Below are 72,089 nucleotides of genomic sequence, written 5' to 3'. Positions count from 1 at the left end.
ACATTAAATGAAAGGTGTTTAATTCGAAAAACAAATAATCTGATTGAATTAAAATGCTTATTAAAATTTAAAAGTAAAAATATAATAAAATTTTGGAGAAAAACGAATTCGTATTTACCATGACTAAATACATATATTTAATTGTATTATAATTCTATAATTTTATAAAATAAAAAAAATTATGAAAATCATAAATTTTTAATATTGTAATTTTATTGGTGACAACATTAGTAGAAGGTGACAGACAAGAAAACAGTAATATCACCCAATTAAGAGCCATATAGTTACATTAATTAAAAAAGAATTAAATAATATAAATTCAATTAAAAATGTAATTTTATTTAATGAACCATAAAAATTTATAAGAAATTAAATTAAAAAATTTCAAATTTATCGTAAATTCAAACTTAATTAAACCTATACATATATATATATATATATATATATATATATATATATATATATATATTTGTAATTTGCGTAAACATTTTATATTTTTATTTTATATTCAATTATATTTTAAAATAAAAAATACAATTAAATATATAAGTATTCTTATTTTATCTTTAACTATATTTTAAAATATAAAAAAAAACATATAAACTACTAATATAACAAAAAAAAAAAACCGCAAATATATTTACAGCTAATATAAATTTTCTTTTAACCGTTACACACTACAAATTATACATTATCTTTTATATAACCATAAATATATAAAGTAAATCGAATTCAAATAAATTTAAAAAGATTATAAAATAAATTACTTAAAATCATAAAAAATATCTTCAGTATATTTGATTTAAGAGAATTTTAATATTTTAAATAACTTATAATAAAATATATGTCCTAAAAAAAACTTTAAACTTAAAATTTTAATCAAACGATATAAAATCAAACTATAAAAATACCATTTTAATAAAAAAAAAGGATAAAAGATATATAAATAAACCATCAATCTTCCTTTATTTTGAATTTGCAATCAACAACAAATAAATCAAATCCTAATGATATATTACATTATCCAATAAAAGATAAAAGATATGAAAAAAAGATAAACAATACCTTTATCTTTAATCTCCAATCAAGAAACAAATAAATTTCCCTCTATATAAAGACAATTAGATAATGAGGAGAATAGTGAGAAGAATACTTAAAAGAGTAAAGATCATATAATTCTGCAGCCAAAAAGTATAAGGACTTATCATGAGCGTGATCATGTCAGCACCATCACAAACAAGTAAGTTTCAGAAGTAGTGATTTATGTTCATGTATATTGATTTCAATAATCTCATAATTTAAGATTTCATATTTTTTTAATGCTATATTCAGGACCACTTCACTACGGCATGAGAATGTTTGGGATGAATCAACATTTGTATAGCATATGCATCATGGGCACCGGGCTCACTACTCTCATGCCTGCAGCTATTTTCAGACTCCGCATGGGAGCTTTTTTTCAATGTTTTCCGGTTCAACTACAAGGTCCTCCTTTTACTCTTATACCCTGCCAAACCTTGTTCCAAGAGGGTTCAGATTTCTTGCGGACACTGATATCGTCATTGTCGTCACCGTTTTCGCTATTATCATCACTTAGAATCTTGGACACTGACATTATTGAAACACTGGTAAACATGGGTGCTGATGAAATTCGAAGAATCTTCCACATTGATGATCATGCTGCTACTTCTTCGGAATCTCAACCCTCAGAAATTCCTTTGTTGATTGTAATCAATGTTACCGATACCAGCATTCTTGCAGCAACACAATATCCTTTAAGAACGATTCTAGCAGTCGAAAAACCCGTTAACACATTGTTGAAAGCAGTCGAAAGCCCCGTTAAGAAATCTGTGTTACAGACTGAGTGTTGTTGCATATGCTTAGATGAATTCGATCTCAATGCTGAGCGCTACACACTTCCATGTCAACACTTCTTTCATAAAAAATGTATCACGCGCTGGCTACAAACGAGTCAGACATGTCCCATGTGTCGCCAATCTCTGCGAACCTTAAAAGACTAGCAACAAAATTTTCATGATTAAGGTTTTTTTGTTTAGTATTTTATTTCAATAATTTAAAATGGAGAAGATTTTATTGAAATTTTATACGTTAGTGTAATGAAAACTTTCTAGTTTGAAGTGTAACATTCGTGTTTTGACTATCAATAAATACTATGATGGATTATTTGTTTGATGGATGTCTTTGTTAGCAAAACTACGTAATGTTCTTGGTTGTTTTATTGAATCTGTATCTGCATTACTTACTGGTTATATTTCAGAAGAAAAAAAAGATAAAAACCTAGGTTATTGCTGATCCCTTATATACACATATTCAACAGTCAAATGCTCGTGCATATACTCGGAGGTTAAGCATTTAGCTGCCTTTTTTCTTTATAGTACTCCTACTTCTTCAGATATATGTATATATAGTAGCGTACAACAATATAATTTATATACCTCAGTGTTAGTTCTGATACTTCTTCATAAAACCTTTCAAATCATGTGGAGAATTTGTGATGAGCTTTCAATTAATTAGGCCTTGCTTGTTGGTTCAAAGTTTCTGAGACAAAAGGAAAGAGTATGGATTCATGACTGTTGAATTTGTTAATTGAAGGTGAAATGCTTGGCCTTGGCCCTCTCTTTCCTATGGATATTCATATGACCCCCCAAAGCTTGAGCGTTTGTGAAACTCTTTTGCAGAATGTGGACTCATAAGAGCGTTTTGTTCCACCAGTGTCGTCTTGTGCTTCTTCTTGATCATTTTCATCACTTAAATTCTCAGGGCTGACTGGCGTCAATGGGACTGATTCTCGGTTAGTCACAACAATTCTATTCTTAACAACAATATTATGAAGAAACTTATCACTTTTTAGTGTTTCCCACTTTATTCATAGCTGTCAATTAACTTACTATATTTGATTCAAAATGCAAACAGAATGCGCAAGAAAATGCGATATACTTTTTCCTTGTTTAACAAATGCACTAGGAAAACGTTTCTTTCAAAATCCAGAGTTGCCAACTTTTTTGAAAACGTAGCTTTTTTTTATTGGTTAGTTTCTAATATTTTAGGATCCTAATATTTTGACAACTATATTTTAATAACTTTTCTACAACGCGACATATTAGCGTCTCATTGACCCGGAATAAAATTTAAATATGAAAATGTGACATGGAAAAGGTCACAGGGTTAAAAGATTGCTCCTTCCAAAATTACCCCTTACCGTATTTGATCTCTTCATCCTCTCATTTCCCAATTTCCGTTCTCTCTCTTTATTCTGGTTCTCTCTCCTCATTTTCGTTTATCTTTAATCTCCAATCAACAAACAAATAAATTTCCCTCTATATAAAGACCATTAGATACTGAGGAGAATAGTGAGAAGAATACTTAGAAGAGTAAAGATCATATAATTCTGCAGCCAGAAAGTATAAGGACTTATTATGAGCGTAATCATGTCAGCACCATCACAAACAGGTAAGTTTCAGAAGTATATATTGATTTCAATAATCTCATAATTTAAGATTTCATATGTTTTTAATGCTATTATTCAGGACCATTCTACGGCATGAGAATGTTTGGGATGAATCAAAGTTTGTACAGCATAACCATCATGGGCACTGGCCTCACTACTCTCATGCCTGCAGCTATTTTCAGATTCAGCATGAGAGTTTTTTCTCAATTAGTTCCACTTCAACTACAAGGTCCTCCTTTTACTCTTATACCGAGCCAAACCTTGTTCCAAGAGGGTCCAGATTTCTTGCGGACACTGTTTTCGCCACTGTTATCACTGTCATCACCGTTATCGCCACCCTCATCGCTTAGACTCTTCGACACTGACATTATTGAAACACTGGTAAACATGGGTGCTGATGAAATTCGAAGAATCTTTCACATTGATGATCATGCCGTTACTTCTTCAGAATCTCAACCCCCAGAAATTCCTCTCTGGATTGTAATTAATGTTACTGAAAACAGCATTCATGCAACAACACAATATCTTTTAAGAATGGTTCCAGCAGCCGAAAAACTCGTTGACACGTTGTTGAAGAAATCTACGATGTTACGGACTGAGTGTTGTTGCATATGCTTGGATGAATTTGATCTCAATGTTGAATGCTACACACTTCCATGTCGACACTTCTTTCATCAAAACTGTATTACGCGCTGGCTACAAACCCATCAGACCTGTCCCATGTGTCGCCAACCTTTGCGAATCCTAAAAGACTAGCAACAAAAGTTTCACGATTAGGGTTTTTTTTGTTTAGTATACTATTTCAATAATTTAAAATAGAGAAGATTTTATTTAAATTTTATACGTTTGTGAGAAATAAATTAGTGTAACGAAACTTTATAGGTTGAAGTGTAACATTCATGTAAAGGTGTTTTTGACTATTAATAAATACTATGATGGATTATTTGTTTGGTGGATGTCTTTGTTAACAAACTAGTCGTCAAAATGGGTTGAAATTTGTAAGTCAATCCGGCTCACCACGGGTTTGAGCCAAGTTGGGTTAGAAAAAAATGCAAATTTTTTTATGCGAGTCAATTTTGACCCGACTCACTAAGAACCCGGCTCACACGGGTTGAACCCGTGGTGAGTTGGATTGACTCACCAATTCACCTATTTTTTTTAATTTAATTAAATTAATTATTCAAATTCTATATTTTTATTGAAATCAAATTAATTAAATTAATTATTCAAAATGCACAACCTTTACTTAGCAATAGAGTCTTTCGCGCTGTTGTCTTTCCAAAAGTTCCCTATGCAAATAAAACCCTAAGATTATAGATTGGATAATATTATAGATGAAGATAAAGAAGAATATGCTTCAAGAGAGCATAATAATGTGAATTTATCCATTCAAGACTCCAATTTAATAGATGGATAATATTATAGATTGCATAATTCAGAAATATATCATTTGTTTGATTTTGTTTTTAGACCTATTTACAAGCATGACAGTTTTATCTTGTGCTATATATTTTTGTTAACGGCTATATCTAGTTTCTTGGTCAAACGGTTGCGTATGTCTCATTAAATTAAATTGGCAAAATTTTATGCTTGATAACTTATAATATATATAACAATATATTTCTTTTGTTTCATTTTCTTTTATATCAATTGGTTCAATTATTACGGTTTCAATTTGATCGATCAAAGTAACATGTTAAGAATTTGAGAAGAAGAGGGTGAAAAAAAAGTTAATTGAGTCAATGAGCCAACCCGTGGTGGGTCGGGTCGGATTGGGCCGGGTTACCTGTTTTGACAGCTCTACTAACTATAATGTTCTTAGTTGTTTTATTGAATGTGTATATGCAGTAGTGTTACTTACTGGTTATATTTAAGCAGAAAAAAGAAAGGTCTAATCAAGATGGTGTTTTTTTAATCAAGGATCATTTATGGTTATTCATATAAGCCTAATTATAGTTTCAGTGATTTATCTTTTCACTTATGTTTATCGGTTAATAATTCAAACATAATTACTGTTTGAATTAGTTACAAAATAAAGTTTTTTTATAAAATATTTTCATTATATACAGTGATGGCTTTTTAAATGGATCTCAACTAAATTACTTTGATATATAGGTTAAAGTTCCTTACCAATGTGCTGATGTTAGTATTGTTTTGTTTACCTTTTATGGCTAACTTAAACTAGAGTCATGTTAAATTTAGTTTCATTATGTACCTTATATGATATCAAGAATTTCAAGTGATATAAAGTATAAACTTAAATATTGTAAGATTCAATCAATGACTTAGATATTGATAGGATAAATGTAGAGATTACTTCGTCCTAATTTCTTAGAAGATTTCTGATTATCAAATGATTGAGAAATTATAATTTTTAGAGAAAAGCAAGAAAGATTAAGAGAAAGAGTTGTAGAGAGATCATTGAGACGAGTTTAAAAAATTCTATTTATTTTATTGAATTATTTTAACTTTAAAACATTTGTTCTAATTATTTTAAACACCTATCAATTCTAATACTTTATTATCTAGATTCTTACATTATTTATAGAGCTATCAAAACGGGTAACCCGGCTCGATCCGACGCGGTCCACCACAGGTTGGTCACTCAAGAAGTTAACCCAACTCAGCTCATTGGTTGGTGGATTAAACGGGTTGACTCATAATAGTTCACTTAATTATAAGTTTCTTTTTAAAAAAAATTATAATATTTTTTAATTTAAACCTAAATAAATTTCATCCTAAAATGATATTCAACTTCAAAGAATTAAACAAAAGTGTCATAGAATCTAAGCGTAATATAAAAACAAGCACAAAAGATGAACAAATAAGTTTTTAACATTGATAAATTTTGTATCACTTGTTTATTTATAATATTAGAGTCTTTAATAGATAAATCTATAATATTTTTCTCTCTTAAAACATCTTCTTTATCCTCATCAACACTTTAATAAAAAAAAGATGCTAACTAATAATATAATATTGAAAATAATAAATAATTAAATTAAATTAGTTGGGTTTGGTGAACCAATCCGGCTCACCACGGGTTCAATCCCGATGAACCGAGTTTTAAGTGAGCCGGGTTGAAAACTAGCCCATATAAAAAAATTACATTTTTTTCAAATCCAACCAAGTTTGAAATCGTGGTAGGTCGGGTTGGCTCGTGAGTTACAATCCATTTTGATAGCACTAATTTATCTTTTTTATAATTTTATTATTTTAGCATTTTATAATTTTATAAAATTATAAAAATCATAAAATTTTAATATTTTAATTTTATATGTGAAACCAAATATGCAAGGTGTGGACAACAAAACACTGATATCATCAAATTAACAGCCACACACTAACATTAGTTAACACATAAATTAAATAATATAATTCAATCAAAAAATATAGTTTTTGTTGACTACTAAAAATTTACATAAAACTCAATTGAAAATCTTCAAATTTATCATTCCAGCCCAACTTTTATAATAATTTGTCGTAAACATTTTATATTTTTATTATCTTCAATTATATTTTAAAATAAAATAATAAAAATTAAATATATACGTATTCTTAATAAAAAAAAGTAACTGCAAATATATTTACTTTATACCCTAATACAAATTTTCTTTTAACAGCATAAAATCCTACAAACTATACCTTATCTTTTATATAACCAGTAATATATAAAGTAAATCGAATTCAAATAAATTTAAAACAGAGATTATAAAATAAATTACTTACAATTATAAAAAAATCTTTAATATATTTGATTTAAGATAATTTTAATATTTTAAATAACTTATAATAAATATCTGTACTAAAAAACCTTTAAAGATAACATTTTAATAAAAAGGATAAAAGATATATAGAATAAACCATCGATCTTCCTTTATTTTCAACAAAAAAATCAATTCCTAATGATAAGAGATAAGAGATAAAAAAAACTTATAAGAAACTTAAGTAAAAATTTTCAAATTTATCCTGAATTCAAAACTTTATTAAATTTAAATTATATATATATATATATATATATATATATATTGATGTTATAATTATATTTAGAATAACGGTAATAGTATTATATATTTTTTTGAATTAATTGCTTTTTTATATGGGATATATGAAATAATTAAATATTATGAAAAAAATGAATGTTATTTACTTATGTTAAGATCTTTTATTCTTTAAAAATTTCAATTTATTTGTGTTTTAAGAGAAAATCAGTTTAGAGTTATTTCAGTTAATAATTGAAACATAATATTTATTTGAATTCATCATAAAATAATGTTTTTTTTTTAATATTTTCAACATACAGTGGAGGCTTTTTAAACCGATCTAAATAATTAATTTGATATATAGGTTAAAGTTTCTTAACAAGTATTATTTTGTTTACCTTTTATGGCTAATTGAAACTAGAGTCATGTTAAATTTAGTATATATCTTATATATACATGATATCAAATAGATAATGTATATATTAACCCAGCCCATCTTTTATATCTATAATTTATAAATTTATAACAATTCAATCTAAACATTTCATGTTTTTATTTTATCTTCAATTGTATTTTAAAATTAAAAAAATATACATATTACACATATCAATATTCTCATCTTTAACTACATTTTAAATTAACATTCAAATTAAGCATACAATAAAAAACTAACATGTAGAACATAACAAATCACGCCTTATTTTTTATGTAATCAATACTATAAAGTAAATCAAATTCAAATAAATCTAAAATAGAGATTATAAAATATGTATTTAAAATCACGAAAATCTTAAACAGAATTTAAGATAATTTTAATATTTTGAAAATCTCATAAGAATATATCAATATCTAACAAAATATTTTAAATATAATATTTTAAGTTATATTAAATGCTAAAATGATCAATCACATTATTATAGAAGATAAAAGATAAAAGATAATAAGAATAAACAATTAACTTTCCCTTTTTTCCGACCAACAAAAAATCATTATATAAAGACAATTTTCACATAAAAAGTTAATTTGGTCAGAATATTGAAAAACAGAAAAGATCATATACTTAGCTTTTTCCTGTGCATAAACAAGGATCATTCATGGATTTGCCATTAGAAAGCATAATAACGAGCTTATCATCAGAAATACCAAGTAAGAGAAGTAGCAATTTATGTTCATCATGATTGATTTCAATAATCTCATAATTTAAGATTCCATATTTTTCTATACTATATTCAGGATCACTTCAATGCTACAGCATGACAGTATTGGGGATGAATCGACGTTTTTCCTACAATATATCTCTGTCCGGAGAAAATGACATCAATGATCTGATGCCGACAGCTCTTTTCAGATTCAAAATTAGAGTTTTTTATGAAAGTACTTCAGTTCCAGTAAGTCGCTCTTCTACTCTTATAACGAGCCAAACCTTCTTCCAAGAGGGTTCACATTTCTTGAGGACACTGTTATCGCCGCTGTCATCGTTTAGACCTTTCTGCACTCACATGATTCAAGCAATAGTAAACGTCATTGCTGACGAAATGCGAGAAATCTTCCAAATTGATGTTGATGCTTCTTCTTCGGAATCTCAACCCCTAGAAGTTCCTCTGTGGATAGTGATCAATGTTACTGATACCAGCATGCATGCAGCAACACAAGATCCTTTTCCAACATCTGAAGAACCCATTGACACGTTGTTGAAGAAATCTACGGTGTTACAGACTAAGTGTTGTTGTTGCATATGTTTGGATGAATTTGATCTCAATGCAGAGTGCTACACACTTCCATGTCAACACTTCTTTCATCAAAAATGTATTGAGCGCTGGTTACACACCAGTCAAACATGCCCCATGTGTCGACAATCTCTGCAAACACTAACTAGCAATATAACAAAAGTTTTATGATTAGGGTTTTTTTGTTTTGTTTAGTATACTATTTCAAGAATTTAAAATAGACAAGATTTTATACTTTCAATATCACATTTAGAAATAAATTAGTACAACTTCTTGAATGAATTTTTTGAAAATATATATATTGAGGTTATAATTATATGTAGAATAACGGTAATGGTATTATATATTTTTTGAATGAATTGTTTTTTATATGGGATATATGATGATTATTATAATAATTAAATATTATAAAAAAATGAATGTTACATTTTTTTTTACTTATGTTAAGCTCTTTAATTCTTTAAAAATTCTAATTTACTTGTGTTTTAAGAGAAAATCATTTGAGTTATCTCAGTTAATAATTCAAACAAAATATTTATTTTTGAATTCATTGTAAAATAATGTTTTTTAAAATATTTTCAACATATACAGTGAAGGTTTTCTAAATCGATCTCAATTAAATTACTTTAATATATAGGTTAAAGTTTCTTAACCAGTATTATTTTGTTTATCTTATATGGCTAATTGAAACTAGAGTCATGTTAAATTTAGTTTCACTATATATCTTATATACAATATATCAAGAATTTCAAGTGATATTTTCTACATGATACTGAGGAGTGAAAAAATCATATAAAGTTTGTGACATTTTCTTCATCACATGAGCAATAAACTTGTTTATATTAATCACTTTTAATTATTAAAGAAAAGAGTAAAAACAAAATAAAATAATAATAAGATAAATGTGGAAATAGATGAAAAGATGTATTATAGGTAAATATTATAGAAAAGAAGATAACATATGCATTAATAGTGACCTAAATTTTTACATTGTATTTTAACGTAAGTTGTGTAACACCCTATTTAGGAATTTTTGAGTAACTTAATATTCATAAAAATTCAGAATTTAGAATTCTGAAAATAGATGAAACAAAATAAAAACATAATTTTTTTTAAATCTAAATAAACAAATATTTAGTCCAAAACTATTACATCAAATTGAGTAAAATATTTAAAATTTAAGCCAAAGAATTTTCTCGAGCTCTTCCTAACATCTCACCGCACTACTTATCAGTTGAAGCATATTTAATAACATTTGTTCCCTTCTCCTTACGGACTTAAGAGTAAAAATTTCACAATTGTTCACAACGGACACTATACTTAGTCTAACCAAAAACCTATGAACGAGACATCATCTCTTTTTACCGTCTCGAAAGATGAAAAGGTAGCACTCAAATCTAGTCTCTCCTATTATTCCTTGGAGGCGAAAAGAGTCATTTCTTCTATCTTTTCTTGAAGAGGAAAAGATCCACACATCTACCCTTTCACAAGAAGAATTTCATACCAACAATAGGATAAAAAGACATAGCACCCAAAATCACATAACAACAAACCGAAATTCAAACCTAAGCCACATAACATTAATCTCAAAACATGCTTAATCAACATTCATAACATAAAATGTCATTTACGTAATATAAATATATATATATATATATATATATATATATATATATATATATATATATATATACACACACTAGTACAATAAAAAGTAAAGGCACCGGTTGTATATGTTTATAGGCATCGGTTCTACAACCGAGGCATATGCGGGCGAGGTAAAAAGGTTAAGCTTTATGCTTCAGTTACAGACCGAGATAAAACGAAATAGGAATATGTCTCGGTTCTTAGATAACTGAGGCAATAGCGTGTGTGTGTTTTTTTTCATACTTTAGACTCGGTTCATTCATTATGTCATGCCAAATGAACTTAAGATTTCCCAATTTCAGCTCAAGAATCTAAAACAAACAAGAAAACCATAACAGGAATCAAACAAGACACAGTATTACAATAATCAATATCAAAAATCTGTATAGAGAAGCGTCAAATGAGCTCATACATATAAACAACCAATGTCAAAATTACAACCCACAAAACCAAAGTGATAATAGCAATGAGAAGAAACTCAGAAGCAGAAACTCAGAAGCAGAGATGAAGATGGACTTAAGCTGAAGCATTTTAGATCAAATTTCTTCCTCTTCGCACATGGGTTTCTCTATTCTTCCTCCAACAGAAGCATCTCCGACCACCACCATCTCCCCCACGAAGCTTGCCAGCATCCACCATCACTGACTTCCTCTACTTCCCCTCCGCCATCCCCACGAAGCTTGCCAGCATATCCTCCGCCGTCCCCACCCTCCTCGCCACCGTCACTGACTTCCTTTGCTCCCCCTCCGCCGTCCCCTCGGGTTGTTCTCCGCTCGTTACAGATCTGCCCTCTGCCCTTCCATGTGCCCAAATCTGACATCCGCCCCTCCATGCGCCCAGATCTGATCTTCGCCCCTCCATGAGCCCAGATCTGCCCTCTATCACCTCCCTTCGTCACCTTCCTCCGTCACCGCTATGTCCTCGTCGCCGTTGCGTCCTCGCCGCCCCTGCGTCCTCGTCGCTGTTGCGTCCTCGTCGCCGCGTCCTCGCTACCCCTACGTCCACCGTCGGTGCTGCCTCGCCGCGTCCACCATCGTCGCACATCGCATGAGAAGAGGAGGAGAAGAGGAGGTCGTCGCACATCGCACATCGCAGGAGAAGATCGCAGGAGAAGAGGCGGAGAAGAGGAGAGGTGTTTTGGGGAAATGATTTAGCTACCCAGCTTTTTCTCGATTTAAGTCCAGTCCAATATGTCTCGGGTTCTATGTCAACCGATGTCGTATCTTTGCTACGTGAAGGTTATGCCTCGGTTCACTCTGGTAACCGAACCAGTATTTTTTTTAAACATCAGTTGCTTAACAACCGAGGCATATAATGCTTTTAAAGTTACGAGACTGTCACCGCGTTTTGATATGTTTCGGTTCAATAAAAACCGAGTCATAATGTACGAGTTAAAAACATCATTTTTTACTAGATATATATATATATATATATATATATATATATATATATATATATATATATATATATATATATATATATATATATATATATATATATATATATATATATATATATATATATATATATGTAGCATGCAAAATTTCTAGCGGGTCCTAACTTAAGAAAAAGTTAATTAGCACATCCAAATGTATGTAATTATGAAAAGCAGTCAACGAAGTAAAATGAATGAAATATATTAATCACTGAGAACTATGAAGAATAAATATATCACTGACATGTTAAATTAGATTTAAAACAAAAGCACTACATCTATTAATTCAAAGAGAAAAATCAAAGCTACACCGAATGGTAAAATTATACTCATAAGAAAAGACCACTCCATCATCAATTTCTCATTTATGCTTTCACCAATAACTCACCCCAACAGCTAAACATGATTCACTCCTAATCATGTGGCTTTCTTCCAATTTTATGATTAAGCCTTGTTCACCTTCTAAAATTTAATTTATTTCTCTCAAACATATTTTTCATTTAATATTGAAGCAAAAACATATTAAAAAAATAAACAACTCAAACATTAAATGAAACGAAAGGTAGTTAATTCGTAAAAGATAATATGATTGAATTAAAATGATTATTAAAGTTTAAAAATATAAATATATTAAAATTTTGAAGAAAAACGAATTCGTATTTAGTATGAATAAATACATATATTTAATTGTATCATAATTCTATAATTTTATAAAATTAAAAAATTATGAAAATCATAAGTTTTTCATATTGTAATTTTATTCGTGACAACATTAGTAGAAGGTGACCGATAGGAAAAACAGTAATGTCATCCTAGCTATTAAGAGCCACATAGTTACATTCACTAGTGTAGTCAAGAGAAATGACAACGATTCTTTTCGTTCATAGGCAGTGATTTTCGAACCGAGGCATATTCAGTCGAGGCAAGGTTCTGAATCGAGGCATAAAAGTGTAAAATTTTGCCTCGATTCAAAGGCAACCGATGTAGTATGTTTTTTGTTTTTAATTTTTTTTTGCAGGACTTTATGTCTCTGTTCCCTTTGAACCGAGATAGTATGTCCAACTCTACTGCCTCAGTTCGGACATGAACCGAGGCAGTAGGGTCTTTTTTTTATTTTTTTTTTCTTCTTTCGCAAGCCTTTATGTCTTGGTTGGGGTCTGAATCAATGCCATAGGTGGATTTTTTGCTTCGGTTATGGTCATACCCGAGACATATTTCTCTGCTTTTTTTTAAGAATAGGTATGTTTCTGCAACAGTCCCAACTGCAAAAACAAACTTGCATATAATTTTACAACCAGAACAGTCCATAACAATCCAAAAGCATATCTTTTGAATAAAAATTATATTAAAACATAAATACATTCAATGTAATCATAAACCAACTTCTTAAAACATAAATCAATCAAATGTAATAATAAATCAACTTTGAAACATAAATCAATCCAATTTACAAAGTTAAACTAATAATAATGTATAAAAGCATAAAACAACTTAGAAGCATAAACTTAGAACATACTATATCCTAATATCTATTACATACTATTATATAAGTGAATTATATATTTAGCTTGTGCTTTCCTCACGAGTTTAAGTGACTTATCTAGAGTTGGAGCAGTCATATTTAATTTCTGCATAAAAAACAATGATTTTAATTAGTGAATATGAAATCTAAACTATAGAGAAGATAAAATTCAAACCTAAATATTACTGTGTGCAATCCACTTGAGTAATCTGCACAAATATTAATTAAAAAATAAATTTAATAATATAAATTAAATTAAAAATATAATTTTATTTAATGATCCATAAAAATATATAAGGAATTAAATTAAAAAATTTCAAATTTATCGTGAATTCAAATTTAATTAAACCTATATATATATATATATATATATATATATATATATATATATATATATATATATATATATATATATATATATATATATATATAAATTTATAACAATTTACGTAAACATTTTATAGTTTTATTTTATCTTCAATTATATTTTAAAATAAAAAATACAAATAAATCTATAAGTATTCTGATTTTATCTCTAACTATATTTTAAAATATAAAAAAACATATAAACTACTAATATAATAAAAAAAATAACCGCAAATATATCTACAGCATACTAATATAAATATATACATTATCTTTTATATAACCACAAATATATAAAGTAAATCGAATTCAAATAAATTTAAAACAGAAATTATAAAATAAATTACTTAAAATCATAAAAAAAAATGTTCAATATATTTGATTTAATAGAATTTTAGTATTTTAAATAACTTATAATAAAATATCTCTAACTAAAAAAACTTTAAAGTTAAAATTTTAATCAAACGATATAAAATCAAATAGCATTCGAATAAAAAAAGATAAAAGATATATAAATAAACAATCAATCTACATTTATTTTAAATTTTCAATCAACAACAAATAAATCAAATCCTAATAATATATTACATTATCCAAAAAAAGATAAGAGATATTAAAAAAGATATACAATAATTTTCCTTTATCTTTAATCTCCATTCAACAAATAAATAAATCTCCCCCTATATAAAGACCACTAGATACTGAGGAGAATACTGAGAAGAGTAAGAAAATCATATAATTCTGTAGGCAGAAAGTATCAAAGAGTGTAATCATGTCAGCACCAGCACAACCACGTAAGTTTTAGAAGTAGCGATTTATGTTAATGTACAGTGATTTTCAGTAATCTCATAATTTAAGATTTCATATTATTTTTATGCTATATTCAGGACCATTTCGTTACAGCACATCCCTCATGGGCGCTGGGCTCACTACTCTTACGTCTGCAGCTATTTTCAGACTCAGCATCAGAGTTTTTTTTCAATCTTTTCCACTTCAACTACAAGGTCATCCTTTTATACTTATACCGAGCCAAACCTTTTGCCAAGAGGGGCCAGATTTATTGCAGGCACTGTTATCGTCACTGTTATCACTGTCATCGCCACTGTCATCACGCAGACTCTTCGACACTACCATTATTGACAGACTAGTAAACACGGTTGCTAATGAAATTCGAGGAATCTTTCATATTGATGATCATGCTACTACTTCTTCGGAATCTCAACCCTCAGAAATTCCTCTGTGGATTGTAATCAATGTTACAGATAGCAGCATGCATACAGCAACACAATATCCTTTAAGAACGGTTCCAGCAGCCAAAGAACCCATTGACACGTTGTTGAAGAAATCTACGGTGTTACAGACTAAGTGTTGTTGTTGCATATGCTTGGATGAATTCGATCTCAATGCTGAGTGCTACACACTTCCATGTCAACACTTTTTTCATCAAAAATGTATTACGCGCTGGCTACACACCAGTCAGACCTGTCCCATGTGTCGTCAACCTCTGCAAACTCTAAAAGACTAGCAACAAAAGTTTTATGATTAGGGTTTTTTGTTTTTGTTTAATATACTATTTCAAGAATTTAAAATACAGAAGATTTTATACGTTGAAGATCACGTTGAGAAATAAATTAGTATAATTTCTAATGAAAACTTTGTAATTTGAAGTGTAACATTCATGTATAGGTGTTTTGACTATCAATAAATGCTATGATGGATTTCTTTTTTTTTTGTAACACTCCATTTTCCTCACACCTAATATTTTATTGTTAATATATTACATGATTAATACAATCGTTCACAAAAAGAAATATAAAGAACTTTACACAGAAGATACATATATTTATTTCAGTCCATTTTTTATATTTATAATTTATAAATAATGTAAGTTGACTTTAATATATATATATATATATATATATATATATATATATATATAAAATGATTTTATAATTATATTTAGAATAACGGTAATGGTATTATATATTTTTTGAACGAATTTTTTTTTATATGGAATATATTATGATTATTATAATAATTAAATATTAAAAAAATGAATCTTACATTTTTTTTACTTTTGTTAAGCTCTTTAATTCTTTAAAAAATTTAATTTACTTGTGTGTTAAGAGAAAATCAGTTTAGAGCTATCTAAGTTAATAATTCAAAAATAATATTTATTTTTGAATTCATTATAAAATAATGTTTTTTTAAAATATTTTCAACCTACAGTGAAGGTTTTTTAAATCGATCTCAATTAAATTACTTTGATATATAGGTTAAAGTTTCTTAACAAGTATTATTTTGTATGGCTAATTGGAACTAGAGTCATTTTAAATTTAGTTTCACTATATATCTTATATACAATATAATCAAGAATTTGAAGTTTACAGGAAAAGAAGATAAATAGTGACATGAATTTTTACATTGTATTTAGTGAAAGTTGGGTAATACATGCAGTATAAAAATCTACAATTTTTTCTGGAGTTATTTTTAATGTTATTGACAGTTTTAATATCTGGAAAGCACATTTCCTGCAATTGGAAAAACTATTGGGAAAATCTGCATTGCTAAGTAGTGATGGTTTTTTTTCTAAACCGCCGTAATTTTCTGGGGTTTTTGCAGAACTACTGGTATTAGTGGAGGTTTCCAAAGACCGCCGGTATATATTAGCTGGAGTTTCAAGAAATCGTCAGAATTTTCAGAAGTTTTGTGAAAAACTGCTGGTATTAGTGGGGTTACTCAAAAATCAACGGAAATGAGATTCTCTCGAAATCGTCCCTATTTTGCATGGTTTAGTTAACCGGATTTTAAAATCGTAGGAAATGTATACAATTCATTTTTTTCATTTTTGATTGTAATAAAATTGGATTATGATAAAAATGACTTTATTGACAAAACAAACAATAAATTAATATGAACTAAAATTGAATAATATTGTATAAAATAAACTACATTGTTCAACCTAATATTATTCATACAACTAATTGTTCATACATAAAAATTAAAAGGAAAGATGATTATTTCATATGTTCAATATAGATGTTTAATACATATATTCAATACAAATGTTCAATACTAAAAATATGGCTCATAAAGATATTCAATAACAATATCTAATTTTCTTCTTCTTCATTACATTCATTGTTTGGAACACTCCCTTGATTAAATACCTACAATATAACATAATAGTTAGTAGATAATATATTTTTTTAAAAAAAATCATACAAATAAATTTAACATTTATTACCGATGATCGTTGAAATACTGTAAACTGTGAAGGCAATGGGCCTTGATGATTTTGTAACAAAAGTGTCATCATTGCCTTCATTTCATTGACTTGTGATGTCAATGAATATACCTATAACAGAAAAAATTATTTAGAAAGTGAGAAATATGATACCTAACATGTTAATCATAAAATGAACAAACCAAGTAAATATTTATTAAATATTCATTAACCTAAGATTGTAATTCAACATTAGAAGAAGTCAATGAAGATACATATAACAGAAAAAATTATTTAAAAAGTGAGAAATATGATACCATGTTAATCTTAAAAGGAAGAAACCAGGTAAATATTTATTAAATGTTCATTAACTTGAGATTGTAATTCAATATTAGAAGGAGTAGATGAAAATGATCCACTATGAGAACGAGCATGGACTCCAAAGACTGTAGACAGACAAGGACCTAAACCTAGACCACGAACACATCCACAATGCTCTTGGTTTCCTAAAACATGAGCCAATGAATCTGAACTTGATATTTCTTTTGATTGAGACGATGTTGTCACTAGTACAGTAAAGAAAAACGACAACGGTTATTTTTACCTATCTGCACTAGTTCTACAACCGAGGCATATACAGGCGAGGTAAAAAGTCTATCACTTTTTGCCTCGAGTCTGAAATGAGGCAAAAAAGTGTATGCTTTTGCCTCGGTTCAAATGCAACCGAGGCAATAGAGGGTTCTTTACCAGGCAGCAAAGGGGGTCTTATGCCTCAATTTACAGTTGAACGAGGCATTTTTTTTTATTTTTTAAAGTTGAACTGAGGTCTCGTCCTTCACTCCTTCCTTCGCTTATGTTGCTAATTCAGATCATTGTCCTTAATTTTCTCTAGGACCTTATCACCAGAATCAGAAGTGTACTATATGAAATATACCGATCGGAGTTAATGGTCATTCATGGGCAATTATCAGGTATTAATAGGTCAGATTACCTTACGCTCTACAAATATACGATATTAATTATTGATTATTGGGTTTGATTCCCTAAAATTATACTGCATTGATTACTAATCAATGGACTTGACTGCCACAAACTCTATAAATAATACAACTAATGTCAGGTACAATCATCTTCTTCTATCCTAATAAAAAATAGACCTCTTTATGAAACATATCTGACTTGAGCGTCAGAGTGTCGTCTGCAGGTCAACCACCAATCGGGAAGGATTACTTGAAGAGTTGGTCGATCGGAGCACAGCAAAGAAGGACGACCGACCCTCGGAAAAATGTTATCGAAACATTTTGGCGCCCACCGTAGGACCGAGCGACATTCCCATGAAACCACGAGAAACCAGACGCGTCCTCGGTCTCGATATCGTTACTTCGGATCAACACCAGGAAATTTCGTTATACGATGAGCACTTGTCAAATTCCACCAACGAGACACGTGTCAGAGGTCCCCTCAGCTTTTGCAGGGAAGCCCTTGAAAAGATAAGCACTTTCTTCTCAAACTATGAATAAGATTTTCATTATAAAAATATATTATAAAATATTGAATATTATAAAATATTGAATATTGAAAAGATAAACTTTTTTGTTGTTTATTTGAGTAAATTTGAAGGTAAATGAAAGTGGATTTGAAAGTAAATTTTTTTAATCTGTCACGTCAATCAAATCCTACACTAATTCTCACAAACTTTACTTCCAAATTCATTCTCACAAACTTTACTTCCAAATTCATTCTCACTTACCTCCAAATTCACTCAAATAAACAACAAAAAAATTTATCTTCAAATCCCCTCAATTACTCTCCTCCAAATTCATTCAAGTAAACAAGACCTGAATGAAAAGAGATAGTTTTTCGTCCCATGACGTGGCTTCTGTGCGGAGGTTAAACATGTTGATTAATTAAAAATATCATGGTTGATTTTATTTCTTAATTCGTTTTACGACAATATGTGATTTTCTATGAAAGGTTTTACAACAAGAGTAAAAGATTATAAAAATAACTTCTAAATATATGCCTTTTTAATTAAGAAACTTTCAGGAAAGTTCATAATGATAAAGAAAAGAACTATTTCCTCTTTCAAGCATTTATTGAGATATGACAATTTTTGGTTTCAAGCATTAACCTGTAGCATAGTTTGGTTCATAATCCAATACCATTAGAAATGCCATAATTTCTTCATAATCAACAATTGCGGCAATTAGCCGACCAACCTGTCTCGGATGGTTTTGGTTATACAAGTTCTCTTTTCTTATTTATCAATTAATTCTGAAGATAATAATATATAATATTTTGAAGAAATAGAACTTTCAGAAAAATATGGAAATTTCTTACTTACTTTCATGTAAGCATGTATCATCATTTTACTGACTCGCCATTTGGAAAGTCCCTTCAGTGAATTAATTGCACTGGCCAAGCATTAATGGTTTTTATAGGACCGCCGTATCCAACAAACGTCTCTCGAGGAAGCGTAAGGTAATGAGAAAATTCACCAGGAGTGCGGCATTGTAAGCATCAACGGCGACCTCACCATCGGCCACGTCCGCTACTCTATCGTCGGACAGTCCATACTCAAGCACCTAACCTTTCATCACTGATGGCAGATTCCGCTCCGTTGGGGTTGTGCATAGCGGTAACCTTGTCAAACGATCGCACCGTTCGGATACAAAATACAAAACACAACTCTTCTGGGTGAGACTTACCATCACCATGGCAGCCATTGATGCCACCGCTAACACCTGATCGGAATTAATGGTCATTTATGAGTAATTATCAAATATTCATAGGTCAGATTATCTTACGCTCTACAAATATACGGTATTAATTATTGGTTATTGGGTTTGATTCCCTAAAATTATATTGCAGTGATTACTAATCAATGGACTTGACTGCCACAAACTCTATAAATAATACAACTGATGTCAGGTACAATCATCTTCTTCTATCCTAATAAAATATACACCTCTTTATGAAACATATCTGACTTGAGCGTCAAAGTGTCTTCTGCAGGTCAACCACCAATCGGGAAGGATTACTTGAAGAGTTGGCCGATCGGAGCACAGCAAGGAAAGACGACCGACCCTCGGACAAATGTTACCGAAACAAGAAGGTTTTGAAACCTCGGCTGCATCAGCCATACTTTCATCATTTTCGTAATTTTCATTTGACTCCTCAGGGTTTTCATCTTCAGGCTTCTTCCCCATGATTCTATCAAAGTCATCATTTCTCTATTAATCTGTAATAAAATAATAGAAATGACAAAACAAAACTGAGATCAAACAAAAATAAAAATCTGGATCGGGTGAGTTAACAATTGTATAATACTCCAACCTAAGAAGCATAATCACACAAAGAGAAAGCTTCTGGAATGTCGGGGAAGGAATGCGGATTTGGGTCGCTTGGTGGAGCAGTTACGGCAGGCAGAGCAAAAAGACTAGCACCGAAAACCACCGATCTCGCGGCTATGCTGGCTATGTGGGTGTCGTGACCGTCATCGTCGCGAGGGGATCTAGACTCGAGGACGGTTGGGGTCGTTGTCTCCCGTCGGAGGTCTCGTCCATGGAGTGGGACTCGAGGATGAGGCCGCACTCGGACCAGAGGATGTCGCCGGTGGAGTGGTATGGGACGAGGTCGCACTCGGAGCAAACGATGTCGCCAGTGGAGTGGTCGGGGACGAGGCCACACTCAGAGCAGAGGATGTCGTCGGTGGAGTGGTCGGGGACGAGGCCGCACTCGGAGCAGATGATGCCGCCAGTGGAGTGGTCGGGGACGAGGCTGGACGACGCGAGAAAGAAGGCACTCAGTCTCACTAGGTTTTCCTTGGTTGAACATTTGGGGGAAAATTTCATCCTTCGCATTAAAGAAAGGCGTTTATGCCTCGGTCCTTCTTGCCTCGAGGCAGTAAAGGCTTGTATGCCTCGGTCCTTCCTACCAACCGAGGCAATATCTCTGCTACCACTGTCGTACCAGATGAAAGGTTTAATTAATATAATATCTGTGAGGTTTATGCCTCGGTTCACCCTGCTAACCGAGGCAGTATTCCCTTTAGACATTGGTTGTTTGATAATCGAGGCATATAGTGTTCTAAATATTACGAAACTGTCACCGTGTTTTGATACGCTTCGGTTTTACTGGAACCGAAGCATAATATGCAAGTTAAAAATACGATTTTTTACTAGTGTGTAGATTCATATGTTTGAATTTTTTTCCTATATACAACGTAATCAATGATGCCAACACTAAAAACATTGCATTTGTATAAAGAGACAAACTATCATGATTTGAAGAAAATACAAAATGAAAAGAAGTTTGATGTGTGCAAGAAGAAAAGAAATGACAGAGAAAAGTCATTGGGGAAGGGAAAGACTGTGGGATGAGCATTGGTTGTTATAACAGCAGAGTATCCTGAGACAAAATTGACTAGTGAGCAACAGTATGCGTCTTTGGGAGAATCCTATATTGAGTTAGTTCATATATTGAGTTGGCAGCAGTATACTTATATTTAAACTTAAGAGGTGTGCAAAAATAGTAGCAATAACTGAAGCTATAACGTATAGTAAAATCTGGCCTAAAGTCCATCTATGCATGCTTTGGAGGGAAGGAAATTTACTTTAAGATCAAGGTATTCTGGAATGTCACATTATTTTACTTTAAGTTATGAAAAATTGGGTCTGAAAAGCCTAGCATAAGATCACTAAAGAGATACACCATGAATTGCCAACTAAGTCTACAGTTAAGCTCACGGTTAACCACCTTAATCACACATACCATGCATGAACCACTTATATGAACTTATTTTGATTTATCATGTTAATTTAGATCAGTGCTAGGTTAAGTCTTTCTCAAGTTTCAATTAAAAACTAATGTGGATTCCAATTAAACACAAAAGAACTCTAAAAGGGAAAAATCTGTAGTTTCTAATATGGTGTTATATATTGACTAAAGTGAAATTACACTTCACAGTCAAGTTTGGAACTTTTCTAAAATAAAAGCAAGCAATAGTAAAAGAAAACAATGTCACATTTATAGTGAGAAAAATGATTTCAGAATGTGATAGTTTCTAAGGTAAGTTGTGTTTGAGTTTGGGTCCAATTTCAGAAGGAAGAAGTTGGGCTATAAAAACGAACACAGAAGAGTGACACTTTGAAAGCAGTCGTAATGTTTCCTATTTTGAGAATATTTCTATAGCTGCTACACAATATTTCTTCCAAAGCAAAGTAGGGGAACAAGTAATCCTAAATTGTGAGGAGTGGTAAATATTCTGGAAAGCAAGGGTCCAAATTTGGCATTCTGAAATGAAAAGCTAAGGTCCAAAATTCTCACTTCCAAACAAAACCTATGATAATGGGATCAATAGAGTTTCTGACCTCGTGAACAACATCATCCTCACCATTAACACACTCTCTCATAGGAGAGTGAGATTATCTCGGTAGCAAATACATGGTTACTTATTTTCATGCTATGATTCATGCTCCGTTGACCAAAAATTTAAATGCAACTCGGCTATTAAAAATAAAAAATAAAAACCTCTACAAATTTAGGACCCACTGATCCAAGATTAAAGGCACTTCTATACAAATATTAACTAAAATATCTTAGATGAAACAAACAATTTGTTAGAGAGAAAAACATGCAAAGCTATAACCGCGAAGCCAGCACACATTTTGGAACCAGAGAGATAGGGAGAGAAATCTAAATTGAATAATTCATCAATCTATTCTAAAGCATTTCGCACAACTACAATTTTGGCTAAAAGAGATCCAATAACATAACTATGAAGGCTATCTTCATAGTACCCAAAGTAGTAATTATTAAACAAAAATCAAAAAGTTCGGCAACAAAAATAAAAAATCAAGCACACTTTTCAATCAGAACCATGTCACAAAAATGTCAGATCTCCAAATTAAACATCAGACAACGCTTTGCTTCCTAACTATTTTTTTAGAAGAAAAGTTATATATATAACTCAAGCACACTTTTCAATCAGTCAAGACTCCCTCCAACTGAACTAAAACACTACTTTCACCAAATGGAATAACAGAATGCAACATTCTCCCCCATTTTGAGAATAGTAGGGAAAAAAGGGAAAAAGAGGGTGGGAGTAGAAATCGATTGGAAAATAAATTAAAAAGAAGAGAAACTTTTTTCTATGCATACCTTGGTAAGAGATGAAAGGTTTAACTGGAAAAATCCACGGATCGAGCAGAAAGGTTGAAATTGAAGATGAAGATGAACACCTCACTCAGCCCAGGAAGAGGAAGACCGACATGAAGCCAAACGAGCTCAACCAACAATGAAACTTGTGGTGCAGCAAAATGAAGATTGTCGTTTAGGAGAAAATGAAGGTAGGAGGAAAACGAAGATTGTCGTTTGGGAGAAAATCAAGATTAACCCACCACTTTTTTTAATATCAATAAAAGTCTATCTACTTAATAACTCAAACAACAAAGACAACCATTTCTAAACCAAACTTCTACACCTTATAACAACGCATATTTCTATTAACCATCTTATCAAGCATTTCAACTCTCGAATTTTCACCCGTTAACACGACCATTCAATTGCAAGAAGATTAAGATTATAATGTCTGAAACCAAACACCCAATTTACCTACTTGGACTTGTTTTTCCTATATAACATTACCCAACGTTAACACAGGTACATAACACACTAACCAAGGTTTGAATCTCGTTCTCTTTGAGTATCAAACAACCATATCAATTGTTTCAGTTAAAAGGGTTCGAGAGTCTATTGTCCTTTTTGACTTAACTATGATCTGATCTTTCAATTCTCTGTAATCCACATCAATCGATTGTTGTCTCATATACATTTTGACACTCAAGTCATATGTATTTTTCAAAAAAATCTCAATATAATTAGAATGAAAAAATGTCTTTGCCTCAATATTAATAACATGTTATAACCTACTTGCGAGGTGATTCACTGTAACCTTGAACAGTGGGATCCGACCGGTACATCCCGTATAGCAGCACATCAACCATCAAAATTCAATTACCACTAACATATAAACATATAAGTACTTTTCTCATGATGAATAATAGTATAATTAAAACAACCAAAACATCTTATATGTTAGAAGTGGACTTGAGGCCTAACTCATCCTCACAAAACCGGCTTGTAAGGTGAGGTCTGCACCCACTTATATACTTTAATTTGGCCTTATCTCTAGTCGATGTGGGACTTCCAACACATTATACACTAGGTAAGACTTAATCACATGACCACTAGTCCAAAAATAATGTTCTTATGAATCAATTGAGTTATACAACCTTTCTGAAAACAAAGACTTGATGTCATATCATCGTCCTATTATTCCATCGAATTTTTATTTTTATTTTTCTTCTGTTTTTTGTATCTTACACGTTGCATAGAAAAAAAAATACATTTAATAACATAATAATGCGTTCATTCATGATATTCATGTTTTTATAAAAAATACTTTTTAAATTTTTTTTTATCTTTTAATTCTAAAATTTGATTTATTTCTGTCAAATACATTTTCATTTAATATTGAAACAAAAACATATTAAAAAACATAAACAACTCAAACATTAAATGAAAGGTGTTTAATTCGAAAAAAAATCTGATTGAATTAAAATGATTATTAAAATTTAAAAATAAAAATATAATAAAATTTTGGAGAAAAACGAATTCGTATTTATATGACTAAATACATATATTTAATTGTATTATAATTCTATAATTTTATTACATAAAAAAATATTATTAAAATCATAAATTTTTAATATTGTAATTTTATTGGTGACATTAGTAGAAGGTAAGAGAGGGTTACTCCTACACCATCAAATGTTTTGAAAATTCTAAAACTAGCATTTATATTTTAAAAATTTCTACATATTTCTTTTCTTCAACAAATGTGACATCTGTTACAAGAAAAAAATTCTTCAATGAATATGTCATATCCGTTAACTGATCTACATCGTTTAAACTTTAAGTTTTTTTTAGTTTTTAGTAAATTAATTTATTGTATTAATAATAATTATTTAATAAAATAAAATAAAATTAATTTACTAATATATTATAATAATTTATAAATTAATTAAAATATATTATTTAAATAAACTAAAATTTAAAAGAAAAACTTAGTGACACATCCGTTAATTATAATTAATTAAAAGAATTTATAATTTAATTAAATTAATAATTATTATTTAATTAAATAAAATAAATTTATTTATTACGTAATTATATATAATTTAATTTAATTTAATAAGATAATTATTATTAATTTAATTTTTTTATTATTATTTAATTATTTATTTAATATTTTTTATATAATTACTTAAACGAATGTGGTCAGTTTTCTTTATTTTTATTTAGTTTTAAGTTTATTAATTTATTGTATTTTAAATTACTATATAAATATTATTTAATTTCCTTTAAATTTATTACATAATTATATATAAATTAATTTTATTTTATTTAATAAAATAATTATTATTAATTTAATTTATGTATTATTATTTAATTAATTATTTAAATAATTTTTATATAATTACTTAAACGGATGTAGGCATCCGTTAAGGTTTTTTTTTTTGAGTTTTTAGTTTATTAATTTATTGTATTTAAAATTAATATCTTAATATTATTTAAATTTTTTAATATTTTAATTAATTTATAAAGTTTTTAAATATTTTATTTTTTATAATATATTATGTAAATAAAAAATATTATTAAAATAAAATCTAAAATAAAAACAATAAATTAAAATATAAAAAAAAATTAAAATAGGTAAACGAATGATTCGTTCATGGATGTCAACATCCGTTGAAAGTAAAATGAATGTTAACATCCATTTTATAACAAGGGTAAATTGAGTATGGTGTAATATATGGAGCATTTGGTGGTGGTGCAGGGAACAACATTCTTAAGAGCCACATAATTACATTAATTAAAAAATAAATTAAATAATATAAATTCAATTAAAAATGTAATTTTATTTAATGAACCATTAAAATTTATAAGAAATTAAAATTTCAAATTTATCGTAAATTCAAACTTAATTAAACCTATACATACATACATATATATATTATACATATATATATATATATATATATATATATATATATATATATATATATACATTTGTAACAATTTGCGTAAACATTTTCTATTTTTATTTTATATTCAATTATATTTTAAAATAAAAAATACAAATAAATATATAAGTATCTTAATTTATCTTTAAGTATATTTTAAAATATATAAAAAAACATATAAACTACTAATATAATAAAAAAAATAACCGCAAATATATTTACAGCATACGCTAATATAAATTTTCTTTTAACCGTTACACCCTACAAATTATACATTATCTTTTATATAACCACAAATATATAAAGTAAATCGAATTCAAATAAATTTAAAAAGATTATAAAATAAATTACTCAAAATCATAAAAAAAAATCAGCAGTATATTTGATTTAAGAGAATTTTAATATTTTAAATAACTTATAATAAAATATATGTACCAAACAAACGATATAAAATCAAACTATAAAAATAGCATTTTAATAATAAAAAGATAAAAAAATATAGAAATAAACCATCAATCTTCCTTTATTTTGAATTTCCAATCAACAACAAATAAATCAAATCCTAATGATATATTACATTATCCAATAAAAGATAAAAGATATAAAAAAAAAGATAAACAATAACTTTCCTTTATCTTTAATCTCCAATCAACAAACAAATAAATTTCCCTCTATATAAAGAGCATTAGATACTGAGGAGAATAGTGAGAAGAATACTTAGAAGAGTAAAGATCATATAATTCTGCAGCCAGAAAGTATAAGGACTTATTATGAGCGTAATCATGTCAGCACCATCACAAACAGGTAAGTTTCAGAAGTATATATTGATTTCAATAATCTCATAATTTAAGATTTCATATGTTTTTAATGCTATTATTCAGGACCATTCTACGGCATGAGAATGTTTGGGATGAATCAAAGTTTGTACAGCATAACCATCATGGGCACTGGCCTCACTACTCTCATGCCTGCAGCTATTTTCAGATTCAGCATGAGAGTTTTTTCTCAATTAGTTCCACTTCAACTACAAGGTCCTCCTTTTACTCTTATACCGAGCCAAACCTTGTTCCAAGAGGGTCCAGATTTCTTGCGGACACTGTTTTCGCCACTGTTATCACTGTCATCACCGTTATCGCCACCCTCATCGCTTAGACTCTTCGACACTGACATTATTGAAACACTGGTAAACATGGGTGCTGATGAAATTCGAAGAATCTTTCACATTGATGATCATGCCGCTACTTCTTCAGAATCTCAACCCCCAGAAATTCCTCTCTGGATTGTAATCAATGTTACTGAAAACAGCCTTCATGCAACAACACAATATCTTTTAAGAATGGTTCCAGCAGTCGAAAAACTCGTTGACACGTTGTTGAAGAAATATACGATGTTACAGACTGAGTGTTGTTGCATATGCTTGGATGAATTTGATCTCAATGTTGAATGCTACACACTTCCATGTCGACACTTCTTTCATCAAAACTGTATTACGCGCTGGCTACAAACCCATCAGACCTGTCCCATGTGTCGCCAACCTCTGCGAACCCTAAAAGACTAGCAACAAAAGTTTCACGATTAGGGTTTTTTTTCTTTAGTATACTATTCCAATAATTTAAAATATAGAAGATTTTATTTAAATTTTATGCGTTAGTGAGAAATAAATTAGTGTAATGAAATTTTCTAGTTTGAAGAGTAACATTCATGTAAAGGTGTTTTTGACTATTCATAAATACTATGATGGATTATTTGTTTGGTGGATGTCTTTGTTAACAAACTACAATGTTTTTGGTTGTTTTATTGAATGTGTATCTGCAGTAGTGTTACTTACAGGTTATATTTAAGCAGAAAAAAGAAAGATCTAATCAAGCTGGTGTTTTTTTAATCAAGGATATCATTTACTTCCAGTGATTTATCTTTTCACTTATGTTTATCGGTTAATAATTCAAACATAATTACTGTTTGAATTAGTTACAAAATAAAGTTTTTTTATAAAATATTTTCATTATATATAGTAATGGCTTTTTAAATGGATCTCAATTAAATTACTTTGATATATAGGTTAAAGTTCCTTACCAATGTGTTGATGTTAGTATTGTTTTGTTTACCTTTTATGGCTAACTTAAACTAGAGTCATGTTAAATTTAGTTTCATTATGTACCTTATATGATATCAAGAATTTCAAGTGATATAAAGTATAAACTTAAATATTGTAAGATTCAATCAATGACTTATATATAGAATTCACCATCATATACGTGATGGACAAAACCAGTCACCAGTGTACTCTTATATGCTTTTGCATAAAGATCTCATTTAGCTCTTAATACGTCTTCTGTTTATTTTTCATTCTTTTTGAACAGTGCTCTTCAAGCTTTTGTTTTATGAATAAAAATAAATTGGAGGAAGAAAAAGGGGTTGGGGAATTTTCAAAACCAAGGAATCTGAATCCTGAACATGAATGATATGTTCTCTAAGTTCTCACGACTGAACTATACAAATAAACATCTTATATTTGATTGAGCATTTTCGTTATCATTGTCATGTAGCATCCATCTTGTGTGAGAGTTTGACTGCTTACTTACGGAAAAACTTAGCATGAACACAGAAAGATACTTCTCATTCCTTTGGCATTGCAAATTGAAAAATCATACAAAGACATCATACAGTTATCTAATGATACTTTTTATAACATTCAACGGTAAAAAAAGAACTACATGGTTGCCCCTTGAGCCAAATAATAGGCAGAACATACGAGAGTTCTCCCTCCCTGTTGTGATATCCGTTGTATACTACCCTTAATGATTCTTTACAGCTTGTCAGCCTCCAAACGCCTGAATGGAACAGTTGCTGCTGTAACCATGTTCCCCCCTCTTCTTTAATTTACAGATACAAAACCTGCTTGGTCAGTAAGAATGAGTAAATAAACATTTTCCTTGAACTGGATGGCAGACGCAGACATTCTAACGGCAGCAAAAACAATTCTCCAGCACTCCATTTACACCTTAAGAAAATGTGAATCTTGAGAAAAGTGATAGGCCAGATCCTGAAGTATCACTTGCAGGAGTAGGTGGAACTTCCGTTGAGGTGTGATATGCCTGTTGACACTTCTGCATCTGCACTCAGGATGCAGAAAATTGTTTCATTTTCAGCCACCAAAAAGACAGAACTTTTGATTTTAAGAAAAAAGTTACTTATATTCTGTTGGCCATTAAAAGAAATTGCTGTAACATAAAAAAATTAATAAAAATAACTTTTGACTTCTCTAAGAGAGTTATATCAGAAAATTTATAAGGTTAATTTATGGATCAGCCTTTGTTTCAGTGGAACATATTCAGTCTTGTCGTAAAAGAACTTGGAAGTTATTTCAGAGCGATTTCCAATGAAAAAACCCTTAATTTTAATTTTTTATATGTAATAACATTGTACAGAGTGCACCCCTTTACTTGGCGCAAGTTCATTCCTAGTAACCATGAAGTCTTATCCTAAGATGCAAAGTAGAAGATGACAAAATTACCTCTTCTGGACTAAACTGAAGCAGCATTCCAATAACCGGAAGCAATACCTCAACTTCACCTGGTAAAATAGAATAGTCACGTTAATAGCTTCTCAATCTAGTTAATGAGTATAAAGGAGATAAAAGAAGGATTACTTTATTTTTTTTAAAAAAATAATACCAGTCTCAAGCAGCTTTAATATAACATTCTTCAAATATGTCATATCTACACCTTCCCTTTTCTTAGATCTTTCCATGTTGCGAAGCTCAGTCTTTAACATTGCCTCCTACAGTTAGAATATTTGGAAATTCATAAGCCTAGATTCTCATAAACAAAAACAACAAAAGTGTTATCCTACTTGGGGGGTCGATTGCATGGATCATTCAACACCATTCGACTAGGTTTCTATAAAGGTGTAATTAAAATAAAATAGTTCTAACGAATGCTCCTTTATCTGTTTATTTTTCAAGTCACAAATTAAAAAAATGTAGCAACAGAAAATTCCCCTACCAAAAAATTGCAAGCAATACATACAAGTACTATCTGAGAGACTTTTCCCTCAAAAAAGAACCTACTAAAATTATGGGATATCAGAGACAGAGTGAGGAAATGAAAAACAGAGACTAAATGCTCTGAATTTGATATTAACTTGATATATTACAATGCATATAATGTGATACCAAAATAAAAGTAATAATTTTTGTTTATTCTAATATTAGAACATAATCCTTAAGAAATCTGAAAACTAATCCTATGAGTTGGTCTAAGATACTCTAAATTATTCTTATGACATAAGCAAGATACTAAATTATATTTTTTTTCATATATCTTAACACTCCCCCACCAAGCTATAGCCTACTAAGACTTAAGGTTGCTACAAATAAGGCCTTTAAACACAACCTCAGCCCCGCCAAACATGCTGTTGGTTTAGACCAAGACTATCTGATGACAATCATTCCAGTGACTTCTTTTCACCAGTGATTCATACAACGATGAATTTGTTGTGCTGCATATTGGACTCGATAGGAATTGTACTAATGATGATTTCTCCTATCACATTGATATAGTAACGATTCATGAGGTGATGAATTTCTGCCTTTGTCATGTAACATTCCAACCAGCTCTCTAGGATGATATCAGATCCACCAAAACAATGAGAATAGGTGGGTTTTTGGGACTGAAGACTGGATGGGCAATAGTGTCTAGGACCAGAGAACACGGCTGAAGCCATGTCTAGGGCAAACACTGGTCAGGTTGCATTTAGGACAAGAATCAATGAGATTAGATTGTGTTCGAGATTAGTTATCAAAAAAATTGGTAAATATCTAGTTCCAATAACATGGTTATCAAAAAACAATATTGCACGTGAGATCAAGACCAAGGACAATAAAGATAAGGCCAGAATGCAACTGGATATGACAACAGAGAGAAGATGACACCAAACAGCACTGAAAATGTAAAGAGGATATATAGGGGACAACAATGGCACTATTGCAGGTTGACTCAATTATCCCATGACAGAGATCAAGTGGACTAAGTTACCCTCTTTTGTAGAAAGACATACCTTCTTACTTTAACTATAGTTTTTTGCTTAGTGGTAAGCATTTGATCCAACAATTAGTATCAAAGCTAAGGTCACGAATTAAATTTCAAGTGGGGCAATTATTAAGGGGGAGATTATTATAGGTTGCATCAATTGTCCTGGGATGAAGACAAAGTGGACCAAGCCACAATTAAACAGTTAGCTTCCTAACAAAACAATTGTTGAGGGAAAGATTTTTACAGGGTACATCAATTGTCCTGCGACAGAGACTAAGTAAAGGTCACAATTGAATCTAGTATTTGGATTGTTACACTCTTCAATATAAAAGTTGCACCTTGACTATTAGATATAATTTTTAGCCTAGTAGTATGCGCCCAATTTAACAGAGACAAGGTCAGCACTGCAAAAAGTAAGGAAAACAGTGACTGGATGCACTGTTACATGGAAAATAGTGACAATGCAGATGGAAATTGTGTTGGAGTAATTGCATGAGCATATGAGGTATCCAAGTTCAGATGAGATGAAACCAGCGGGGTTTGGCCAGAGTTTGGGGAGTGAATCTGATCTTGTGGTCAGCAACCTGAACTGGTGATGGCCAGTGGAAGAGCTGGAAAAGCAGCAAAAGGTGACCAGAAATGTGACAGAATAAAAAAAGTCAGCATGATATAAGCAAAAAGGGGCCATAAATGATGGCAGTCTTGGCGATACAATACTGGCAATGACCAAATGGGAGGTTCCAAAATGAGGCATGATAGGAAAGATGACTAATTTGAAGAAAGAATCATGAAATAAAGGCCTCAGAATTTTAGGAAACTCAACAGTGTAGTTGTTAGGATATAGGGTATTTGGGATATAAGGGTATAATGGGAAATGGGATTAGGATAGAAGGTAGAGGAATTGTATAAATAGATTGTTTGGATAGTTAGAAGGCAGTTTTTGGGTAGTTGATTTGTTAACAGGTTTAGTCCTGTGAAAGGGGTTATGCCCTTGTTTCTGTAAGTGTCCAGAGTATTCTTTTGTGAATAATATACAGTTTTGTTCCCATTCTTGTTATCTTTTTGTTCTGAGAGGTGGTTTAGAGGGTTCTTGACTAGGTTTCTTAATCGGAAACCTATCAATTGGTCCGACCTGCCGGATCCCAATTGGAGGAGTGAAGTACGTGCGTGATGGAGAGCAGAGTGTTGGCGGTAGAAGGTCAGCTGGAGGCGGTAGAGATTACGCTGGTCGAAACGAAGGCGAATATGGTCTTCTTGCGGCAGAACCAGGAGGCAATGTGCCGAGACATCCAAGCGATTCTAAAATTGTTGGGAGATCGCAAACAAGACCCACACGGGCCGCGCCGTGAGGGTAGTGAATCCTCCGTAAATGATAACGACGGCGGACCGGAAGGGGAAAGAGGAAGACGGGGAGTAGAGCGACAAGACGGATAAATTAATTGGAGAAAACGGGTAGAGTTACCCGTGTTCGAAGGTGGCAAACCGTGGAACTGGATCAGTAGGGCGGAAAAGTTCTTCGAGGTGCAGAGAGTGGACGAAGACGAGAAATTACAACTGGCTTTCATTAGTATGGAGGGGTATGCAGGGAGCTGGTTTTGATTTTGGAGAGAGAAAACCAAGAACCATTCTTGGGAAGGGTTGAAGAGAGCTTTGGGGATTAGGTTCGGGGGAGGAACGAGGGGAACCGTTTACGAGAAATTGTCGACCATCAAGCAGGTCGGAACGGTGGAGGATTATGTCAGAGAGTTCGAGACGCTGGTGGGACAGACATCCAAGATTCCAGAGGAGCAAATTATGGGTTACTTCATGGCGGGACTCCAGGAAGAGGTGGGAGACCATGTCAGGCCGCACGACCCACCAGACCTGATGACGGCGGTGCGGGTGGCGCGAGATGTGGAGAGATTTACAGTCTCGAGAAAGGAAGGAGGATCGACGCCCAAGAATCAAGGTGCGTGGGGACGATCGGCGGGGGCTGTTACGCGAGTAAAGTTCCAACACGATACGCAGAGTCAAGGAGGGCCACGGAAAGTGTCGGTTCTGTGAAGAAAGAGGCGACCCCCGAAGGCGGCGCCGAAAGAACCACTGAGAACTGGAGGGAAAGGAATACCCGCAACCTACCATATTCGGAGTACGTGAAAAGGAGAGAAGAGGGAAGATGCTTTCGGTGCGGAGGGCCTTTCAGCCCAGGTCATCGATGTCCAGAGCGGGGATTGCGAATGCTGATCTTGGCCGAAGAAGAGGAAAATGTGCCACCGCCCAAGCCCCCTGATTCGAATTGAAGGGCAAAGCCAGTGGGTAATCCAATGAGGAAGAAGAACCATGAGACCAAGCCTCCCCATTCCAACCTTGAGGACAAGGTTGTTCTGAAGAGGGGTGTAATGTTAGGATATAGGGTATTTGGGATATAAGGGTATAATGGGAAATGGAATTAGGATAGAAGGTAGAGGAATTGTATAAATAGATTGTTTGGATGGTTAGAAGGCAGTTTTTGGGTAGTTGATTTGTTAACAGGTTTAGTCCTGTGAAAGGGGTTATGCCCTTGTTTCTGTAAGTGTCCAGAGTATTCTTTTGTGAATAATACACAGTTTTGTTCCCATTCTTGTTATCTTTCTGTTCTGAGAGGTGGTTTAGAAGGTTCTTGACTAGGTTTCTTAATCGGAAACCTATCAGTAGTAGTGATAAAATAAGTCATGGAGGATGCTATTGCTCTAATACCAAGTAAAAGTTAACAGTTTTTAGGTACAGGGGGAGGAAAAAGATAGGGACAACACAAAGGAATGTTTTGATTTCTATTACCAAAAACTGTCATAATTTTTAAAAACTAAAAATATGAAAATTTGTTTGGTATTTTGCTTTTGAAAAACAGGGACACGACGTACAGAACTACAGGCCAAAATACAGGAAGGATGTACGATGCCTTTCAAAAGCCAATCCAGTCTATGCGTACATTTCAAATTGGGTCTATTTTTAAGTTTCACGGGTTATAAACAAATTATGTTGACACAGTATTCGATCTGACCTTGCTGAGAATTAGCTCAGAGACTCCATCGATAATGAGAAAACAGAGGAAGAGGAAGAAGATGAGAAAACATATCCCGGATGTTCTGTTTTTTTAGTTTTTAAAACACCTGTTTTGAAAACACATTTGAAAACTTAATAGACTTAATGTGAAAAATGTGTTGAGACAAGTACAATTGTTCTAGAAATAATATAAAACTACAAAGTGATAGGAGAATAGAAAAGACTATACATATTCTGAGATTGGTCTTAACTTGATAAGATGCTGTAACGTATTACGATATGGTACAAAAACAAAATGTACCAACCCTTACATATATCATAATCCTAACTAAGCAAGGAAATAAATCATGAGATAACAAGGAAATACAAAAACCAAGCTTAGGCAATAATAAGTAAATATGGAAACTAATACAGACATAACCAAAGATGCTCTAAATCATCCCTAACAAATAATCAAAATATTATTAGACATTTTTCTTATGTCATATCAAACAATTGCAAACAGCAAAAATTTCTATGAAAGGCTACAAGTTTTTCAGCTAAAGTGCCTAGGATTGTTGGATCAGTTGCGGAAAACTGAATTCAGTCAATGAACAATTCAGTCTGTTCCACTTATCAACCTTATGTTTTTAATTATAAAACAGTGACCCTTTAACTTGCTTAACGTATCTATATTCAATACCAGCAATAGTGAATACTTCAATACATATATGTGAAGTATCAAGTGTCCATGCCTTTAAAAGAAGTTACGTAAAGCAAAAACAACTACATAGGAGATATATAAGCATGTATAATATAGAAGTATATCTCTCGATGAACCAAAAAGGGTAATTGTTTTTGTGAATGATTACAAGACAGGAATGAGATTGATATCATTCCCATTTTAAGACATAAAAAACTTATATATGATGACAGTGATTTATAAATGCAATTTTGATTTTAGTAATGTCCAAGTATATTCTTAATTTGAATTTGTAGAACTGCAATTATATATTTATCTCTTTACGGATTCACACACCTGCATATGTGTAGACGTGTACGGTACATGTATTGTATCATACATAATTTTAGAATAATTGTATAGGCATATGCGATACGCATAACACACTCATGCATAGTAAAGCATGCCATTAGCAGCATCACTTGTCTGCCCTTTAGCACTCTAAAAGGTAAAGTTTTCGTTTTTCAAGTCTTTAGGGAATCTATGATGTAAAATCAAAATAGAACTTCAGTTTTAAATAAACATAGAAAACTACTAGTCCAGCAATTAAAGAAACCTTTTAAGGGACATTTATGAAATATTTTCATATGGAAATACAATTACAAAACTTTGGCACATATAAATACCTGTTGGTTGTGGAGACGATTCTCATGTTCAAGCTCTTCAATTTCTTCCTAAAACACCAACAGTATATCATGTAGTATTGCAAATGAAAGAGAGAAGACCAGATGGGTGATGAAATAGATGTTCCAAAAATGTCAACACATACTTGAAGAGCTAAAATATGACGCTGTGACTGTGCTAACTCCTCCTCTCTTTGCGCTTGTTGTCTAGCCAAAAGCTGAAATTATGACAGAATATTTATTGAAAAAAAGATGAAATGATAGAATCTAAAAAAAAATACGGAATACATGCAATAGAATCTGAAAGAAATAGTTTTGTATATTTTGAATTAAAAACCTCTCCTCAAGTTCCAGAACATTCCCCCCTCAAAAAACTAACAGAGAGATGGTGAGATCACTAAAACAGTTGTTTTTTTCTCTCAAATCTGACCAAAGTGCTACGCACTACTTCCAAAATAGAGGAAAAAAACAACAAAACATTACAGATAAATGATTTAAACTGAAAAGTGAGAATGAAAAGAGCTATACCAGAATTTGCTGTTCTGCAGCAGAGGGGCTTAAATTTGTTGAATCCAATTTATGTGAGGCTGTAAATAACAGTTGAAGAAAGAAATGTCACTACCACCCCTAAATGTTTGATTTGTGAAAGAATTTAACAACAGTATGATAAAATATCCGTAACATTGAAGAGATGCTTAAAATAAACTTTGCAAATGGAACAACTTCTGTCGTAATAAATAATTTAATACCTGTTGTGTAAGAATCATTTTGATCGACCTGACATCATTTGACAGCATTGTGAAAGCAGCAAAATGAAAATACCAGACCATGAAATGAATACAGGATCAATCTCTTAAATCTCATGATATTGAAAAAGCTGATAAAGAAACATACTAGTGGTCTTGATTGAAGAGACTGGCGAAGGTTTTTATTTTCATCTAAAAGTCTGGATATTTCATAATCTTTCTCCTCAATCGTCCTATCAGCAAGATCATGAAATGAAGTGTGCTCTTCCTAAAAGTTAAAGATTCAATTAGCTCAACAGACAGGAATGGGGAGGCCATACACAGGTTTAATGATATGCAGATTACCTTCAGTTTTTTAAATCGTTGTTTGAGCTCTTCCAATTCCTTTTGCTTATCTTTTGTGGCAGTTGCTTCATTTTCAGCCTTAATTGCCTCACATTTGACTGCAAAGTTTGATCTCAGTTAACATCCTATACAAAACTCATAGACAGGAGAATCAAAGAAGGTATAGGTAACTATTTAACAAAGTAGCAGAGTGCACTACTTCTCCATGTTTCTTCTACATTTTGAAGACTTAGTCCCCATTCCTCTTTCTCTTTTAGGTGCTGAGCATTAACTGAGTCAAGCTTTATTTCCAAGCTCCTTATCTGTTGCTTGACATTTTCAAGGGTTGTGTCTCTGAAAATCATAAAATGAGAGGTTGTGATTGCTCCACACTCAACAGTAAGAAGGGAATTACTATAGTGTATCCAACTTTTTACCCAAACCATAAGCACAAATCAATGACATATGCAATTTTTTCACAAAATCAGTTACTTCCGAGTCATCTTTTCCTTCCAACTATATGCTCGTAATTATCTAGTATTCAAAATCAGGTGAACAAACCATAAAGATTTGTCAATATATATGACACCTTTCTGCAAGTTCCTTCTCATGATTAGCCATAGCAGATTGAAGATCTTGAAGAACTTTATCCCTTTCTTCTGTTATTGATAAGACTTCATTTTCAACCTCCTGAAGAAAATTAAGAATGTAATTGGTGATTAATTTACATACGCTACTTGAACAATGTCTTCTACAAAAGACTGAAAATGTACTTTCAGAGTTTCCTCTAGAGCTCTGAGTTGTTCAGAATCTTTAGCAGCCACCAGTTCAGCATCTTTCTTTTGAAGAAGTGCATGTGCACGAACTTTGTATGAAGAAAATTCCTTTTCTAGAGAGCGGATCTGCAGAGACACAAAAACCCACGTCAAACATCAGACATGTAGTTTTGTAAATGATTTGTCTTGTCTTTGTATGTCTGCTGACAAGGGACTAATCAGCAACCATTCAAGGGATAGCACTATCTTGTCAATTATAGGCTGCATTGTTAAGAAATATAAAGAGATGAAAATATCAGATTCTTTAAAGTAATAACTATCTTGCCATCCTAGTAGTGTCAATTCTATGACAAATCATTACAACAAAAAACTCAAATTGCACCAATTTACTATTACTCAACAATACCAGATACAACTTAGAAACAGGATTGTCTCCTAGAACAAGGATTCTATATGACAACTGTTAGTAGTGGACTTTAAGCCTAACTCAACCCCACAAAACCGGCTTGTAAGGTGAGGTTTGCACCTCACTTATATATTATAATTTAGCCTTATCTCTAGTCGATGTGGGACTTCCAACAACAACAAATTATTACATAAAATACTTTCTAATTTACGTAAGAAAATATGCTGAAGCTCAATAAAACTCTTTAAGCTACAAGAACAAGCTATAGATCAACATTGATTTAGTTTGTTTAATTTACTCCAAGTTTATTACTAATGGAAGTATAAGTAGAACCTCTTCTTTAGCAGCCAACAATTCCACATCTCTCATATTGAGGATCCTTGTTTGGGCAGATACCTCTGATTCTAGCTGACCTGACAATTGTCAAAAGCATAAATAAGCATATTAAAATGAATGAGAAATCTTATAGAAATAGAAGGATCAAAATGTACTTCTTATTTTGGCTACTTCAACTTCTGCATGTATGCAGTTGCTCTGTGCAATGTCGAGTTTTGCTTTGAGTGCTTGCGAAGCAGTCTCCCAGCTTTCCCTTTCTTTTTCCTGAACACACCACAAATAAAGATTAAAGCACCCAAATTACAAAAACAGTTAAGTATTAAATTTAGAAACAAAAAGACCTCCAAATTTCCAAACATTCCCATTTCTCTTCAAACACTCCTCCTTTATGCCTATGCAAAAGTGAGTTCCAGTAAAAGGCACCCCATAGGGTAAAAACCACAAATTTCTTCCACTTGCGAAGGGATAGAACATTTGTGACAAGTAAATTAACATATGTAAAAATTAAAGACCATTCTCTGAAAGATAAATCATAGAGGAATTTAATTAAGTGATTAAACATCTAAAATAAGTGTTTCAGTTAACTAACTTCTGAGAAGTCAATGCCCCATGGACAACTTCATTCCTGATCGTACAAGCATAATTTTAGGGGAAAGCTCAACCCAAATTATTAGTTAAGGAAATCATTTATCCGTTTCAACAAATGCACCTAGAAATAAATGCATCGTTTAAATTTGCATAAAAATTAAGTGATCAATAAATTACAATTCTAGATGCTTCCATGTCTACGAGACACCAAAATTGATGAGTAGAATAAGTGACAAAATGTCCCTATATAGTTATTTAGTCAGTTACTGAGTGGATTCAAGTTCAAGTTATATATAGTGACATACACAATAGTTAATGAGACATTACACACAATGATGTAATTTTGCATGCTTTATTTTCTATTAATTTTAAAATTGAATTTATGCATTATTGAACTGATTTTGTACGTTGCTTAAATGTAAAGGTAAAAAAAATGCCAGATATATGCAAATATCATAACAAACACTCTTTTTTAAGGAAAAGGGAGAAAAGGAAGAGAAATCAACACAAAGTGGAACACTAATTTACTCATTCAGAAGTCAGGAGGACCATACATGCTCCTCTTTTAGGTGAGAAAGCTCCCCTTTCACACTTTCCACCACCGCTCTGAGTCGTGCTGCTTCCCCGGTTGATGCTGCTTCCATCTCTGCAATTCTGGATTCTTTTTCTGCAACTAGAACCTGGAGGCATTAGTGAATGGAGCAAGGTTAGGTCATCAGCTAGAAACTTCTGGCATGTTCAGGAGCACATTTACTTATAGATGAAATGAGTGGCACCACTTAATCAATGCAGAAAATAAATTTTATTGTCTATTACGACTCTTAATTATCTATAAAACTAGCCCATAACTTAATATTCCTGAGAGAATTTAACTTGTTAAATATGTAAGACACTATCTGCTACAAATACACACAATTTTATATGAATTGTTGAATTTAAATTCAAGTTAAATATTCAAGAAAAGAATACATGCTAGACAATAACAAACTTGTATGAAATGCCCAAGAATAAGAAACCCATCAGCTGCTGCAGCTCATCCTCAAATGTGTCCAATTCAGATTAATTCAAGGCCTAGTAACAGCTCAAAGGAAAAAGCTTGAACCTTAACAAAATTAGATTGGTTGGTGGTTTCTGATCCCAAACTCACCTACAACCTTGAGCCCTAACAGGCATTTATTCAAAAGAAGCTGCTCACTAAAATAGCCAACCATAAACAGCTCTATATGAATAAATCATAAAAATTTGCAAATCAGCACTCCTTCAACCAGCTCATGGAACAAAATTTTCAACTCAGAAAAGCATCCTTTTTTCCCCATCTTGAAACACAACAAGTATGGAAAGAGCTCATGACCAACGAACTAACCTGCAGTGAAGAAATAGACTCAGCTGCCTTACTTCTGTCAGACAATGCATCATTAAGTTGAGCCTCCAAACTCTCTATATTCTGCACAAATAAATATCAAGTTGAAGTCAAAGCACAACTAGATTCTAAATACAAAGAACAGATTATATAATTTAACCTTTTATTCAGAAAAAGAAGAAATTTGGCGAGGGCTAAAAGAATGTATAAGGATATGGTGTCCTCTTAAAAGATAAAGTATGAAAACAGTCAGCCAAAAATGCTAGAGCACATGTACCTTTTGGTGCTTAGCAGAGAGCTCAACTAGTGCAGCTTGCCTTTTTTCTTCAGCAGCCTGAAGCAACACTCTCATATCCTCCAACATCTGAGTTACCAATTTTATTCAAGGAACATAGTTATATATAACTACTTTTAAATTATGTGGTACCAAATGAACATACCCAAAAGTTTCATGACAGTTATTGCTGCAGACAAAAGTGGAAAAAATAGGACTCAGTCCAGAACACCACTCAAAGTAACGGGGTAGACACATGATCCAATGAAAAGGCAAATATGAATATATTTTGGCCCACACGTAATTTTGTACTTGAGAAACAATTTGGGTATACAATTCAGTTTGCTTAGTTTGAACAAGTCAAACGCAAATCATTTTGTTTATTTAGTTTACAACCATAAATAGATAATGCAGTTAAGTTACATACACAAACATCCACATGAGACAGTTGCCATAATCAGACATCATCAAGAAAGAGCACGAATAAATGTACAGGAGATCTTATATAGAATTGTGTTTATATATACATATCGAGACCTAAAAGAAATAAACCACTTCAATAATGAAAATGAAAAAAGTGTGTACCTGTTCCTTTTCTGCAAGTGATTGTTGCAATGCTTCAAGAGCACTCTCTTTAGGTTGCAATGAACGCTTTAAATCTTCAATGGTATCTCGAAGACTATGCAACATACATTTTTACATCAATAATTATAAATGGGTGTTAGAGTGAGTATATACATAGGGTCTGATTGGAAAAGTTTCTCTATAAGGATTTCTGAGAGAAAAATACAAAGAAAAAAATGAAATTGTTTTCTCTGTAAGTTAAAATCAGTTATGCACAAACTAATTTGTAGAAGCTCTTATATAACTTCTCCATATTTTTATTTAAACTTGTGCATAAACTAATTTTAACTAATGGAAAAGTCAATTTCATTTTTTCTTTATATTTTTCTCTCTAAGAAAAGTCAATTTGTAGAAACCCAACCAAACAGGTCCATAGTCTATAGTGGAGTCTAGTCACATACATTAGTTATGACATATTATAGCATATTTATAACAAACATTCTTAGGAAATCACTAATCAATATGGAACAATGAACCCAACAAATATGACAAAAAACACTACCTCTCATGCATGTGTGCCTTTCTTTGCAAGTCATAATTAAAATTTAAAATGAAAAGAAGTAAAACCAGCAATGCATGAATAAAAAATCGGTTGAAATGAAAGCTGGTAGAAGTTGTTGCAATTAGACCATTGCAGCACAAATAACCTTTAAATGAGGTGTGGATGAACTATTACTTGCACCATTTATTATTTCTCATATCAGTCTTACAGAGAAAGATAATTGAGAAAATAACTTCACATGAAACAAAACTAAAGAGGCACAAGTTTCCAACTAATGGATGTACTCATTAATCATCATGGTGAAAAGTAAATTGGTGTCCTTACTTGTTGTTTGCACTTCTTAGTTGTTGTCTATCACCATCCATGGCTTTCAATGCCTCATTTGCTTGCTTCCTGGTACGCTCTAATTCTTGTTGCATTGCTAACTGTTGGGATGATGCTCGCTCTGCAATTTCATTCACCTCAGAGAAACGGGCCTCAATATCATCTTTTTCCTGTGAATGAAATTTCCCAAGTAAGACTAAACACATAAATTAATTCAATGAAGTTCCGTTAGAGTGTAAGTTGTTTCAATGGATTTTGCTGAAGTACTAAACAAGAACTTCCTGACTTATTGTGCTTACATAAGAATTCCAGGGTCCAGAGTTCATCATTAAAAGACAGCCAATGTACTCTCTTTACAAAATTTCTATCATAAGACAGTAATACGATTTACAAAGACCATTAATTAGGCTGCATTGCACAAATTTTAGAGGGAGGAATGGAAGAGCTTAAGTATGGCAACTAGATCAGCAGTTTGTGAAAAAAGATTGTATAAGTAGTACCGCTTCTAGAAAATATACACAATATCAGCACAAAAAAATTAAAAGGAAATAATGTAGAATCACCTTTTGAATTTCTTGAATACGCTGTTTTGCTCGCTTGTGAAGCCTATTAAACTTGGAGTCAAGTTCAGAATACTTCTCATCACGCTCTTTTATTTCTTGGTCCAACTTCGTTTGAGCTACACAAGAAAAGATAATGCAATGCATTCATTCCTTCTACGAAAGATAAAGCCGTTTGGAGCAATGTTAATTTTCTTTAGCATGTATGATATCAGGAGCCACTACACATTTTGTTTATATTTATACATTCTTAAACTGCAAGAAGAAAAATAATTCAATCTGTAGGTGAAGGAATCGGTCTTAGAGGCAAAACTGGCTTCCGAGCAAGTAATAATACAAACAGTAACATTTAATGTAAGTCAAGTTGGTTTATTTATAATTGATGAATCACTCTCACTGTTTAACACAATCATAACCATACCTTCTGCAAGCTTTTCAGAGAGCTCCTGGCCCTTTGCTTCTGCCTCTGAGTATGCCACTTGAAGATGCTTCAAAGCCTCCTCTGATGCAATTCTTGTTTGCTTTTCTTCCAGAAATTCTTTATTCAACAATAGTATTTTTTCCTTTAGTTCTTTCACAATGTCAGAATCCCCATCTTCTAAGCCACCAACTCCTTTCTGTATACTAGAATCACTATGTACACTGTTTACAATTTTCAATCCCTCAAACTGGGACTTTAAGTAGTCATTCTGAAACCTGAGGTCCATAACCATTTCTAGAAGCTGATCGTCAGTATCAGCAGGACCTTGATTACCATCAGACAATCCATTTTCCAATACAATATTTCCATTGCTTCCATCTTCGTAATGATGATCCTCATCAGGAAAATGCTCCTCAGGTCTAACAGAATCTTCCGCGTGAGTGTCCATCATTCCACCAGTATCCCCTTCACCCGATGCAATCGACCTCTTGCAGCACAGGTCTTACCAGCATAAGCTGCAATTGGACAGTCATTAACCATGATGAACACACTGTGTTACGAAATACAGACACAAACTTACAACCGCGCATTGATTCATAATCACTTAAAGATTTGCAAATTAAAGAGCATAACATCCACACGCACGTATTATTTAAAAATTCAATCACAAATCCGAAAGGCAAATGGAACATTAAAATATTTCAATTACTTCCACTTGACCATTGAAATGCTCCACACATGAAAACCCATACAGTCGAATCAATCACGATTTTTCACCATAAGAAATAAGCAGGTTACCAAATCAGCTAGAGAGAACGTAAAACAGAGCTAATTCTGGTGGCATTTGATTCTCCTCCTAAAATACTTTGTGATGCGTGCAACAGAATTGGAATTCAATGCGAAACAAGTAACGTCGTTGAATTAGAATAGATATCCAAGAATGAAGGTTCCACAATTGAATGTACCTGAGTGTAGCGAACCTGTGTTACAGAATGAATGATAGACAGAATTTGGCAAATAAAAGACGCAGAATCGATTTGAAGGCGAGAAGCGCCGGTGGAGGTGAGATCGCCGGTGGCAAAACGGATCTCACGCCGGCGTGCAAGCGAAGGAGAGCAGAAAACGTTGCCGTTTCAGAATGTCCCTGACACTGACTAATACAAACTTGGGAAGAGGATTTGGATCCAGAATAAGGATGTAATATTTTCATTCCACAAGGGTATTTGAGTAATCTGCTCGTACTGATTTTCGGCTTTTAGAAATTTAAAATTTAGATTAAAATGTACTTATCACGCTTCCATATTTGTAAGAAATAAATATTTAATAAAAAATTATTACACTTAACTACTCAAAGTACATTTACAAGGAAAAACTAGGCCAAAATAAAAGGTTAATAATGGGAGGAGTATAATTCAAATACTATGAGTTTATTTTGAAAAATGTATTGACTTAAACAAAATATAAAGACAAACACACAAAAATAAAATAATTATAATACTTTATTTAAATTTCTAAATAAGTTCATGTCAAAAATATTTATATTATGGGTAGATTTTATTTAAAAACTACAAAATAAAAATATAAGAACCGTAGTATATTAGGTTTTCTTGTAGTATTTGTAATATTTTATTTAAAAAGAACTGTATTTTATCTTTGTATTACATTGAATAAATATTCTTAATGACTATAAATTATAATAAAATATGTAAATTACATTATAATTAAAACATATAAGACATAGAAAATATCATTTTAATTATAATAAATAATTTATATTGTTATTTTTAATAAGTGATGTTTTCTTAAAAAATATTAAAACTGATAAAATAGAAAAAAAAATTACATTAAACTATTCAGATAACGTTAAACAAAGCATATGCATGTTAATAAGAAAACAAATCATATGTATATTCAGGGTATAGTTACATCTAGTTATATCACTTATTAAATTATTTATTTGGTGTCAAGAAACAAGAGGATATATTATATGTGAAATTCTCCTCTCCATTAAGCATAATATTTTGTTGGAGTTGAATGTGTTAGAGTGAAGAAATGCCAGATGTGAGAAATAAACAGTGTTATAACTTTCATACAGGTTTAACAGTTTTTTTTTCTGTTTCATCTTTGTTTTTCTTTTCTCACTAATTTTAATTTTTTAGGTTTAGTGTTATAAGAGGTTAAATATGTTCTAATTTTAAAATAAAATTAAAAATTATTTTTATATCAAATTTGAATAGTATTGAATAATTTTGTTATAAGCTTATTTAAATAGTATTTTCTTAAAATTAATTTTAGTTAAAATTAAATAAATAACGCATAATCATTGCCAAATTATATAATACATGAAAAATGATTTTTTTTCTTAAGTGAGGGAAGAAAATACAAATAAAACGTCCTCTACATTAACAAGGAGTTTTGATTTTTAACTGCATGGGAAAAATCTAATTAACTAAATATATTTGAAGAGCTAAATAGGAGATGGAACAGGACAAAAAAAAGTAAAGTTAAAAGGCAGAAACTTAGATTAAATAGCATCTGCTTTGTCTATAGATATTTGTTATACTGGTGCAACAACTACGGCACTCAGCATCACAATCTGACATTATGAAAAGTATAAAGTACTATTGATACACAGATTCCACGTTATCATTTTCAACTGATCCTGATTCTAATATTATTTATAATATAATATCATCCCTCCTTTGAAGGTAATCAATGTCAAATGAGATCTACGCTGCCGAACCTCTCAATTGTTCACTTCATTTCTATCTGGATTTTGAGCTCCTGGAACATTTTATGATATTCAGCTTTTAGATAGACAAGAAGGGGGAACTGAAAAAGCTTCGTAAACAACATAAACGACGTAACAAGTACACCAACAAGTGGAATTTGAATCAGTGAAATTTTTTAGTCTAGTGGAAATTTGTTCTCATATTCAAACAGTATTATAAGACAAGAAAGCTAACCATTGGGCTTTTCATCTCTGAAGTTAGTAGCTACTTGTGTGAAAAAATCTTTAGTAGCATCTGCAGAATCACAATCATGCCAAATAAGGATCACTTGACATGCACACTGAAATATTGTGATGGCAATAACAGTTTTTATACAAAAATTGGCTAGCTCATAAGAAACAAGTTAAAATGGCTGTAGAAACCAAAGCAGGATATTCAACAAGTACTAAACATGAAACCAAACATGCACTAAATAAGGATAAGGGGGTTCTTTATTGGTAAATTTCTTATCATACAAATGAATTTTTTTTTCAAATATATTTTCAATTTTTCATAGTAACAAAGGCACGTTACACTATAATCATAATATACCAGCAACTTTAGGCCAACTAATTATAATAGAAATGGTCCTAGCAGAGTGATAGATTGAATCACAGGACAAAAGAGATGGGATGGGACACTTTGAGCCGAAGACCTTTATCTTTAACAAGAGAGAGAGAGAGAGAAGTCATTCTCAAGGATAAGTCATGCTCCAAGTGTTGCTTACCATGCTTCATGGTTAAAGATGGATCATGGTCCTCTAGACCACTAATAACTTTAGCTGGTATTCCTGCCGCAATGCTACAAAATAAAGCAAACGAAACTGTTAGATATTCCCCATTCAGTTTATCATATTTCTGTTATTAAAGCTATTAGATGTAACTGACTTAGTAGCATCTCATGGTATTTTCCTACTTATAAATACATAACTCCATGTGCTCCATACACATTAAGGGTTCAACCTATGCCTCTTTCTTTTCTATTTCAACAAAAACAATAAAAGAGACATATTTCATTACATAAAAGAATCCAGGTAGAAGATGCAAGTACTAAACATTGTGTGAAAGATATATTCACTGGTACCTGTGGGGAGGAACATCTTTTAACACGAGGGAACCTGCGGCTATCATCGCACCTTCACCAATCTTTATATTCCCAAGTATGGTTGCACTAGCTCCAATTAGTGCCCCTTCACCTACTTTGGGATGGCGATCACCAATTTCCTTTCCTGTGCCTCCTAACGTTACACCCTGTCAAAATGAGATATATCATGCAAAGAGCATAATGAATAGACGGGTAAAAAAACCATTGTTTAAAAAAAAGGCTTAATTCAAAATAATAATAAATATTATAAATCAAATTTTTAAAATTTTCTCTTCTTAGAGGTTAAGAAAACAGAAGAGTCGAAAAATAGAATAAGATTAGCTTTTCAGAAACTGTCCTGAGGATAGTTGTATTGGATCAGTGGAGGGTTGAACAGGGAACATAAAAAAAGCTGTTAACTATTTTTACTGCCAGTCTCTATTTGTAGAAAATATGAAGCTGTTAAGAACATGTATATTAAAATAACTCATAACCTTTTCCTGTTATGCAAGAATCAATATGTTAAAATGACATCATTTAGGAAATAATAGAAAAACTAATTAATTTGGGATTATTAAAATTTGTATAAGAGCTACCAAAACATAATCATAAAAGAAATTAATGAAGAATCACAACTCACGTGCATCAATGAAACTCTGTTTCCAATAATAGCAGTTTCACCAATAACCACACCTGTCCCATGATCTAATAAAATTCCCTCCCCAATTTTCGCAGCTATGTAGAAAAACCATAGAAACACAAAGTTCAATAATAATATTCAAAACCAAAGGGCTTCCAATATCTTCAATAGAGAGGCAAACGTCCTTCAAGACAAGAATCAAGATTATTATCTTGTAAAAAATGAAAAGTAAAGAAATCAACTATGTAAGTGCCACAAGATTTAAAGATTGAACCCTCATGGATACATTCTGCTTTCATAATCTCTTTTTCCTTATTCAGAAAATAACTTGGCCAGCATAACACTAATCTGTCTGCTACATTACATTGTTTTCTTCTAATTGAAATTTATAACTGTTAGTTAATTGCTTTCCTGACATTTCCTAAAGAAAAATTATCGCATACAAACATAAAGAAAGCAAACTTTTTTGGTAATTTGTCATACATTATTTACATGGAAAAACTAAACAAATATACCTGGATGAATGTCCACTCCAAAAACCTGGGGTAAAAGACAAGGGCATGGATGATCAGAACTTCCTTGTATTTATGAGATTCATTAATGTTAAACAACTAGAAATTACCTCACTAACACGGCTTTGCAAAGCCAGGGCCAAGACTTTGCGTCCCTGGTGCCACAATGCATGGGCTACTCGATGTACTTGCAGAGCATGATAACCCTGTGGGCATAGCACAGCATTAAACGTCAAAAGGAATTCTATAAATTTCAATGTAGTATTTTTGAAATTAAAAAGCGATTATGAAGTTAGTCAAACTTTACTATCACGCTTAATTATATAAACAGTGCATTAGGACAGCTGCAATGTATCAGGACTGGAAACTGGAAGAGAACAGAGACTTGCCTTCATGTATAAAAGTGCGGAGCAATAGGACAAACATGCAGGGTCCCGATCTTTAAATGCCTGTTCAGAAAACGGCCAACAGAAAATTGAAATAACTCCAGCACGCACTATCCAAAACACTTTAAACAACAAGCGTTACATCAAAGACTTAATTTCATTTTTATTTCGGATTTAATTAACCAATGTCTAAAAGAAATTTAAAAAATATAAATTATGGGAGAACTAACCTAGTAAAAACTCATTACGAAGTTGGTTTTTATGCTTCCCAATTAAAAAAAAAAATCACTTTTAATTTCTTGATCAGTATCTGGCATAGAGTGCCGTTTATCTTTAATTTTTAGTCTGTCTGATATTAATGATGTGTGATTTTGGTTTCTCATTTTAATAGTTGTAATTTGAATCTTTGAAGTTGGTCAAGTCCCTCCATCTAAATTCTGTCCATTATTTAATTGAGCATACCATGACGGTGAGGAGGTACGAAAGTACAGTGCACTAGATGAGAAACATAGAACATTTGATAAGGAAAACTAAAAATGTAAGTAATAAGGTGTGTGTGTGTGTGTGTGTGTGTGTGTGTGTGAGAGAGAGAGAGAGAGAGAGAGAGAGAGACCTGAACATCAAGGCGAATGGATCGTTGGATAGGTTTGTCATACAGAATGACATTGCAGAAAATATCCATGAGCTGAGTGGCCAAGAGAGTAGCGTTTTGGAGACGGTTGGCGACGACAAAGGCCAATGATTGTTCGAAGCAATCGTGCGCCAAAATACTAGCGTACAGGAAGCTACTCAAAATCGGCTCCTTCTCGGCCTGCACGTCCATCCACGGTGCTTACACAATTTCACAAACACAATAAATGCAGTTGAAACAAAAATGAAAGAGTGAGTTTATTGAATTCACCTCGAGCTTTGCCTCCTCTCTGACAGCGTTCCAAATAGGGTCGGGTCCGTCCAATTCGGGTTCGGTTGTGGGGTCGAGGGCGCCCATGGCGTAGACGGGGAAGAGACGGTAGGCGGAGGAGAGAGAGGGGACGTTAATGGGGTTTGAGTCGGCGTCATCGTGGAGACGACGTTGGTGAGCGGAGAGAGGGCAGCGTTGGAGCATGTCTTGGGTAGTGAGCCAGGCGCGGTGGTGGTGGCGGCTGAGACAAGCCATGGCTAGGGTTGAAATAGGAGAAAAGAAAAGGGAGAGAAAGATAAACCGTCGTGAGATTGAGGTGATCCTCTCCTCGTGCTCTGCTTTAGATTGTGCCGTTTGCACCTCTACCCGCCCTAACTGTTCTTACATAGTGATGCTACATAAATTAAATTTAATTCTTGTGATGGTTAACTATTTAGTAACATACTAAGATTTTCATGGTCCTCAAAATAATAATAAAAAATAATTAAAAAAAAAAAAAGATGATATTGAAAGGATTACTATGTGATGATGATAAAGGAGAGGTGGTGATGAAAAAAACATGAAAGCAACTAGCTTAAAAAAAATGTGGCATTATGAATGGCTGAGGATGTTCAACATGCCCAGACAGACAACTTTCAAAATCATAAATGAAAAAAAAAAGTAAGGTTGCCTCATGCGCATGTCCTGTCCCTACATGTTAACTCTCATTTTTTTTTTTGCATATAGAATATACAGTGTTATTCTTTTTATGAATAGTTTTAAACTATATTGTAATATTGTTTTACTGTTAATCTTGTTTACTTAATTAAACATAGAATCATCATTAGCAAAATACTAATCTCTAAATCATTTGACAAATACATTGAATTAGTTAAAATAATTTACTTTAGAAAGTCATACATCACTTGGTAATAGTAATTATATAATAAACTTAAATTCCACAATATTTAAACATTTTAATAAAAATACTTTAGGCTGTTATTTAATTTTTTTATATATTTTTTTATAATAGAATATTATGAGATTTGATTTAAATTATTGAAAATGGCGTCAATCGTTTTATAAGTTGATATTTTATAAATTGGATTCATGTTTCATCAGTTTTTAAGTGAATATCTAAATATTATTAAAATTATTTGGTTTTAATAACTAATTTAACCGATTGTCAGATAATATTAAATATAAATAAGAAAGATTGAGTAAAAAAATCCGTAAATTATTTATTTTAAGATTTTTTCATTAAAGATAGTATAATTCTCTTATATGTTATGATGTATCTTTAATGAATTCTTAAAAAAATCTATTAATTGATATTCTAGTTTTGATACTCATAAATATATAAATAATGTGAATTCTTTATATTTGAATTAAATTCATTTCTCATTAACATTATATTTTTTATTTTTTTAATGTGAGGAGACTTATCACTTATTACCTCTAATTTTAGCTGAGATGATTGAAAAATACAAGAAATGAAAATTTACGTGGCATTAATAAAATTGATAGCGAAAGTGAGTGTGAATAGTACGGAAAGAAAGTAAAATATACAACACATGATTGAGTTGATAGTGGAGAAACCCATGGTGCAAAAAAACGACAAAGAAACCCAACGTGAGTGGAAGTTGAGTTTGGCAAAAGCAGAGAATGATTGAGCACGATAAAATATTATATGACAAAGTAATTATTAGGAAATGAAGTTGTCTTGTCCTCTAGCTGGGTCAAGTAGTGGAAGAGGCACCGTCAATTTTCCACAACTCACTTTTCTTTCATAATTTGTTGTGTTCGATGCAAATCTTCATGAAGTGCTTCCTTTTTATTCTTTATGTCTCTCTATGTTATGATATACACAGTAAAAGCTGAACATCATTTGCTTCTGTTGTATGTGGTCTTATAAACGTCCAAAGACACTACCGAACTCATTGTCATTTTTATAGATAAGTAGTTAGTGTAAACATTATTCTTTTATGTACATATTTATTTTTAGAATGAATATTAATAACCCTCAAATTGTTGAATTATATTATACGAAATAAAAGCATTTTTTGTGCTATATAGCCTTTGGGTCATTGTTATAATTGTTAAAACGAATTTGACTCAATTAACTTATTTAAAAATTTGTACAGTAGATATAAGGTTAAGTGAAAATAATTATGATCTAAATGTATAAGTTTATGGATAAACTTCTTTTAGAAAGTAATAATTATATTTAAAATAGTAAAAAAAATACTGTTTTACTAAAAACATACACATGAATAATGAATTATACTTTATAAATAAAATAATAGTAATTTAATTTTAGTAAAATGACATTCATTTAAAAAATATATATTTTTAAAAATAGAAAAAAATAACAATTGATTCAATATACGATTCAACTAAATAAAAAAGTTAATATATTTAAGGTTTAATATTTTTTTTGTCGTGCATTCAAATTATCAAACACTTAAAGTCGTTTGTTTTTATTTAACGGAAAGGGCTAATTTAACTCAAAATATTAAAAATGATGATCAATTTCAAACACTTTTAAAACAAGGGACTAAATTAAGATTTATGAACGAAACTGGGAAAAAAATTGACTATTAAACCTTAAAAAAATCTACAAGTTCATAAAATAAGAAAAAAATTATAAAACTAAAATGCCAACAAAAACTATATAGATTAAGGTAAGTACATAGACCATTTTTAAAGTAGAAAAGTTAATTAAAAATAAAAAATAAAATAATATATTTACTTAAAAAATTCTTTATACACATGAAATATATATTTACTTAGTTCAAAACTAAAGCACTAGTGCAAAAATAACATTTAACACCACGGGTTTAACGTCTAATGAAAAGAATGTAAAAAATGATCGGTGACTTTACGATTTAAACGTCAGCTCCCTCTCCACAAACCTAAAAGAGGTGCGAAATTACCTTATTTGGGCGTCAATATTAATTTTTTTACGACTTAGACGTCAACTCTCTCCCCACAGATGTCAAAAAGGTATGAAATTACCTCATTTGGGCACCAATATTAATTTTTTTGTCACTTAGATGTCAGGCCCCCTCTCCACAGAAGTAAAAAAATGTACGGAATTACCTCATTTTGGGCGTCAATATTAATTTTTTTTACCACTTAGGCGTCGGCTAGGAAGGGGGACCGAAGTCTTAGACCACTTAAACGTCATTTGGGAACGAGGGTCGACGTCAAATACCCTACATTTTCACCCACTCTAGAACGCGAGCACCAATTACATGTTTTCTCGTTGCATTCAACTTCTTCCTCTGCTTTCTCTTGTTCCTCATTAACATACAGGTAAGTTTTCTTTCACTTTGCACCGTTTAAAATCATTTTGCACCGATTATATTACGTTTTGAACCATTATCTTTCATTTACACCGATTAAAATTCGTTTTCATTGGTTTTTGGTGTAGTTCTTGGGTGCATTCTAGGACAACTACGGTGGCGATTTTCAGACCGTTATTGTGTGTGTTTTTCTCCTCACCCTCACAGCAGCACTTGTCTACTCATTCACCTTCACGGTTAGTTTCATTTTTGGTTTTTTATATTAGTTGTTTCATTTTCATTGGCTGTTACACTTTTTATTGGCTATTACTACTTCTAAAATTCTAGAAATTTTTGTGGTGTATTCTTGTGTTATATATTGATTTTTCAAGGTTTCAGTGGAAGAAAATATTGACGAATTTTTTTTAAAGAAAAAGCCCATAAATTGACGTATGTTGTTCATACAACAAACGTCAATTAACGTTTGTTATATGACAACATACGTCAATTAATGTCTACTCAAGGACAACATATGTCAATTTAACGTCTTTCGCTATGACGTCAAACATTTAATAGACGTCAAAAACCTAAAATAACAAACGTTAAAAGCTATTTTTGTGTTAGTGATATAATCAACATCGAATTGAACATAGGGTAACTTGGGACAAGCTAATATCATTTTAAGTTTATCAACACAAGCCTATGTTAAGTCAGAACTAATCATATTCAAGTCAAACTAATATAAGTCTAATTCAAGTCAGGTTCAACACAAGTTAGGACAAATTAAGTTAGACTAAGTCTTGGTTAAAGAAAGTATAGATTTGAACAAGTTAAATAAAGCTAAGATGACTCATATCGGTTGGACCCATGTTGGCTAAGTTAAATCGTACTTAAGTCAAGTTGATTAAGTTAGAGAGCATGTCTATTTAAGTCAGTCTCAAGTGAAGATAAATAGGGTTAAGTTAGGCTCAAAATAGGTCATTCGAATTAAGCTTATGCAAGGTTGAGTTTAAGTCATGTCATTGTTGTTAGGGTTCTCATCATGTTGAGTTGAATTAAGTCCACATAGTCGAGTTGGGCCCATTCAAACCAAGTTAAACCTTGCCCATGATGGCCTAGTTAAATCTTTCCCACAAAGGGTTGAGTTAAGTCAAACCCACACAGGGTTGAGTCGCGTTAGACACACTTAAAGACAAGTTGAGCAAAACCCACGTGGTCCATGACAAACCAATCAGAGTCGGATCCACATTTAATCCATTTAAGTTAGGCCCACATTAGGCCCACGAAAAACCTAGTTAAGACAAATTCCCTTGGATAAACTCATTTTGTCTAACCTCATATTGAGTTGAGTTAGATTTACTTTAAGTTGAGCTAATATAGGTGTCCTCCTTAGTCTCAATTGAATTGGACCCCCTCAATCAACTCATTTTAGGCCCACCTTTGGTTGAGTTGAGTTAGGTCTACCTCAAACTAAGTTGATTTGGGATCACCTTAGGCTTAATTGAATCAGATTACCTCAAGACGAGTTGATTTAGGCCCATATCAAGCTATGGTAAGTATGGTTTGTGTCAAGCTCAGATAAAATTGACTCAAACCCACTTCGGGCCGAGATTAGACAAATTCACATCAGGTTAAGTCTGGTTGGGCCACCTTGAGTTTAGAGTCCATACCATTTTAGGTAGATTTAAGTTTGTTTCACCTCATATCGAATCGATTCAAACCCATTTAAGTCGAGTTAAGTTGAGCTCACATTAAATTGATTAAAGTTGTGTACATGTTAGGTCGAGTAAAGTTGGGTCATGTTGAATTGAGTCAAGTTAAACTGATGTTGGATCGAGTCCATTTAGGCTAAATTAAGCCTTGTAAAAATCGGTCCACCATAGACTGAGAGTAGTTTTGGTCTAATTAAGTCAAGTCGAAACTACTTTTGGTAGAGTCGAGTTGAACCCATCTTCTGATGAGTGGAGTTGGACCTAATCAAGTCCAATTGGGTCTTAAATGAGTTGAGTTAAGTCATATAAGATAAAGTCTTGTGAACCTACATCGAGTTGATGTTGGGTCGAGTTCAAATCATGCCATTTTAATTCAAGTTGAGACAAAATTGACTAAAGTTAGACTCATTTTGAACAACATCTGGTCGAGCAAAACCCAAATTAGGTTGAGTTGGTATAGTCAGACAAGTTGAGTTGGATAAAAATTAATTTATAATTAATGTAGAATATTTGAGACAAATTTGCAATATAACATTTTAAAAACTTGTGCAATTATGAAAAATATATAAAATTAATTAAAGTTTTTGTAGTAGAATCTTCTCATCCTAATCACTTTAAGTGGAGTTATTTAGGCTCAAACTTGTTCAAATAAGTTATATGGTTGGACAATGAAATAAGACTTATTCGACTTTTACTTCATGCACAATCGCAATTTTTTCGTGCAGCCCTTCAAAAATTCAAAATGATGATTTTACCTTATGTGACCATGACTTTCAAAATACATATTATGAAAACTTTTTGAGCGAAGCTTTATGAAAATTTTGAAATGACATTTTCAAAACAAAATTTTTAAAATAGAATTTTCAAAATTTAATAAATGCATTTTGGAATATGCTTTTCATAATAGAATTTCCAAAATGTATATAATTTATTTCACAACAAGTTTTTCGTAACACTCTTCATGAAACGCACATGGAATATATGCTAAACCAGTTTTTTTTTTTCACATTTTTTTGTTTTTATTTTTTTTCTAGTTTTCTTCCTTTTTTTTTTCTTTTTCTATATCAATGGACAATAATAATAACGTTGATGATAAAAGTGATAGTAACAATAACAACGGATACAAAAGTGGAGGGTGTTTGAGTCTATTCCATAATTGTGGGATTGCAAGAAGCAATAACCAACTTATGTTAGAAATACTTTAAGATTGAGCCATGGACCATGTCATTCTCAAAGGCCCAAGTAAAAAATTTATGAGATAACAGTTTCTAAATGTCAATAAATTGAAATTATTACGCATTTATTATTATATTAATGTTTTGTGGTATGTTGACTTGACTGTGGATTCACGCAAGCTTAACTCTGGACCGATTGCTTTAAATATAATAAAAGACTATCAAACTCCTGGAAACTATAGAATTATAAGAAGAAGGATACAACTTGATTTTAGAGAAATTATCCAAACTTTGCAAAATATATTAATATCTCTAACATCAAATGAATAGAAAAAGATAAATTAAAACTCATCTTAATTAATTTTATAATTTTTATGACTTTTTCATTATAATATTTAGTGGTAACAATTTCTTTTCTTCTAATTTTACAAAATACAAATCACCTTTTAAGAGTTGCATGCTTTCCCAGTAACATACAAAGAAAGTGAAAAAAAATTAGTGAGACAATAAGCTTTGCAGTGATTAAGGAAATAAAATGGTGATCGAACACAGTTTCCGTGCAACTAAATTTTTTAAAAATTAATTATATTTTTAGTCCTGAATTTTAATTAAAACTAAAGTTTATTTTTATATAAAATTTTGATATATTTTAATTTTTAAATTTAAAAATTAAATATATTAAAATTTCATTCACGAACTAATTCTAATTTTACTAAAAAAACTAAAAGTATATTTAATCTAAATTTTAACTAAAAATACTGTGATTCGGCTTTTTTATATTGTAAAATTACAAATGTTTTATACCTTCTTATTTTTTTTCTTATGTAGTTTTTACAAATTATTAGAAGATTCTTCAATTACTTTCTTCTATGTATTTATTTTTTAAAATGTCGTTTTTTAGTTAGTAGTAATAAAAGTAAAGTGTAATAATATATCATCCATGTTTTATAGATTTATTTATGTTTAAAATCATAAATTTTAGTTATAAATATATTATTTTAATTCATTTTCATTAAAGAAATGAAACAAATAAATTAAACCTATAAAAAAATCGAGTAAAATTTCCCTCCTTTATTCCTTCGTTTTCGCGCAGTGCTTTTTTACCTTTCCATGGCTTTTCGAATCACATAGTCTAGTCATACCACCCAAAAACACACCAAATACTCAACAACCCTAGCACGCCACCGTATATGGCGACGACACGATCCGCGCCACTCCTCAAACACCTCCTGGCCCGCCTGAATCCGGCCCGATCCGTCACATACATGCCTCGGCCCGGCGACGGCACCCCGCGGGCGGTGACGCTGATCCCGGGCGACGGGATCGGTCCGCTGGTGACCGGCGCAGTGGAGCAGGTTATGGATGCGATGCATGCGCCAGTGTACTTCGAGAAGTATGAGGTGTACGGCGACATGAAGGCGGTGCCGGCGGAGGTGCTGGATTCGATTAGGAAGAATAAGGTGTGTTTGAAGGGAGGGCTGGCAACGCCTATGGGCGGCGGTGTGAGCTCGCTGAACGTGCAGCTGAGGAAGGAGCTTGATCTCTACGCTTCGCTTGTTAACTGCTTCAACCTCCCTGGCCTTCCCACGCGCCACGAGAACGTTGACATCGTTGTCATCAGAGAAAACACAGAGGGCGAGTACTCCGGCCTCGAACACGAGGTTGTTCCCGGCGTCGTCGAAAGCCTCAAGGTACTCTAGTTTGAGCACCTTCGTTTCGTTTTGTTTCTCTGTGCTCTAAGAAAACAGTAGGCTGAATAATTAGCTTTTATCCCAATTCATTGAATTTGAGATAATGGAAAAAATGGAAGTGAGCTTTTGCCTATCGATTAATTAAATTATAAGCTGTTGTCTGTTGTTTGCCGCGTTGAATTGCGATAATTAGCAGAGTTTCAATTCGTGAATGGCTTAACCAAGCCGCGAGTGATTTGTTATTCGTGAATGTTGATAAGTGAAAACGTTAGTGCATTGCTTGCCATTGTAATTGGAGATTTATTTTGGCATACTCTGTACTTTTTTTTGGTTGAATGGTTTCTATTTGGTTCATAATGTAGAGAAGGTGGAATGAAATTGAAAGAACTGATAAAGGAGATCGCAGTTTGTTACAGATTCTTGATGCTTTGGTTGTGGTTTGTGGATGGCAGGGTACTCAATATTCGCGTAGACGTAAGGAATTTATTTAACTTGATCTGGGACTTGTTTTGACTTGCTGTAGACCTGGGGTTTGAAATTTTTATATCAAGAAATTAATTAGGAATTCCTGGGGTTGTTTGAAAAGATTTCAGGTGCCAAGTTTAGTTCTGATCACCTCAGAAACAGCAAAGAGAATGCTGCTTGGGAATTAACATAGTATAGTTAACTTATTTGTTTTAAGAGATAGGTCACCTTAGCTAAGCACCTTAAATAATAAATCTGTACTGCATCCAAGGGCATACATACATACATACATATATATATATATATATATATATATATATATATATATATATATATATATATATATATATATATCTTGGATTAATATCCACGGCAATTGTTAGTCATTTGTTGAATGCCTCGAAAAGTCCTAACAAAGAGGAGATCATTAGTGCTGTAGTTGAGTTAGTGGAGAATGGTAATAATTTTATGTCTTTGTTTCATTTCAGTCCTTTGTATGAGTTGTGTACATGTTGTCCCACTGTTAACATTTTCTTCACGTTCTTAGCCTGAAGATTTTTGTAATTTGTGAATGTGATCCAGATATTTCTTGATTTCTTATGGGATTATTGTTGTTATAGACAAGTCATTTCTCTTCTATTCTCTCAGGATTTTTTTTTTCATGTTAATATTTCAGTGTATATTTCATGAAGTTAGCACATTGGCATCATGAACTATGAGTTTTATGTTTGAGCCTCATACTATTATTTTGCTAGGTAATAACAAAGTTCTGTTCAGAGCGCATTGCCAAATATGCTTTCGAGTATGCTTACCTAAATAATAGAAAGAAGGTGACTGCTGTGCACAAAGCAAACATTATGAAACTTGCAGATGGTTTATTCTTGGAATCTTGTCGAGAGGTTGCCACAAGGTATCCCGGTATCAAGTATAATGAAATCATTGTAGACAACTGCTGCATGCAGCTTGTTTCAAAGCCTGAGCAGTTTGATGTCATGGTAAGCAAATTTACTATTTAATCCCGATTCTCAATTATTTATCAGCTTTTGATTAATTCATGGTGTAATTACGAGGGATCAACGCTTGTTTTTTTCTAATAATGCACTCATAATACTGAAGAAGGGTTTTGAAGTTCACGAGTTCTGTTTTTCCACATGCTAGGTAACCCCCAATCTTTATGGGAATCTTGTCGCAAATACAGCGGCAGGTATTGCTGGAGGTACCGGAGTCATGCCGGGAGGTATGGTTCTTAGTTACTAGTATATTATTTGTTGTAGCTCTAGAGTTCTAATTTTATGATGCTATTTTTCTATTTTTCTTATTAAATAACTCATTGTCATTGTTGTTGTGAGATGTGCCTATGACTAATGTTTAGAGTTGTCGAGTCTAGGTTCAGAGTTCACGAACTGTGTCACTGGAAAGAAAAAAATTAGAGGTCAAAGTTCAAACTGGCAGTTTATTTGCTTATCACAACATTCGGTTGCAGCACTAGGGGCAACTGCTGCCATTGTGATTTGAGTAATGGAGTTGTCAAATGGTAGTCACAACTAATAGTAGAGAGTCAGTGAATGGAGATGATCAGGGATGTGATAGATAGGGCTAGTGCGGCTGTTAGGAAGGGGACTTAAATTAGAGATCTGTGCTCAATGAAAAGAAAATTAACCCGAACCAAATTAAGAAATGGCTGTGGATGGCCACACGAGACAACTTGGAGTAATGTAGTTACCAAATGATAGTAACACCGAAAGTAACAGTAGTGAAGTCAGTAGATGGAGACTGTCATTTGTGAGGGCAGTGGTGGTGGCAATGATGCTGAAAGATGGGGAAGTTTTAACGAAAATAGCAGATAGAGTTCCCTCTCCCTCGCCCTCCCTATTGAGTAAAATTCATACTCAACCTACTTATATTAAGATCGAAATCGAATATTTCAAGAAATGAATGGCACGGCTTTTGCAGGTAATGTGGGGGCTGATCACGCTGTGTTTGAACAAGGTGCTTCAGCAGGAAATGTTGGTAATGAGAAAGTAGTAGAACAACAGAAAGCCAACCCAGTGGCACTCCTTCTTTCGTCGGCCATGATGCTTCGACATCTTCAGTTTCCTGCATTTGCTGACCGATTGGAAACTGCCGTTAAAAAGGTGATTTTGGAGGGTAAATATCGGACGAAGGACCTTGGAGGCACAAGCACCACACAAGAGGTAGTTGAAGCAGTGATAAATGCTTTAGATTGATTCATTTATTCGCTCATCTTCCAAATCAAGCCAGCCTCGTATATTTTTGGCTAACTAATTTTAGCAGCATTTATTTGGCACCCTTTAAACTCGAAGTTGCCAAATTTTTGGTCTTGAATAATGATAATTACTCAACACAGAAAACGATACGATAAGAATTTAATTATAGAATGTGATAACTGATGTCTGTTCACATTCCATTTTAAACATTAATTTTATGTATGCTCTTATTTGAAAGATGTCTAAAATGAGTCATTACTCAAGTTGAAAGATATTTTTGTTACTTTTTGTTGATAAAAAAATTCTTTATTTGTTCTTAAAAAGCTATTTATTATTTACAGTGAATTACTTGCAAACCTATATTTTAGGTCCCCGGTAGTTTGCCAATGTTTTAAAATTTAACACAGTTATAATATTTTACATGTGCGATACACTAAAAATACTGTTATTTTTTATCCTACAATATGCAGTTTCCTGATAGCAATATGAACTTCATATCATTATTATTTTTAGGCTTAAATGCTTATTTCGTTCTCATGTGAATTTTTATTTAGTATCCGGTTTTAAAAATGAAGACATTGGGTTCCTATGTTATGAAAAGTGTATGAATAAAGTCATTTCCGTTAAGTTGACAGCAACAACGTTAAGTTCATGCTGATGTGACTGTATTTTTTCTTTTCTCTCTTCCGCTGTTCAACTTTTTTTTTCTCTTCAGCTTTTTCTTTGATGATTTGTTGAACTTGTTCTTTCTTGTTGGATTTTATTCATATATTTTTCATAACATCCCCTAATGTTTTCATTTTTAAAATCAGATACTAAACAGAAATTCATCTCTTAATATAGGGACGAAGTAAGCATTTAAGTCTTATTATTATTATTATTATTATTATTAATGTTATTATGTGGTTTAGCAAGTAAATTCTCATAACTTTTAGGAACATAAATATTAAAGAATTTATATAGTACTTCTAAAAGTACGTTTAAAGTATTACAAATAAAAATGAACGTAAATGTTTAGAAGGTTAAATTGATTTTAAGTACATATTTTAAAATATTTGAATTAATTTACGTGAGATTAACTCTACCTGCATATCTGTAGGTCATGATAACTTTATTAACCATATATGCGTAGCTAATTTTGAATTATTTCTAATGCAATTATTATTTTAATTAACTTTTACTACTTAATTTCATGACTATTAGATTTTTTTTCTTTTTAGATTTATAATTTAAATTAACGACTATTAATTTAAATTTTAGTTGATTTATTAATATTAATATTCCTTCATTCAATTTCCATTCAATGAAATAATTGAAAAAAACAAACAAAATTTTATGGGTTCAATACTTATTTTGGTTGATATGTTTGTTTAAAGTGGTCTTATCTTCTTTTATTGTTATTTTGTAAAAACGTGACATAAATATGTGACAACCAATTGACATAACAATGTTAAAAATCTTTGGCCTTAATTAAACTTTCTCTATTACAATTAAATTTACTTTTACTTAATTAAACTTGAATTCACTATCATGAAACTCTAATTGAAAACTTCTTCCCTCCCCTCTTTGTTTTCACACGTTCTCCTTCTCTCGAACACACCTAACATTGGGGTGTCCCTGTGGATTTCGTAGGATTTTCTTCTTTTCTTTTGTCTTAGGTTAGGAGTCGTCTTCTCCTTTTCTAGTTAGGGAGTAATTGGCTGGGTTGAATTTAGGTTATGTTATTTGAGATTTCTTTTCTATAGGTTTTGATCTTGCGATTTCGGACTAGGATTTTTTATTTGGCTTATGTTATTTGAGGTTTTTATTCTTGATTCTTGTTTACAAGTTTTGATCTTGTGATTTGAGGCTAGGATTTTGATTTGGGTTTAGTTATTTGAGGTTTCTGTTCTTGATTCTTGTTTACAAGTTTTGATCTCACGATTTGAAGCTAGTGGTTTGATTTTGCTTATATTATTTGAAACTTTTGTTCTTGATTCTTCTTTTCATGTTTTGAACTCCTAATTTGGAACTAGGGTTTTTATTTGAAATTTTGTAATTTTTTTCGTTTGGAGGGTGATAGTTGTAGTTTGGGGTTTCTAGTGGTGGTTGGGTCTTCTAGGTTTAGCAAGAAGAAAAAGATGAGAATCTATTAAGAATAACTTTTGCACAAGATTAACTTTTATTTTTTAATTTTATATCTCAATTGACATCAATCACACAATCAATAATGCTCATTCAATTTTGGTTAGGAACAATTATATCATTAATGTTTTTAACACCATAAACAAAAAAGACCAACGTGAATCGTTTTTACAAAATATAAAACAATTGTGAATATCTAAAATAAAGGTAGGACCACACTTTCAACAAACCTACCAAACTAGGGACCAAAATAAGTATTAAACCAAATTTTATATTTTCTTACTAGGAATGATATATTTTCAAAATATTATGTATTTATAAAAAAAAATGTATGTTTGATAGTAAAACTGAAATATATTAACAAGAACAAACACTGAATAAATAAATCAAACGAAATGAATATTTAAATTTTTTCTTAAAACTTATGAGTTCGAAATTACTTTATGCCAATATCTTACTTATATAAAAAAGTAAATAGCTTTAAATATATTGAATTAAATATAAAATATTCTAAATATTCTTTTTATCCAGATTTGTAAGCATAATTTTTTTATTAACAAACGACTTATTAAATGACTATTTGGTGAATGTATATTTGTACTTTTTTCATATCTGTAAATAATAAAATTTTCGATTCTACTATTCTATTCTAACTATTATTTGTTTGATTTATTGTTTTCAAAAATAGCCATAAACAATTTTTTTGAAGCATAATGTATAACAATTTTAGATGTGGTATGCTATTTGTAGATTGGTATAGGGTATTTCCCTGAGTTTGGATTGGATTCGAGAGAAAATAAAATATCAACGAATTAATTTTCATTTAATTTATTTTTGGGTTTTGCTTCCTTCACCACCACCCCTTCTCCCTCCATCTCCACTTTACTGTTTTGCCATTCACTAAAATTTTATTTTTAAGGTTATTATTTTTAAATTTTTACCCACTCTCAACTCATTCCACTAAGGATCTATTATCAGTCCTAGTAAAAAACTTTTCTTTCATTTTAACGTTAGTGAGAAGTTACAAAGGTTGGTGGTGGTGGAAAGAACTGATCAAGCCTGTCGGGTCTCAGTGGTGGAGTGGTGCATTCAGTGGTGGTGCTTCCTCCAGGTGTGTAATAAAATAAACCCTAAAATAATGAACATCCTTCAGCGGATGTCAACATCCGTTTAAGGTGAAGATATCCGTCGACGGAAGTCGGATATTCGTTGAAGGCCAAACGGATATCCCACATCCGTTTTGGCCTTCGCGGGGACTGTTAGGCGGCACACAATCGAACCAGCGGCGACAACAAACCATTAACAGTGACAAAATAACACATATTCAAACCACACAAATAGTAATAAACCCTAAACTAAACTACCTAACATAAAAAATGAAGAGAATAGTGAAGAAAACCAACCTGAAAAAACGAAAACAAGCTGCAAAGAACTTGATCCAGGCTGCTCCTCCACGCTCGTCGACGCTCTGGACGCTCCTCGACGCTCTGAACGCTCCTCGACGCTCCTCCACACCACGACGGCGACGCTCCTCCACACCACGACGACAATGGAAGATTTCAAACCAAAAGAAAAACTGGGAAGAAACAAAGAAAGGAATGAAAGCGGGGAGGTGGGGAGGTGAAATAGAAATGGGGAAAGGGGAAAAGAGTTTCGTGGGTGGGTGGTGGGAAAGTAAATTAGGGTTTCAAATGATTTAAAATAGGGTAAAAGTAAAAAGACTTTTAACTTAAGGATATAATTAGAATTAAAATAATGTGGGGAGGTGGAGGAAGTGTACAGTGGTGGTGGAGGGAGCAACAACCTTTATTTTTTCAAGATTAGAATCAACCCAACTCAATGATAAAAATGTGGGTGTTACTCCCTCCACCACCACCACACACTGCTCCCTGCACCTTCCCATCTCTCTTTTGTCCTTCAGTAATATTTAAACGGATGTAAACATGCGTTGGATTCTTAAACAGATGTCAACATCCGTAGACGGATATCAACCTCTGTTGAAAGACAAACGAATGTCGATATCCGTCCAGAGATGTTAATATCCATTTAAGAATTGAGGGTCCACGGATCTTGACATCTGTCCAACCATATTCAAGAAATATGCAAACAAGAAGGAGTGTTAAGAGTAATAATAGCAGTAAAAGTAGCAGTTTTTTTTACATTCTACATGAGCATGGGTTCTGCACCAACGTGAGTGCTGCACATGAATCCATCAAACAAGGACTGACCCTAAACATGAGAATGCAGAACTTCATTTGACTAAGAGCACCATCTCCGTCCAAATCACCCTCCATTAGCATGCCCACGACCTCATCGTCTCTTACGTCTAAACCTAGCAAGTAATTGCTGATCTTCAAGCTCTCGAAGGTGACGAGACCCTTGTTCACGTCCATGAGCAAGCGAAAGTCGTTGCAGAGTTCTCCAATGAACCCTTCTACCCCCATGTGCGCAATCACGGAGGGGAAGTAGTCCTCGAAGTCCATAAGGTAGTCCAGTTCCATCTCCCGAGGAATATCCACCAACCCACATATCATCAATCATTTCACCACAATGTAACATATTTTACTTATTTTATTCCTTGGCTTGGCTGGAAAGAGGATCACGAGCATCCAAACTGAAGAACCACGAGCTACACAGACTCATTTTGGCAACTTGATTAAAATAAAAAACTAAGAGAACAAATGGGAAGGGGAATCAGAAATCGGAGGAGAAAAGGAAAAAGGAAGCATTGGCACAATGATGGCAACAATAAGAAAAGGGAAGAGAAGAAGCTATAGAAAAAGCAAATAAAAAGAAAGAGCAAAGCAAAGAAAGAATTTAGAATGAGGGAGGAGGAAAACACGAGTCTGGCAGAAAGAAACCTTCCTGAAACAGAGAATTTGGAATGCATGATGTCTACCTTTTTCTAATTTATCACGTGAATTAAATCTTACATTAATTCTCACAAATTTTACTTCCAAATTCAATCTCATTTACCTCCAAATTCACTCAAATAAACAAAAAAATTTACTTTCAAATTCTCTCAATCACTTTTTTCCAAATCCATTCAAATGAACAAGACCTTAAAGACGCAGGAGGTGCAAAGACACATCCGTATCTGTCACACTTTTTCAATTCACTTTTCTTCCAATGATTTAGGATGGAGGTGTAGGGATGTAAGAAAATTTAGGGTTTTAAAAAAGGTAAATAAAATTAAATAGTAAAAGTTAAATTAATTTAGGATATTTTTGAAATAAAAAAATAATAATGAAGAGGTGTAAAGAGTATTGGGATGGTGGAGGGAGCAATTCCCTAAAAATGGTAGTTCGTTTTATATCAATTGGATTCAGTTATATATAAATATAAAAAGATATATTTAAAAAAAAGTTATCCAAAAATCCGCACATAAATAATTCTATCAACAAAAATGCTTTCTTAGCGTAATTGATTAATATACATCAAATAAAAAAAATTCTATAAAAAATCTCCATAGTTTTAAATATTCATATACAATAATAAATAATAAGGGAAATATGTTATTATTATTATGGTTGGTGTGATTCTTCAAATTTTAGATTAAATTTGATTGATTTAGATCTAATTACATTAAAGATGTCACTCAATTTATTTAATTTAATTTAGATTATCGAATTGTTTTTAAGGAATAAATGTGAGATCTCGGAAATTTAAACCATGATTACTGTCAAATCTGTCATTTATTGTACTGCTGAGTCACCTGGCTGCTTCCATAAATGCACCGCGCCACACGTCCAGTGCATTAAAAACGCACTTTGCACTGCATGCACGAGCGCCATGTGTCGCGTAGAAGTTTCGGAAGTCAGAAGTGAGAGTGCAGGTGTCAGCAGAGGAGACGCTCGTTCGTTTGGGCGTGGAAATTAACAAAACTGAGTTTCGAAAAACGCTCTCTCACCTGCACGCACTCTTCTTCTTCCTCAGAACCAAACCTTTCATTTTCTCCAACTTCTCTCTAGAACCAGTTTACCTTCTTTCTTCTGTAACTCATCATCTTCTTCTCCGATCACGTTTCAGAACCGTAGAAACGTTCCTGGAGACGTGAGCATCATTCTGGACCGAACAGAATTTGGATCGGTACTGGTAAGTTCTCATTTCTAAGCGTTCGTCCTTTAGTTTCGTGCGAACCCTAGTTCTGGTTGCATGCATGAGTTTTAGGTCTGAGTCGTTTATGATTTTTGGTGTTTTAGATTAAGTGAAAGTTGTTGAACGAAACCTGAGGGTAGGACGCTGTTAGAGGTCGCACTAAATTTTGCTCTATGTGGAGTACACTGCTATCCAGGTAAGGGAAGCTTAATAATTTAGTTTATACGTATATGATTGTGTGCGAGCATGATAGAAATAGAATGTATGAGATGTATGCTGTGGTTGAATATGCCTGAACGATCGCTGTTATGCCTGAGTGAATATGGTATGTGTGGATTGATATGTATGAATTAGATACTGGTTGATTATAGTATAGTATGAGTGGTTAATATGAATTCTATAAAGTATGTGAATTAAATGATGAATCGGAAATTATAAGATCATGAATTGTATGAGAAATGTTGAGTTAGAATAGATGAAAAATCTGAATCTGATAAGTCCTTCTATGATAAAATACGTTCGTCATCGTACGGTCTTATACCGTTCGGTTTCTAGTCAATTACTTAAAAGGAATTCTTTTATTTGAAAAGAGTTCTGAAATTTAACGAGCGTTCCGTGAAACACCAAGTTGAGCGTTCGGCTCAGCCCAGTGGTAATCTTGTAAATTAAATTAAGTCATTATCCCTTATATTTATAAAACGGTAGCGCTCGGTCTTACACTGAGCGTTCGTCCTAAATAGCGCTCGGTTTTACACCAAGCGTTCGTCTTAAGTAGCACTCGGTCTTACACTGAGCGTTCGTCCTAAATAACGCTCGGTCTTATATTTAGCGTTCGTCCTGAGAAGTGTACGGTCTTATACCGAACGCTCGTCCATACCTTTGAATTGCAGAACGTACGTAAATAGCGTTCGTCTCAAATTATCAGTAAATGAATATTCGCTTTCGGTCATTGACTGGCGGTCGATCCTGTTAAACACTTGTTCTCAGAGTACTAAATATTCGTCTTGTTGTATCTTTATTCTTTTGAATTTAGTCCAAAGTCTTTAAATCCAAATTATTCTGAATCATTTATATTATATCGCTAAGAGTCGGTTCATTTAACTGATTCTCGCGAAAGTCACGTTCGTCATGTTCAAAACATCAACTTGATTATTTTTGAAAATAAGATCTCTCGGTCTCACTCTGGACGTTCGTCCTCGTTGTGTAGAGGATTGAACGCTCGTCTTTTTATGGAAGTGGAACATAGAATGAAAATGTAAATAAAAGGAAGTATTAAGATGTGCGAACCCTATAAGAAGGGAAATTATGATTTTGGTATTTGAACGAGCGTCCCATGGAGGGACGACTCATATATTGGATATTAAATTTGGTAAAGTATGACTGTGGATAAGTTAAGACTCGCTGTCCATCCTGATGTTCCGTGAATACTATCTTCATGTAGAGGAAGTATGTCATGTGTGGGAACGGCAGGAGGTCCTTAGTCCATAAGTTAACATGGGCGACGTAAGAACGGACTGACCTCGAGTGACAGCTGTTTGGTGTATCCCAGTTACTACACCACTCGGGTGCAAGGACGCTTATAACTACACAAATTCATACAGTCCGGACGGTCGGTCTAGTATTTATATATATATATATATATATATATATATATATATATATATATATATATATTGGATGATGTTGTGTATTGAAGTTATGTGTTTGTTTGAATTGAAATGTTGATGAATATGTTGAAGTATGAATTAAATTACTTAAGCTTACCCTTTCGTTTTCCTTGTGTTGTCGTCTTGTATATGTACGTTCGTCCTGTCCTTGCAATGATCATCCGTGTGGATGTGAGCAGATGGAGGTGCGTCACTTGAAGAAGTGCTAGAAGAAGAAAATTTGGAAGACGCTAACCTGGTGGATATGGAAGTTAAAGCCGAGCCTTAGAGCGCTCGCATGTTTATTTAGTTTTATTAAGTTTAATTGTGGACGTTCGGTCATAGTTTTGTAAGACCGTTCGTCTCTGAACTTCTGTCTTTATCGCGTTCGTTATTTCTGTATGTTATGCCGTTCGACTTTTAACGCTCGTTCGGTTTTGTAAGACTGCACTGTTTTATTAGTTTAATGTAATTAATTCTGATTATGATAATTACTATATTTTGGGATGTTACAATAAACATATATACAGTCTTCTTATCTTAATTTCTTTAAATTTTTTTGTGCATTTTATTAAAACATTCCACTATTTCATGAATAATTGAGTTCAACTGATCAGGATTAATATTGGCATTTGAGGTTGGGTATCGTTGCTCAAATTGTAATATTATACGAAGAAATTTATTGTTATATAACTACTATTTTTGTTTGAACTCTTTATATGTTTTTTTATTTAATTAACTTTTAATTTAATGAATTTTTTGTTTTCACTTTTTTTGTATTTAATATTTAAAAACTTTATATTTTTAATTGAATTTTTACTGTTTAACTTTACATTAATTATGGTGGCATGATTCTTACTTTATATAATCCTGTGTTTATAAATAAAGACATAAAAAATGATTTTACGAATGATATTCGAATATTTAATATTAAAAGGTGTATAAATAATTTTTTATTAAAACGAGTTTTATTTTATAAAAACTTTTAATTTTTTAAAATTGTTCTTTTTAAACTTTTTCTGATATTTTTTTAAGATTTTGATTCTATCATTCACCGTTTTAAAGATCCAAGTACACTTTAGCAATTTTTGGTGTAAAAGGCAACTCAATCAATCAATTATGTGAAGTTCATTTTTTGCTCTTTTAATTAAGTTTTTTTTTTTGCATGTAATGTTTAAGGGGTTTGTGTGTCGCCTTAAGTACTTCTATGTGAATCTATATTCTTTTATGATAATGAGAGTATGTTTAGATAATTAATATGATTTTTTTTGTTTAGCTAAAGCTACCTATATGAGTTGACGTGTGTGTGGAGCCACCGTGGAACTGTAATTTGCTTTTCAGGCAAGGGAAACTAATAAGTTATAATTGTTAAATTTGTATTTGTTGTTTAGAATGAGATATAACTGCTGAACTATTAATTAGATATGCTAAAATTTGAAATATTTATTTAAAGATAGATTTGTTATAGTTTTTAAAAAAATTGGAATATGAATTATAGTTTTTGAGTCAAATTATACTTATTATCATGTTCGAGAAAAGTAAAAATAGCTCACATGTACCATTAGACAAATTTGATATGCATTATTAAACTCTGAATTCTAATATGGTGATGGGCGAGATCTCAAAACCACCTTGTCCTAAGAGAAAAAATTGGATTTTAGATATTTCCATTTGTTTAAGTGCAAGTTGATTTCTCCATGTGTGGTTGGGCTGACTTGGTCGAGGTGGTGTTAATGATGAATTTTCCTTGAGTATCAATAAGTTGTTAGTGACAATGACGTAAAAGTTATTGTCAACGAGTCTAATGTACAAAGTGACAATGGTTGATGATAAAGAAAGATTGTTATTGTCAGATGTTTGTTTTAGAGTATGTGAGACTTTTGGTGAAGGGAGGATACGTTGATTTTCAAGTGAGTATTCATCAAAGTCCCACATCAAGTAATATGAAGAAGATAACAATAAGAATAATTAAAGATTAGAAGAAATTTTTTATTAAAACAAGAACAAAGATTTTGCTAACAATAAGAATAACTAAAGACTACAAATAACTCAAATTAAATTAAATGTATTTGTGTTAAATAAAAAAACAAATAAAGATACTACTTTTCAAGTCAACTTCAGTATTACCAAATTAGTAGTTAAGAAAGTAGATAGGGTTTAAAGTAACTGTGAGTCGTCTCCCAACGAATACAAAATTGTTTTTCAATATTTAACTCTTATGAATGCTATGCAATGTTCAAGAATAAAAGTGAGAAACTATGCTAATGAAATTAATGTTTAAAGAATGTTGATTATCAAATAGGAAACTTAGAAACAAATATGATAAAATAGGCTAATTCCACTGCTTTCCAAGATAAATTCATTATTGGTTATCCACAAATCATTATTCATTTGATTATTGTTTGAGTTTCAAATTAATTAAGGTACATTCTTAATTAACTTGAGGGTGATCATACAATCAACCAAAGTAGATTCTCAATCAAATGCAAGATCTTTCTAGATTATTCACAATGAATTAAATCAAAGTACATTCTCAATTAAATTCTATTGTGTTTAATCATGTATATTCTTAAATCATGCTTTATTTTTGCAACCTTGGACCAATAAAGCTTTAATGTCAGCGGCACAAATAAACATTAGAACATCCAAAAATAATTTATGCACTAAAACTCACGTTTTACCTCTCTTTAATTTCGAAACTCAACAATTCCAATCGTCACAGATTTACTTTAAATCATCTATTTAAGCACATGAATCTTACTAAAATTTTGAATTTCGAAGCATAAATGTGGGAATAAATATGTAGTATAGTCAAATTTCTATCATATCTTTAAGTTTCACAAAAACTATTCATAACGAGGATGAATCAACAACAAAGAAATGTCTTGCTTTTGTGAACTTGAAAGAGTTAATAGAAATCCAAAGATAAAAAGTTAACAAAATGATTGTTGGTTATGAAAGCTCTGTAGGGAAGCAAAACTTTGGTGAATGGAGGAATAGGGGTTTCAAAGGATTCAAAATTCTTATGAGAGTGAAATTATGGAGAATATAAGGAGCTTTTCGTATTCATTTATTTTAGTATGAACGTCTTTTGTTTCCTAAGCAGACGTTACATGTTTACTCAAGATACATTTTAACGTCGCTTATGTGTGTGGTCAAATGTCTTTTAATTATTAACATCGCATATAGGTGTAATAGACATCTAAATTATTGCATTTATTTACAACAATGTCACCGGTCATTTTTGATATTGACTATTTAGTGGTTGAACGTTTAACATTACAAAATTTTTAATAATGCGTCTAAGAAATTCATAAAAACAGTGTTATCATCTTTCCTTTCACACAATTTGAAACAACCTAATAATAGACTTGCACGCAGAGAATAAAGTTTGCATATTTACAGAGAGATATAGTGACAAATTCCTATCATTTCCATTTTTTCAAACATTCAAACTAAACAATGTTCTATGTAGTCCAAAGTGAACTAGACTCGGGTACAAGAACTACTCCAGAAAATTTTAAGTTTGAAGTTGGTAAGAGCAAGCAAGCTCTTAGTCACTTGAGATGAACGTGTGTATGATGTTAATCACCTCCTAAGGACATGTCTGTGCGACTTTTTCTTCTACGTTCATTATGCTCAGCCAATGTTTTCCTGCAACTTCTTTTCGTCTCATCAAATTCTGCAAGTTCATGGAACCTGCGTGCCATTCGATCCAAAACAAAAACATATTATCAAAGGAGATCTCATTTTCATTAAATAAAAAGCCAATTATAACATGAATCAATCTTCACTTCAAATGTTTAAACTCATTTTCTAATATAATATTAAAAATCCATTCCAACAAGATTCCATACTAATCTATCCAGAATAAACTGGTGTACACCAAAGATAGACCGATGCACACCAGAAATAAACCGATTGACTTAACTCAAAGTCTAACTACAAACTTTTTAATCACAACTTAAGTTATTGGAGTTAAAATTACTGGATGAGACTTACCTCTAATGAGTGATAGTTAAGAGATTTAGATTGATTTATTAAATTTATTATACCATTTATTATGGGAACATTGTGAAATCCCTTAAGAATATCTAATCTCGTACATAACATTGAAAATTTTTTATCATTTAAATAGAAGACAAATTAGTTTATTTATATTATTTAAGAGAAATGTGTTATAATACTTATCTTAGAAACTGAATTTACAAGAATGAATTAGGATTATCTGGTAATTATAATTCATCCCTCCTTAACCTAATGTCTCCAAAACCCTCCCCAAATCTCA

The 72,089-nt window shown here is 32.0% G+C and overlaps 5 protein-coding genes and 1 pseudogene across 8 annotated transcripts; 3 read left to right on the top strand and 3 right to left on the bottom strand.

The window, feature by feature from the left end:
- Window positions 1-3,449: 3,449 nt before the first annotated feature.
- On the top strand, window positions 3,450-4,225 carry LOC108334820 (E3 ubiquitin-protein ligase AIRP1). Its single transcript, XM_017570753.1, has 2 exons — window positions 3,450-3,471; window positions 3,549-4,225. Exons 1-2 carry the CDS (start codon window positions 3,450-3,452, stop codon window positions 4,223-4,225), a joined length of 699 nt encoding a protein of 232 aa, XP_017426242.1.
- Window positions 4,226-27,217: 22,992 nt separating this feature from the next.
- Window positions 27,218-28,031, top strand: LOC108335580 (E3 ubiquitin-protein ligase AIRP1). The gene has a single exon (XM_017571614.1). The coding sequence runs from the start codon at window positions 27,360-27,362 to the stop codon at window positions 28,020-28,022; it is 663 nt and encodes a 220-aa protein (XP_017427103.1). The 5' UTR covers window positions 27,218-27,359; the 3' UTR covers window positions 28,023-28,031.
- A 1,029-nt stretch (window positions 28,032-29,060) lies between these two features.
- On the bottom strand, window positions 29,061-44,276 carry LOC108335807 (protein GRIP). Of its 3 annotated transcripts, XM_052869604.1 has the most exons (23): window positions 44,069-44,275; window positions 43,104-43,618; window positions 42,686-42,801; window positions 42,123-42,292; window positions 41,258-41,351; window positions 40,676-40,762; window positions 40,402-40,482; window positions 39,593-39,718; window positions 38,606-38,714; window positions 38,448-38,527; window positions 37,706-37,834; window positions 37,522-37,622; window positions 37,153-37,286; window positions 36,954-37,051; window positions 36,757-36,876; window positions 36,612-36,639; window positions 36,391-36,449; window positions 36,009-36,080; window positions 35,866-35,913; window positions 30,139-30,244; window positions 29,979-30,037; window positions 29,466-29,577; window positions 29,061-29,359 (listed from the first exon to the last, which is right to left on the bottom strand). In XM_052869604.1, the coding sequence occupies exons 2-22, from the start codon at window positions 43,552-43,554 to the stop codon at window positions 29,467-29,469; spliced, it is 2,379 nt and encodes a 792-aa protein (XP_052725564.1). In that variant the 5' UTR covers window positions 43,555-43,618; window positions 44,069-44,275; the 3' UTR covers window positions 29,061-29,359; window position 29,466. The 3 variants fall into 3 exon arrangements, with proteins under 3 accessions (XP_052725564.1, XP_052725565.1, XP_017427464.1); XM_052869605.1 differs by lacking the exon at window positions 29,466-29,577 and having other exon boundaries at window positions 44,069-44,276; XM_017571975.2 differs by having other exon boundaries at window positions 29,061-29,577.
- A 1,326-nt stretch (window positions 44,277-45,602) lies between these two features.
- LOC108334667 (serine acetyltransferase 2) lies at window positions 45,603-49,820 on the bottom strand. Its single transcript, XM_017570563.2, has 10 exons — window positions 49,397-49,820; window positions 49,109-49,306; window positions 48,499-48,558; window positions 48,220-48,315; window positions 48,113-48,137; window positions 47,598-47,692; window positions 46,958-47,124; window positions 46,602-46,675; window positions 46,070-46,129; window positions 45,603-45,887 (listed from the first exon to the last, which is right to left on the bottom strand). Exons 1-10 carry the CDS (start codon window positions 49,649-49,651, stop codon window positions 45,850-45,852), a joined length of 1,068 nt encoding a protein of 355 aa, XP_017426052.1. The 5' UTR covers window positions 49,652-49,820; the 3' UTR covers window positions 45,603-45,849.
- Window positions 49,821-56,609: 6,789 nt separating this feature from the next.
- LOC108335968 (isocitrate dehydrogenase [NAD] regulatory subunit 1, mitochondrial) lies at window positions 56,610-60,109 on the top strand. 2 transcript variants are annotated; one of them, XM_017572214.2, is made up of 4 exons: window positions 56,610-57,240; window positions 58,473-58,700; window positions 58,864-58,942; window positions 59,659-60,109. In XM_017572214.2, exons 1-4 carry the CDS (start codon window positions 56,740-56,742, stop codon window positions 59,931-59,933), a joined length of 1,083 nt encoding a protein of 360 aa, XP_017427703.1. In that variant the 5' UTR covers window positions 56,610-56,739; the 3' UTR covers window positions 59,934-60,109. The 2 variants fall into 2 exon arrangements, with proteins under 2 accessions (XP_017427703.1, XP_017427701.1); XM_017572212.2 differs by having other exon boundaries at window positions 58,461-58,700.
- Window positions 60,110-64,220: 4,111 nt separating this feature from the next.
- On the bottom strand, window positions 64,221-64,558 carry LOC108335589 (calcium-binding protein KRP1-like; annotated as a pseudogene).
- Window positions 64,559-72,089: the final 7,531 nt, after the last annotated feature.

Source organism: Vigna angularis, chromosome 10, assembly GCF_016808095.1.
Source record: "Vigna angularis cultivar LongXiaoDou No.4 chromosome 10, ASM1680809v1, whole genome shotgun sequence".
Classification (NCBI taxonomy): Eukaryota; Viridiplantae; Streptophyta; class Magnoliopsida; order Fabales; family Fabaceae; genus Vigna; species Vigna angularis.
This window is presented reverse-complemented; position numbering and strand designations above follow the sequence as displayed.

What these genes read in the sequence shown, in the direction of transcription:
- LOC108334820 (XM_017570753.1), top strand. Translation starts at nt 3,450, where the DNA reads ATGTCAGCACCATCACAAACAG. An exon ending in GTCAGCACCATCACAAACAG is followed by an intron (nt 3,472 to 3,548) that starts GTAAGTTTCAGA and finishes GCTATTATTCAG; the next exon opens with GACCATTCTACGGCATGAGA.
- LOC108335580 (XM_017571614.1), top strand. Translation starts at nt 27,360, where the DNA reads ATGAGAATGTTTGGGATGAATCAAAGTTTGTACAGCATAACCATCATG.
- LOC108335807 (XM_017571975.2), bottom strand. Translation starts at nt 43,554, where the DNA reads ATGATGGACACTCACGCGGAAGATTCTGTTAGACCTGAGGAGCATTTT. An exon ending in TGAAGTAGCCAAAATAAGAA is followed by an intron (nt 38,528 to 38,605) that starts GTACATTTTGAT and finishes GACAATTGTCAG; the next exon opens with GTCAGCTAGAATCAGAGGTA. An exon ending in GTCATATTTTAGCTCTTCAA is followed by an intron (nt 35,914 to 36,008) that starts GTATGTGTTGAC and finishes TTGGTGTTTTAG; the next exon opens with GAAGAAATTGAAGAGCTTGA.
- LOC108334667 (XM_017570563.2), bottom strand. Translation starts at nt 49,651, where the DNA reads ATGGCTTGTCTCAGCCGCCACCACCACCGCGCCTGGCTCACTACCCAA. An exon ending in CCGCACTTTTATACATGAAG is followed by an intron (nt 48,316 to 48,498) that starts GCAAGTCTCTGT and finishes CTATGCCCACAG; the next exon opens with GGTTATCATGCTCTGCAAGT. An exon ending in TGGAGTGGACATTCATCCAG is followed by an intron (nt 47,693 to 48,112) that starts GTATATTTGTTT and finishes TTTTCTACATAG; the next exon opens with CTGCGAAAATTGGGGAGGGA.
- LOC108335968 (XM_017572212.2), top strand. Translation starts at nt 56,740, where the DNA reads ATGGCGACGACACGATCCGCGCCACTCCTCAAACACCTCCTGGCCCGC. An exon ending in GCGTCGTCGAAAGCCTCAAG is followed by an intron (nt 57,241 to 58,460) that starts GTACTCTAGTTT and finishes TTATTTTGCTAG; the next exon opens with GTAATAACAAAGTTCTGTTC. An exon ending in TACCGGAGTCATGCCGGGAG is followed by an intron (nt 58,943 to 59,658) that starts GTATGGTTCTTA and finishes CGGCTTTTGCAG; the next exon opens with GTAATGTGGGGGCTGATCAC.